This window comes from Phyllobates terribilis, unplaced genomic scaffold (assembly GCF_046119375.1).
Source record: "Phyllobates terribilis strain yellow unplaced genomic scaffold, ASM4611937v1 Scaffold_1__5_contigs__length_1240528914, whole genome shotgun sequence".
NCBI lineage: Eukaryota > Metazoa > Chordata > Amphibia > Anura > Dendrobatidae > Phyllobates > Phyllobates terribilis.
Genome location: NW_027362761.1, coordinates 900,669,561 through 900,741,649, shown reverse-complemented (window position 1 = coordinate 900,741,649; position 72,089 = coordinate 900,669,561). Strand labels below are relative to the sequence as shown.

At 43.5% G+C, this 72,089-nt stretch overlaps 2 protein-coding genes across 2 annotated transcripts; both read left to right on the top strand.

Annotated features, from left to right (window-relative positions):
• Positions 1-14,641: 14,641 nt before the first annotated feature.
• RPL34 (ribosomal protein L34) lies at positions 14,642-23,861 on the top strand. Its single transcript, XM_073641007.1, has 5 exons — positions 14,642-14,717; positions 17,631-17,705; positions 17,789-17,888; positions 20,808-20,911; positions 23,733-23,861. The coding sequence occupies exons 2-5, from the start codon at positions 17,641-17,643 to the stop codon at positions 23,815-23,817; spliced, it is 354 nt and encodes a 117-aa protein (XP_073497108.1). The 5' UTR covers positions 14,642-14,717; positions 17,631-17,640; the 3' UTR covers positions 23,818-23,861.
• A 17,868-nt stretch (positions 23,862-41,729) lies between these two features.
• Positions 41,730-55,134, top strand: OSTC (oligosaccharyltransferase complex non-catalytic subunit). Its single transcript, XM_073640993.1, has 5 exons — positions 41,730-41,875; positions 41,944-42,101; positions 44,415-44,508; positions 46,758-46,955; positions 48,988-55,134. The coding sequence occupies exons 2-5, from the start codon at positions 41,963-41,965 to the stop codon at positions 49,004-49,006; spliced, it is 450 nt and encodes a 149-aa protein (XP_073497094.1). The 5' UTR covers positions 41,730-41,875; positions 41,944-41,962; the 3' UTR covers positions 49,007-55,134.
• Positions 55,135-72,089: the final 16,955 nt, after the last annotated feature.

Here is a 72,089-nt window from a genome sequence, read left to right as displayed (position 1 = left end):
CCTGCCTGCTAGCCTACCTGGAGGCTCTGCCGTCACTTGCTGTGACCACCTGCCCATCCAGAGACTCTTGCCCGCTCACCTGGGAGCGTCCACCTGCTACCTGTCTGCTAGTCTACCCAGAGACTGTCCCTGTCACTTGCTGTGACTACCTGCCCTTCTACCCAGAGACTGTCCCTGTCACTTGCTGTGACTACCTGCCCTTCTACCCAGAGACTGTCCCTGTCACTTGCCGTGACTACCTGCCCTTCTACCCAGAGACTGTCCCTGTCACTTGCCGTGACTACCTGCCCGTCTTCCCTGGGAGCCACCCGCTTCCTTACAAGGACCGCCCCCTTGTATAGTTGCTCAGAGGTTCCGCCTTCCAGACCCGTTACAACATGCACCACATACATAACAAAAAATGTCCCGCTCATCCCAAACTCGCTATTCAGCGGAGGAGGCATACGCTTTTCTTGCCTCCGACACTGACAGCAAGGGCGAGGATCCCACATTTCTTTGTTTTTCCGACTCCTCGTCGTCTTCCTCCTCCTCTTCTGCCTCCTCTTCCTCTTCCTCCTCAGGTGCTATTGGACCGCCCCGCAGTCGTTGCAGGAGAGAAGATGATCCAGCGCTCCCCACTACTGATCCCATATGGACCTCTCCCCCCGAAAATTATGAGCCACTGATTCCTGATTTTGTAGCGGAATCAGGAATCAAGTTTGACACCACTGGTCTTACAGAAATAGACATTTTCAAAGTCTTTTTCTCTGAGGATTTTGTAAACCTCATGGTGGGCCAAACTAATTTATACACTCATCAATTTTTGGAACAAAACCCCTCTTCATCATTTTCTAATTGGTCTCCTGTAGACTCAGTAGAAATTATGAAGTTTTGAGGCCTGGTCCTTCTTATGGGGATCCTGAAGAAGCCAGAGCTTCGGCAATACAGGATTGTTGACGTTTTGTATAACACTCCAGTGTTCCGAATGGCCATGATCCGGAGACGCTTTCAGGCCATCCACAAGTTCTTGCATTACCAAGATAATGCAAGGTGTCCTGCACGCGATGACCCGAACTTTGATCGCCTTTTCAAAGTTCGGCTGGTCATCGAACACTTCAACAACAAGTTTGCTGAAGTGTACGTGCCCCAAAGGGACATCTGCGTGGATGAGTCGTTAATTGCTTTTAAGGGGCGGCTTGGATTCCGGCAGTACCTGCCCAGTAAGAGGGCAAGGTACGGAATCAACCTGTATAAACTTTGTGAGAGTACCTTAGGTTTATGAAGGGAAGGACTCCCGCATTGAACCCCCTGAATGCCCCCCTGTTCTGGGAATGAGTGGGAAAATTGTGTGGGACTTGGTGCACCCGCTGCTGGATAAAGGTTATCACCTCTACGTGGATAACTTTTATGCTAGTATCCCGCTCTTCAAGACCCTCACTGCGCGAAGTACCGCAGCTTGCGGTACTGTCTGCAAAAATCAGAGGCCTCACAAAGATGCTAATTAGGCAGCTGCTCAGAAGGGGTGAGAGCAGAGCCCAATGTAGCGACCACCTGCTGATGGTCAAGTACAAGGACAAAAGGGATGTCCTTTTCTTGACCACCATACATGGTGATGGCAGCACCCTCAGCACTGTACGAGGTTCCACTACACAGGTCGCCAAACCAGACTGTTTAGTGGGATACAACAAATACATGGGGGGAGTTGATCTCTCTGATCAAGTCCTCCAGCCATACAGTGCTTTGAGAAAGGTCAAGGTATGGTATAAGAAGCTGGCCGTGCACATTGTACAGATGGCAATGCACAATGCTTTCCTTCTGTCACAATGTGCAGGCCAGACTTCTATGTCGTATCTTCACTTCCAGGAGACAGTTATCAAGGCCCTGATATTTGGCAGCGGTGACGGAGCAGGCCCCAGTACTTCTGGAACTGAAGGACCTCAAATTGTACTAGGCCAGCATTTCCCAGGGGAGATCCCTCACAGCGGAAAAAAAGGAAAGTCACAAAAGAGGTGCCGAGTGTTATAAAAGGGGAATACGCAAGGACACCATTTAACAATGTGACACCTGCCCTGACAAACCTGGCCTGTGTATGAAAGACTGCTTCAAAAGATACCATACTTCCATGGACTATTAAATTAATTTATGACGTATGACAACCTGACGAACACTACACAGCTGCCGTAGTGTTCATCAGGTTATCATACGTCAGTTGTGTAGTGTTGGTCAGGTTGTCCTACACAACTGACATATGACACTACATTATAAGATTAAAAAATCAGCTACCACTTCCAAAAAGGGGGCACTTGTTGGGCATTTCCACTGTTTAGGCACATCAGGGGCTCTGGGAACGTGACATGACGCCCGCAGACCATTCCATCAAAGTCTGCATTCAAAAGCGTCACTCCTTCCCTTCAGAGCCCTGACATGCACTCAAACAGTAGTTTTCTCCAACACATGGGGTATCTGCGTACTCAGGAGAAATTGCACAACAACTTTTGGTGTCCAATTTCTGCTAGTACCCTCATGAAAATAAAAATATTGCGGCTAAAAGATCGTTTTTGTGGAAAAAAAATGTTGTTGTTTTTTTCATGGCTCTACGTCATAAACCTTTGCAAAACACTTGGGGGTTCAAAGTGCTCACGGCACATCTAAATAAGTTCCCTGAGGGGTCTAGTTTCCAAAATGGGATCACTTGTGGGGGGTTTCGACTGTTTAGGCACATCAGGGGCTCTCCAAATGCAACATGGGGTCCGCTGTCAATTGCAGCGAGTTTTGCATTGAAAACGTCAAATGGCGCTCTTTCCCTTTTGAGCCCTGCCGTGCGCCCAAACAATGGCTTTCCCCCACATATGAGGTATCAGCATACTCAGGAGAAATTGGAGAACAACTTTTGGTGTCCAATTTCTCCTAGTGCCCTTGTGAAAATAAAAATATTGCGGCTAGAAGATCGTTTTTGTGGAAAAAAAATGATTTTGGCTCTACATCATAAACTTTAGCAAAACACTTGGGGGTTCAAAGTGCTCACCACACATCTAAATAAGTTCCTTATGGGGTCTACTTTCCAAAATGGGGTCACTTGTGGGGGGGTTCCACTGTTTAGGCACATCAGGGGCTCTCCAAACGTGACATGGGGTCCGCTGTCAATTCCAGCGAGTTTTACATTGAAAACGTGAATTGGCGCTCCTTCCCTTCCGAGCCCTGCCGTGCGCCCAAACAATGGTTTACCCTCACATATGAGGTATCGGCGTACTCAGTAGAAATTGCACAACAACTTTTGGAGTCCAATTTCTCCTAGTACCCTCGTGAAAATAAAAATATTGCGGCTAAAAGATCGTTTTTGTGGGAAAAAAAATGTTTTTTTTTTTTCACGGCTCTACGTCATAAACCTTTGCAAAACACTTGGGGGTTCATAGTGCTCACCACACATCTAAATAAGTTCCCTGAGGGTGTACTTTCCAAAATGGGGTCACTTGTGGTGGGTTTCCACTGTTTAAGCACATCAGGGGCTCTCCAAATGCAACATGGGGTCCGCTGTCAATTCCAGCGAGTTTTACAATGAAAACGTCAATTGGCGCTCCTTCCCTTCTGAGCCCTGCCGTGCGCCCAAACAATGGCTTTCCCTCAGATATGAGGCATCAGTGTACTCAGGAGAAATTGGAGAACAACTTTTGGTGTCCAATTTCTCCTAATGCCCTTGTGAAAATAAAAATATTGTGGCTAAAATATCGTTTTTGTGGGAAAAAAATGCTTGTTTTTTTTCACGGCTCTACGTCATATACCTTTGCAAAACACTTGGGGGTTCATAGTGCTCACCACACATCTAAATAAGTTCCCCGAGGGGTGTAGTTTCCAAAATGGGGTCACTTGTGGGGGGTTTCCACTGTTTAAGCACATTAGGGGCTCTCCAAACGCGACATGGGGTCCGCTGTGAATTCCAGTCAGTTTTACATTGAAAACGTCAATTGGCGCTTCTTCCCTTCCGAGCCCTGCTGTGCGCTCAAACAATGGCTTTCCCCCACATATGAGATATCGGCGTACTCAGTAGAAATTGCACAACAACTTTTGGTGTCCAATTTCTCCTGGTACCCTTGTGAAAATAAAAAAAATTGGGGTCTAAAATAAAATGTTAGTGAAAAAAAGTTAAATGTTCATTTTTTCCTTTCACGTTCAATTAATTGGTGTGAAGCACCTGAAGGGTTAATAAAGTTCCTGAATGTGGTTTTGAGCACATTGAGGGGTGCAGTTTTTAGAATTGTGTCACTTTTGGGTATTTTAAGTCATATAGACCCCTCAAAGTGACTTCAAATGTGATGTGGTCCCTAAAAAAATGGTTTTGTAAATTTTGTTGAAAAAATGAGAAATCACGGATCAACTTTTAACCCTTACAGCGCACTAATAAAAAAAAATTTTGGTTCCAAAATTGTGCTGATGTAAAGTAGACATGTGGGAAATGTTATTCATTAACTATTTTGTGTGACATACAGTACAGACCAAAATTTTGGACACACCTTCTCATTTAAAGATTTTTCTGTATTTTCATGACTATGAAAATTGTACATTCACACTGAAGGCATCAAAACTATGAATTAACACATGTGGAATTATATACTTAACAAAAAAGTGTGAAACAACTGAAAATATGTTTTATATTCTAGGTTCTTCAAAGTAGCCACCTTTTGCTTTGATGACTGCTTTGTACACTCTTGGCATTCTCTTGATGAGCTTCAAGAGGTAGTCACCGGAAATGGTCTTCCAACAATCTTGAAGGAGTTCCCAGAGATGCTTAGCACTTGTTGGCCCTTTTGCCTTCACTCTGCGGTCCAGCTCACCCCAAACCATCTCGATGGGTTCAGGTCTGGTGACTGTGGAGGCCAGGTCATCTGGCGTAGCACCCCATCACTCTCCTTCTTGGTCAAATAACTCTTACACAGCCTGGAGGTGTGTTTGGGGTCATTGTCCTGTTGAAAAATAAATGAAGGTTCAACTAAACGCAAACCGGATAGAATAGCATGCCGCTGCAAGATGCTGTGGTAGCCATGCTGGTTCAGTATGCCTTCAATTTTGAATAAATCCCCAACAGTGTCACCAGCAAAACACTCACACACCTCCTCCTCCATGCTTCACGGTGGCAACCGTGCACGTAGAGTCCATCCGTTCACCTTTTCTGCGTCTCACAAAGACACGGTGGTTGGAACCAAAGATCTCAAATTTGGTCATATCAGACCAAAGCACAGATTTCCACTGGTCTAATGTCCATTCCTTGTGTTCTTTAGCCCAAACAAGTCTCTTCTGCTTGTTGCCTATCCTTAGCAATGGTTTCCTAGCAGCTATTTTACCATGAAGGCCTGCTGCACAAAGTCTCCTCTTAACAGTTGTTGAAGAGATGTGTCTGCTGCTAGAACTCTGTGTGGCATTGACCTGGTCTCTAATCTGAGCTGCTGTTAACCTGCGATTTCTGAGGCTGGTGACTCGGATAAACTTATCCTCAGAAGCAGAGGTGACTCTTGGTCTTCCTTTCATGGGGCGGTCCTCATGTGAGTCAGTTTCTTTGTAGCGCTTGATGGTTTTTGCAACTGCACTTGGGGACACTTTCAAAGATTTCCCAATTTTTCACACTGACTGACCTTCATTTCTTAAAGTAATGATAGCCACTCGTTTTTCTTTACTTAGCTGTTTTTTTCTTGCCATAATACAAATTCTAACAGTCTATTCAGTAGGACTATCAGCTGTGTATCCACCAGACTTCTGCACAACACAACTGATGGTCCCAACCCCATTTATAAGGCAATAAATCCCACTTATTAAACCTGACAGGGCACACCTGTGAAGTGAAAACCATTTCTGGTGACTACCTCTTGAAGCTCATCAAGAGAATGCCAAGAGTGTGCAAAGCAGCCATCAAAGCAAAAGGTGGCTACTTTGAAGAACCTAGAATACAAGATATATTTTCAGTTGTTTCACACTTTTTTGTTAAGTATATAATTCCACATGTGTTAATTCATAGTTTTGATGCCTTCAGTGTGAATGTACAATTTTCATAGTCATGAAAATACAGAAAAATCTTTAAATGAGAAGGTGTGTCCAAACGTTTGGTCTATACTGTATCTCTGATTTAAGGGCATAAAAATTCTAATTTTGAAAATTGTAAAATTTTCAAAATTTTCGCCAAATTTCTGTTTTATTCACAAATAAACGCAAGTGATATTGAAGAAATTTTACCACAACCATGAATTACAATATGTCACAAAAAAACAGTCTCAGAATCTGGGGGATCCGTTGAAGCGTTCCAGAGTAATTACCTCATAAAGTGACTGTGGTCAGAATTGTAAAAATTGGCCTGGTCATTAACGTGCAAACCACCTTGGGTTGTAAAGGGGTTAAGTGTTCCCTTTATTTTTTTGAGCAGTGTACATTGGAGATATGGGATTGTATAGGTGTATACGTTTCAATATTGTTAATTATATTCTCATTCTCTATTAGTGTGGGGGGTTTCTGCATTAGTTGTGACGGTGCTATACATATTACTATACTCACCTGTCGGACCCCTCATTCCTGGGCAAGATGTAATGGGGTATGCATATATGTCTCTCTACATATTAACATTCTTCAGATTTAGTTTTAGGTGTTCCAGCTCCTCCAGATTCCATGACTGATGATGGCAGTGGTATAATTAATTATTATTTTTTTTATTTTCACATACACTTGCTCACTTTCATTTAATTCATCCCTCACTCTAATATTTTTATGTTTACACTCAACCATTACACATATTGGTTGGCATTCAATTATTTCATTTTTATATATATTTTTTTCATTTATTTTATGTATCATTTAATTTTTATACACCTTTTCTTCAAAGTCATCATTCACCCTTCCACTTATTATGCACTCATTAACACATCACTCTTAATTTTCACATTTTTTTATTACTATATATATATGTTTTTATTAATTTTCCCCTTGATGTTTGATGCACTTTATTTATAAACATGACTTACCGTTATATTTATTAGTGGTCTCTTATATTGATGCAGCTTCATTACCAACAAAACTGCCACGACCGTCTCTTTCAGATTGGGATTTGGCTGCAGGATGTGCTGTGCGCCGCAGTGCTCATGCGCCCAAGCTCGGGCCCAGATTGGAATGACGCGGTAGCACGTCATGAATGGCAACATGCCCTTCATTGACGCGCTCCGTACCATCCACTCCGGAAACCTTTCTCAGAGCGTCTGCGTGATTGTTGGCGCCCGGTAACAAGGCGCGTCTCATTTGTAAGTGTGTACAGCTGTGTCCTCTCTATATAATCATACCTGCCCTCCTCTCCCCCACACTCCCTGAGGAAGCAGTAGCGAAAAGGCGTTGGAGTGGTGAGAGGGGCCAGTGGTATGTTAGTTTCATTAATTTCTTTTCACAATCATGTTTATGCCATATTTTTGATCCATGCAAGTGTGGCTGTTGATTGAAAATGTTTAAAAGGGGATACCATTATATTCATATGTAATCATTGGTCTAATTGTCCGTGAAATTATTAAAATATTGTATGGATGCGCTTACACTTTTTTGAAAATGTAACTTCTATGAACATATATTTTCCAATTATTATAATATTGTATTATGCACTTGCTATAGATATATCCCCGTGGCTATGGTTCCATCACTGCCAAAGGTATAATGACATGGCATTAGTATCTTCTTTGTGAGATATATATATATATATTCACATATTTACATCTAACATATCTTCTGCTCCCCTCATTTGAGGTACATTTTGATCCCCGTTTGTACTGTTGTATGTTTTTTAATTTGTCTATGTTTGTGCCTTTTCTGTTTTTTAATTATATGACTTGTCAATAAAATATACAATTTTATATGATCTTTTGCGTCCGTTGAATATCTATTTTGTGGTTTGTTGGTCTGTTGTTTTGATATTGTAGACTTTATTTATTGGTTACACTGAGAAACTCCTTCTGTTTTGTAGGATTTGTTAGTAATGAGGGTGTCTGGTTGACACCTCTTCATCACTAAACCTAGGGCTTTGTGTCAATGACACCTAATCCTGTTACTCCTAATGCTATTCAAATATGAAGTGTCATTTCTGGGACAGTTGAGGGCTGCTATTTTTAGCCTAGGAAGGGGCCATTAGGCCAACATGTTCCCTGGCTATTAATAACAGCTCACAGCTGTTTGGTTAGTCGCTACGTCACCCACGATGAGCAACCAGCAGCGCTTTGGATGTAGTGCATTTTCACTGAGTCCAAAACGCTGCGTTCTAATGCCGCACTTGTTTAGTCTGTAAATGCGGATCCACTTCATGTAATGACATTTCAGTTGGTCAAAATCTGCAGAGGAGACTAGCGTCTTCGCTACAGAAATTGACATGCTGCGGGGAGTGTACGCATCATCAAAAACAAGCAGAGGGATTTCTTATAAATAAAATAAAATATTAAAATGACGTGGGCTCCCGCATCATTTTCATTACCAGCAGAGGGAAAGCTGATGGCTGGGAGGTGATATTACTAGCCAGGGAAGGTGCCATTAGCCAAAGATGTTCCCTGGCTACCAATAACAGCCCACAGCTGTTTGCTTAGAGTTTACTGGCTAGATTACAGGGGGACCCCAGAAAGAAATTGAGGTAGGGTCCCCCTATAAAATCTAACCAGCAAAGGCTAAACAGACAGCTGTGAGCTGATATTAATAGCCAGGGAAGGGGCCATTAATACCAGCCCCCTCTGAGGCTAATAATATCAGCCCTCAGTGGCCCCAGAAATGGCGCATCCATGTGCTAAATATGGCACTTAGCCTCACTTTTCCCACTTGCCCTGGTGCGGTGGCAAGTAGGGTAATAGGGTTGGGGTTCATGTCAGCCTTGTATTGGCAACTGACATGAAGCCCATGTTAGTAATGGAGAGGCGTCTATAAGACGCTCCCATGACTAACCCCATAGTAAAGCAACTATTACAAATGACACAAGCACAGGAGACAGGTAGTGTTGTGCTTCTGAAGCATCCAGCAACTAGAGGGGTTAACACAGTCACAGGGAGTGTTTTAGAAGATCCCCAGGGGGATTGTGGGGAACTTGTTATTGTAGTCTGGCTGAAGCCGAAGAGAAAGGTGGTGTGTTATCTCTATCTGACTGAAGGCAACTGAACAGGATTCAGATCAGGAGAGAAACTAAACACAGGTCAGATAAACTCCCTGAACTAACAGTGTAGAGTATTATCGGGCAGGAAGATATGGACTGGAAGGAATTGTCATAGGGATCATGTCCCTCATCAAACCCTCCCCCCCTCCATCTCCATGCAGGATAAATAATGCTGTGTACTATTGTGTCCTTGTGAAGGAAAAGCCTGTGGCTGTGTATGCATAGAAGTGTGCTGCTAAGAGATCTAATCTTTGCTGAATTATGCTACTGAAGAGACTGTAATACTTTGTCTTGCGAAGAAACTACTGTATTGTTACTGGAGCCAGTTGTTCAAGAAGCTCAGACTGTACTGTAATGAAGATTGTTGCTGTAATATCCCTGAATTGCACTGGCCGTGCTTCAGATTAAATTCCACTGTTAAACTGTTGAAAAACACTCTTGTCAGATGTGTCTGGTCAGCAATTGAATCTATTGTGTGCCTGAGAGAAGCTGCAGCCTATGGTCGCCCTGAGTAACGGTTCCCCCAGGATTCCAAAGAATTCATGAAACCCAACTCGCCCTATCTGAACCTAGCGGCGTACGTGTAACGTCCAGGTACTTTATAGATGACGTCTCTGGAGTTGTTCTTTTTCTTCCTCTTGTCCAGACGCCATGATGACTTTTTTCATCCACAGCCGTCTCTGCAGACTTCCATCTTTTCCCGTCTTCTGCAGCACATCCCCACACGGTGCCCTTAAAGATAGCAGTGTCATTATAATGCCCCTCAATAAAAATGGCCTTCTACACTTCCTTCTCCTTACCATACTGGGTCCCCTCTTCACACTGTGTCCCACCAATAGGGCCAAGTCTCTATACTGTGCCTCCTCATCATACTCCCTGTCCTTAGCATACTGTCCCTTCCTGGCAATGCCCTTACACTGTCCCCCCATGCTATCCCACATATTACTCAGTCTCTATTCTGTGCCCACTCACACTTTTTTCCCCCATACTGTCTCTTCACACTATTCCCCTCAATAGTCTCCTTACACGTTTCCCCCTCCCTCCTCATGCTGTCTTCTCACACCTCCCCATACTGTGTCCGCACACAACTCATCACGTTCGTTACCCATACTGTGTTCGCACACATTCCATCACCCTCGCTCCCCATACTGTCCGCACACATTTCTCCACACTGAATAACTCCCCCACTCCACACTGAATAAATCCCCCCCTCCACACTGAATAAATCTCCCCCCTCCACACTGAATAAATCTCCTCCCCCCTCCACACTGAATAAATCCCCCCCTCCACACTGAATAAATCTCCCCCCCTCCACACTGAATAAATCTCCCCCCCTCCACACTGAATAAATCTTCCCCTCCCTCTCCACACTGCATAAATCTCCCCCTCCCTCTCCACACTGAATAAATCTCCCCCCTCCCTCTCCACACTGAATAAACCCCCCCCACTGAATAAATCCCCCCCCTTCACACTGAATAAATCCCCCCCCCAACTGAATAAATCTTCCCCCCCCCCCCTCTCCTCACTTAGCACGGATGATGCTCTCTCTTCTGAACGCCGGCGAGTGACGACAGCATCAGCAGAGTGATCACATGCTGACATTGCTCTGAGCCGACGGTCAGAGCTTCAATTGTACTCGCGTCTGAAAGAGATGCGAGTACAATTAAACACTGGGAGCAGGCATGCTGCACGTTCAGTGAGACGGCTGACAGTGTGACACCCGGCTCAGAGAACAGCCGAATCCCAGACTGGGGGCGGCAAAATGCAGCTGTCGGGGAAGACACCCTGGACCGCCATGTCAGGTGGCCCGACTCCCCTGCCGGCTGCGCTCGGGGCACATGCCCCACCTGCATCCCCCTCGATACGACTCTGGACTAGGGTATATGTTCATTTTGTTTCTGTTTTAGGTTTTGTCTTTTTAATGGCCGTTGTGAACATGCTCCTATTTTGTATGCATACCAACTTATACTTCATCCCCTTACTATTACCACTATTACTATTATCAAAAAGACAGATGAAAATAAAAAAGGTACCGCTGAAAACGTCATCTTGTCCCGCAAAAATCAAGCCATCACATGACTCTGTCGGCCGAAATATGGAAAAACGATAGCTCTTTAAATATGGAGACGCAAACATTAGTTTTTGCAAAAAAAAAAGCGTCTTTTAGTGAGTGACAGCTGTCAATCATAAAAACCCGATATGAATCTGGCATCGCTGTAATCGCACCGACCCGAAGAATAAAGTCGTCTAATCACTTTTATACTGAACAAGGAACGACATAAAAAATATATTAAACCAATTCTTCACCTGCTGCTAATTTGTTTATTCTGCCTCCCAAAGATTGCAGTAAGGCTCAGCGCACATTTATCCTGCGCTCTGCGCTGAGCGCTTGCATCGGGGTTTCCGTGTAAATCACTGAAATACGTGATTCAGACAGAAACCCCTGATGGAAGATTCCCTGTAATGAGGCAGCTGGAGGCACTGTGGACGGCGTCTGACCTATGATCAAGCGGTGTCCATCTTTTTAGGCGTAAATAAAAGCGCGGTCAGCCAGTTTTGTGCACCTCTGAAAAGAAGGATAACGCTGAACAGAGGCCAGACGGAGTCCAGAGTAACTCTGCTGCCTCATCTCATTATAGTGAATGGATCTCTCCAGGGCTTCATCTGAATCACGTAATTTGGAGATTTAGATGGAAACCCTAAAGTAAGTGCTCAGCGCAGTGCGCCGGATAAATGTGGTCTAAAATGTTATGTAAAATGTTCTCAATAAAAGCTTCACATAAAAGCCCCCACTCAGGTCTGTCATGTGTTAATGGAAAAACATAGGGGACTTCCACGTTTCGGGTAATACAAAGGCTCTGGAAAAGCTAAATGGCTCCTCGCCCCCCAAAAGAAATTCAGCAAATTCTACGCTCCCAAATCCAAATCTCCCCTCCCTTCTGAGCACCGCAGTGGGTCTAAACCACATTTAGTGTCCACATGTTTGGCAAGGGTATAATTTCCAAAATGGGGTCACTTGAGGGGGGATTCTCCTCTTCTAGCATTTAGGGGCTCTGTATATGGGGTACGCAAACTATTCTAGAAAAATCTGTGCTCCAGGAGGCAAATAGAACTCCATCCCTCCTGAGTGTCGCCGTGTGGCCAAGCAGTAGTGAACAGCCACATATGAGGTACTGCCACATTCAGCAGAATTTATGGGACAAATTTTGGTGCCATTTTTATCCATTATCCCAGTGTGAAAATGTCAAATCTGGGGCTAAAACAACATTTTTGCAGTAAAAATGTAATTATTTTTTCCTCACTGCCCAATGGAATAAAATTCTGTGACACACCCGTAGTGTCAGTATGATCACTGCACCCCCAGATGAGTTCATTGAGAGGTGTAGTTTGAAAAATGGGGTCATTTATGGGGGAATCTGCTGTTACGGCACCTCAAGGGTTCTCCCAGTGGGTCATGGCACCCTCAAACCATAACAGTAAAATTCGTACTATAATATGGTGCTCCTTCCTTTCTGACCTTTGCACTGTGCCTCAAAAGTAGTTGCCAATTACATGTAGGGTATTGGCGTGCTCAGGAGAAATTGCACAACAAAATGAGAGGTCATTTTTCTCCTGTTACCCTTGTGAAAATAAAAAATTTGGGGCTAAAAGAAAATTTTTGTGATTTTTTATTTTTATTTTCACGTCTCTATGTTATAAACTTCTGTGAAGCACCTGGGGGTTCAAAGTGCTCACCACACATCTAGATAAGTTTATTGAGGGGTCGTTTCCAAAATGGGGTCACTTGTGGGGGGTTTCTGCTGTTTAGGGACATCAGGGGCTCTCCAAACGCAACATGGCGTCCGCTAATTATTCCAGCAAATTTTGAATTCAAAAAGTCAAATGGCGCTCCTTCCCTTCCAAACCCTGCCGTGCGCCCAAACAGTGGTTTTCTGCAACATATGGAGTATCAGCGTGCTCAGGAGAAACTGCACAACTTTTGGGGTCCATTTTCTCCTGTTACCCTTGTGAAAATAAATAATTGGGGGCTAAAAGAAAATTTTTGTGATTTTTTTTTTCATGTCTTTATGTTATAAACTTCTGTGAAGCACCTGGGGGTTCAAAATGCTCATCATACATCTAGATAAGTTCATTGAGGGGTCTAGTTTCCAAAATGGGGTCACTTGTGGGGGGTTTCCACTGTTTAGGCACATCAGGGGCTCTCCAAACGCAACATGGCGTTTGCTGATTATTCCAGCAAATTTTGAATTCAAAAAGTCAAATGGCGCTCCTTCACTTCCGGACCCTGCCGTGCGCCCAAACAGTAGTTTTCCGCCACTTATTTGGTATCAGCATGTTCAGGAGAAATTGCACAATACATTTTGGGGTTCATTTTTATCTGTTACCCTTGTGAAAATAAAAAAAAATTGGTCTAAATTTAATATTTTGTGAAAAAAGTTAAATGTTAATTTTTTTCTTCCTTATTGCTTCAGTTCCTGTGAAGCACCTGAAGGGTTAATAAAGTTCTTGAATGTGGTTTTGAGCACCTTGAGTGGTGCTGTTTTTAGAATGGTGTCACTTTTGGGTATTTTCTGTCATAAAGACCCCTCAAAGTGACTTCAAATATGATGTGGTCCCTAAAAAAATGGTTTTGTAAATTTTGTTGGAAAAATGAGAAATCGCTGGTCAACTTCTAACCCTTATAGCTCCCTAACAAAAAAAAATGTTGGTTCTAAAATTGTGCTGATGTAAAGTAGACATGTGGGAAATGTTATTTATTAACTATTTTGTGTGACATATCTCTCTGATTTAAGGGCATAAAAATTCAGTTTGAAAATTGCAAAATTTTATACATTTTCCCCAAATCTCTGTTTATTTTACAAATAAACGCCAGTGATATCGAAGAAATTTTACCACAATCATGAAGTACAATATGTCACGAAAAAACAGTCTCAGAATCAGGGGGATCCGTTGAAGCGTTCCAGAGTAATTACCTCATAAAGTGACAGTGGTCAGAATTGTAAAAATTGGCCCGGTCATTAACCTACAAAGTGGCTCGGTCCTTAAGGGGTTAATACATAAAATGAGCCACCTTAGAGGTTCAAGAAGAAGCCAGGCGAAACAGCGTTGGGGGGGTAGTGGGACACGGAGCCTGAGACCTCTAGGGCGGCAGGTAACTCCCCTTCACAGCTACATTGTATATATGGCACATTGAGGTTTTTAGGAACCCGACGTTACCTGAACCTAGCCATGTGGGTGGGGATTAGTACACCCCTCATTACAGCACAGCACTTCAGGGTCTAATACCCTCGGCTGTATGTGGATCTCTATAAAGTATGCGGAGCCTGCAGTCTCCGCCATGTCACTACCGCCAGCACGGAGCGCGGCTGAGAGAAGCAATGTTCCGGTGCGGGGCTGAACACTACCCTGACCGTTCTCTGACGTCACAGACACTGTACAATGCCTCTCACTATACACGTGTTTCCTCCGCGCCTCCGTAGCCTCTTCCGGTCTGAGTATGGTGGCTGCAGCGCAGAGTGGGCGTGGCCGGCAGTGATTCCTGCACTCAGCTCCTTCCTGCCCTCCTTCCTTTCTCTTCCGGTGACGGCGGCACCAGGTATGGCCGCTGTTCAATGGTCGCCGCCGACATGAATCCTTCTTAATCCTGCTGTGGGTTGTAGAAGATATGTCGGCTGAGAGCGCTGAGGTGGAGAGCGGACATGTTGGCACTTGGGCATAGTTATATTAAAGGCGTTTGTGCAGTACAGCTCCGAGAAGGAGCGGTGGGCCGCAGCGGTGAGGGATCTATGGTGGATCTGTGCGCAATAGTCCGTGTGTGACGTGATCCTGGGCCCTGGGTGCTGGCGCCTTGTATCACCTGGATGTGGCGCTGTGTGCGCTGGTTATGCCCCTGTGCTGGGCGCCTTGTGTGCGCTGGTTATGCCCGTGTGCCGGGCGCTGTGTGCGCTGGTTATACCCGCGTGCCGGGCGCCTTGTGTGCGCTGGTTATGCCCGTGTGCCGGGCGCTGTGTGCGCTGGTTATGCCCGTGTGCCGGGCGCTGTGTGCGCTGGTTATGCCCGTGTGCCGGGCGCTGTGTGCGCTGGTTATGCCCGTGTGCCGGGCGCTGTGTGCGCTGGTTATGCCCGCGTGCTGGGCGCCTTGTGTGCGCTGGTTATACCCGCGTGCCGGGCGCCTTGTGTGCGCTGGTTATGCCCGCGTGCCGGGCGCCTTGTGTGCGCTGGTTATGCCCGCGTGCCGGGCGCCTTGTGTGCGCTGGTTATGCCCGCGTGCCGGGCGCCTTGTGTGCGCTGGTTATGCCCGCGTGCCGGGCGCCTTGTGTGCGCTGGTTATGCCCGCGTGCCGGGCGCCTTGTGTGCGCTGGTTATGCCCGCGTGCCGGGCGCCTTGTGTGCGCTGGTTATGCCCGCGTGCCGGGCGCCTTGTGTGCGCTGGTTATGCCCGCGTGCCGGGCGCCTTGTGTGCGCTGGTTATGCCCGCGTGCCGGGCGCCTTGTGTGCGCTGGTTATGCCCGCGTGCCGGGCGCCTTGTGTGCGCTGGTTATGCCCGCGTGCCGGGCGCCTTGTGTGCGCTGGTTATGCCCGCGTGCCGGGCGCCTTGTGTGCGCTGGTTATGCCCGCGTGCCGGGCGCCTTGTGTGCGCTGGTTATGCCCGCGTGCCGGGCGCCTTGTGTGCGCTGGTTACGCCCGCGTGCCGGGCGCCTTGTGTGCGCTGGTTACGCCCGCGTGCCGGGCGCCTTGTGTGCGCTGGTTACGCCCGCGTGCCGGGCGCCTTGTGTGCGCTGGTTACGCCCGCGTGCCGGGCGCCTTGTGTGCGCTGGTTACGCCCGCGTGCCGGGCGCCTTGTGTGCGCTGGTTACGCCCGCGTGCCGGGCGCCTTGTGTGCGCTGGTTACGCCCGCGTGCCGGGCCTTTTCTTCACTGCCATTACTAGCTATTGTTGTACTCTAGGTATGACGATGTTGTATGAATACCTCAGTGGGCAGACATTAGTAATGTCTCTCACATGAATACATTTGTTGCAGTTGATTCTAAAATGTTGTTGGTACATTTTAAATTGATTGCACAGAATTTGGGGGAAGGGTCACAATTATAAGGTCATGTACAAAATGAGATTTGATTTGAGCCCCAAATCCTAGTGCTGAAAACCAACGTTGTTGTGTCACTGTGGGCCACTCATTGTGGAGGACTAAATATAACCCTAAGGTCTTACTTTCCATACTTTTACGGCAGCACAGGCAAATGGACTTGGGTTTGGCAGCATAATTGCGAGGCAGTCCGATGGTCTTGACAACAAAAAAAATCTGTCTCTATTGTGGTAAGAGTGGAATATACATAACAAGATAGTTTCCTGTAAGTGTTTCCCCTGCACTGGTTCAGTCTGCAGTAATGCTCCATTCAGCTGAATGGGGACAGCTGCAGTTCCCTGCACAGCAAGATGAAGTGCCGCTGTGAAGGGTTCAGTGCTGAAGTGCCTTTATTTTCAAGAATTTTGGGGGGTCCAGAACCCCATGAGTTGCACAGAAAGGATATTATTAGCCCATAGGTTCAGAACTGTATAAAATAGCTAAGCTTTTACTCCTCCTTGGGGTCCAGCACGGTCTCTCCACAGCTGTTCCTCATTCTGATAGGCAGTGACATCCTGTGATCCATGCTTTGGCCAATCTCACCGAGCCTGGCTGATGTGGATGGCACAAGCTTCCAAGGCCAGTGATGAGAAGCAGTGGTGACGTCACATCAACAGTGCTGCAGCCAATCAACACTGGCTGGGCTGAGCGGCTCCTGATGTTTACATCAGCTGGACACAACGATTGGCTGCTGTGCTTCAGATGTAACGTCAGCACTGCTGCCAAAGACCAGAGCGGAAATGGAGAGACCTTGCTTTACCCAGGGAGGATGAGTAAAAGCCCAGTTTATCACTGTGGGCATTTAATGTTTGAAAAGGGATTACACCTTTTAAATTAGCAATATATCACCCCAAACCAAAGTATACTGGCAGTGGGAGACATGAATTAGCTGGATAGTAAGCGCAAGTGCTTTTCTAGGCTTTTATCTAGGTGCTTGTGCCCTGAAAACTGAATGACAGATAACACCATGAACTCGAGAGGAATTCAGACAGTGAGATGCTTGTATACTTGTGTGTATGTATTTTATTGCTTAAAGGGGTTTTCTGGACCACAGTGGCTGTATCATGCCAAATCCTAACAGTGTGTAGTATACACATTACTTGGCTTCAGCTCTACTTGTCGGGTCACTAATGTTCCATTGTGTGAAGCTGGATGAGAAGGTAGTCGTAGTGACTGTAAGTATGCTTGCATCGGCACAAAGGTGTGTAAATTACACACTGTTAGGATTCGGCATGATATAGCTCCTGCCAATAATGAACTCTGTTCTGGAAAATCGCTATAACCACTATAAAGTGTTTATCAGATAAAATAATTACTTTGGGTCGGTCGCCAGTAGAGAAAAGGAAAATATTTCAGCAGTACTTGACCTGTCCTTTTTCCCTTGTAGATCTTTAAGAATGGTTCAACGCCTGACATACCGTCGTAGGCTGTCCTACAACACAGCCTCCAACAAAACCCGGCTGTAAGTATTTTACGTAATGCCCTGTAATCTAAGTCATTTCTATATCATGTGCTTGACGACTTAATGGATTGTCTTGTTCCTAGGTCTCGAACACCAGGAAACAGAATTGTTTATCTGTACACCAAGAAAGTTGGCAAAGCCCCCAAATCGGCATGTGGCATCTGCCCTGGAAGACTTCGTGGTGTAAGTGCCCATATATATTTAATAAACAATGGTACTTGCGGTAAAATGCTCTATCCTATACTGGTCATGAAAGTAAGTTAGGTGGTGTGACGCTTGTCACCCATTGATAGAGTACGATACTGAGAGCTGAGTGATGGCCCCTGCATCGGCAGAGCGTGCACATTCTCTGATACCAATTAGTGATGAGTGAGCATGCTCGTTTAACCTTTTAAACAAGCATGCTCAGGTACTCGTCGAGTAGTTTCAGCGTGCTCGGTATTTTACTAACAGCCGCCGCATGTGTCATAGCTGTTAAACAGCTGTGACACATGCTGGGATAGCCTGTCAAACAGGCTTTGTCTAACAGATATGACACATAAAGCCGCTGCGGCTGTTACTGAAATACCTAGCACGTCTAAACTACTGTGTACCCGAGCGTGCTCTTTTAAAGGGTTAAACGAGTATGCTCGCTCATAACGAACACCAATGCATCCATTAATTTCTACTGAAAATGGTGGCTTAAGCTCTTTTTCTGTCCAGCCAAATGCAGGAATCTGGGGCTATTTGTTTTGCAACTGAGGGTCAAAGATTGTCCCACCACCTTTTCTAATTGACCATTGTCTATGGGACAATTTAAAGTCATTTTTTTTTCATCAGAAATTCACTTAATGTCACAGTAACATGTTTTTTTTACAAAATGCCTGTCTGTCATGAAACACAGCTCTGCAATTGTTATATACACTGCTCAAAAAAAATAAAGGGAACACTTAAACAGAATATAACTCCAAGTAAATCAAACTTCTGTGAAATCAAACTATCCACTTAGGAAGCAACACTGATTGACAATCAATTTCACATGCTGTTGTGCAAATGGAATAGACAATAGATGGAAATTATTGGCAATTATCAAGACACTCTCAATAAAGGAGTGGTTCTGCAGGTGGGGACCACAGACCACATCTCAGTACCAATTCTTTCTGGCTGATGTTTTGGTCACTTTTGAATGTTTGTTGTGCTTTACCACTCGTGGTAGCATGAGATGGACTCTACAACCCACAGAAGTTGCTCAGGTAGTGCAGCTCATCCAGGATGGCACATGAATGCGAGCTGTGGTAAGAAGGTTTGCTGTGTCTGTCAGCATAGTGTCCAGAGGCTGGAGGCACTACCAGGAGACAGGCCAGTACACCAGGAGACTTGGAGGGGGCCGTAGGAGGGCAACAACCCAGCAGCAGGACCGCTACCTCCGCCTTTGTGCAAGGAGGAGCACTGCCAGAGCCCTGCAAAATGACCTCCAGCAGGCCACAAATGTGCATGTCTCTGCACAAACGGTTAGAAACCAACTCCGTGAACGTGGTATGAGGGCCTGACATCCACAGATGGGGGTTGTGCTCACAGCCCAACACCGTGCCGGACTCTTTGCATTTGCCACAGAACACCAGGATTGGCAAAGTCGCCACTGGCGCCCTGTGCTCTTCACAGATGAAAGCAGGTTCACACTGAGCACATGTGACAGACGTGACAGAGTCTGGAGACGCCGTGGAGAGCGATCTGCTGCCTGCAACATCCTTCAGCATGACTGGTTTGGCAGTGGGTCAGTAATGGTGTGGGGTGGCATTTCTTTGGAGGGCCGCACAGCCCTCCATGTGCTCGCCAGAGGTAGCCTGACTGACATTAGGTACCGCGATGACATCCTCAGACTCCTTGTGAGACCATATGCTGGTGCGGTTGGCCCTGGGTTTCTCCTAATGCAGGACAATGCCAGACCTCATGTGGCTGGAATGTGTCAGCAGTTCCTGCAAGATGAAGGCATTGAAGCTATAGACTGACCCGCCCGTTCCCCAGACCTGAATCCGATTGAGCACATCTGGGAAATCATGTCTCGCTCCATCCACCAACATCACGTTGCACCACAGACTGTCCAGGAGTTGGCGGATGCTTTCGTCCAGGTCTGGGAGGAGATCCCACAGGAGACCATCCACAACCTCATCAGGAGCATGCCCAGGCATTGTAGGGGGGTCATACAGGCACGTGGAGGCCACACACAATACTGAGCCTCATTTTGAGTTATTTTAAGGACATTACATCAAAGTTGGATCAGCCTGTAGTGTGTTTTTCCACTTTAATTTTGGGGGTGACACCAAATCCAGGCCTTCATTGGTTAAGAAATGTGATTTCCATTGATGATTTTGTTGTCAGCACATTCAACTTTGTACAGAACAAAGTATTCAATGAGAATATTTCATTCATTCAGATCTAGGATGTTATTTGAGTGTTCCCTTTATTTTTTTGAGCAGTGTATAATGTGCATTCCTGAATGGCGCTACTTTGAGAAGGAACCTGCCTCTACCGTGGCAAGAACATGCTATGAGTGTAGCCATGCACTAGTGCTGTTAATCTGCATCTGCTGCATCACCTGCTATGTCATAAAATCACATTCTAACAAGCACATAGGATAATTCAGGGCTGTGGAGTCGGTAAGCCAAACCTCCAACTCTGACTCCACGACTCCCTCATTCATGGCTCATGTTTAAGTGATAAATTTACTGTAGCACAGATTCATCTCAGCTAAAAGTCTAGACCCTTAGATCAGGAATAGGACAGACATTTATAGGACATTTTCATAACTGTCCCAAATTCTTATGAAAAAAATATTCCCCACAAACTGCATTGAACCACTGTACCCAATTTATTATATATTTTAGGAGTTGGAGTCGGTCCATTTTATTCAGACTCCACCAAAATGGACTCCGACTCGTCGGCTCCAGCCCTGCTAGGATTATTATATGTGGTGCATGTACATTAAGTACAGTGTATCTGCAGTGGTTGAATGCCCCTCACACTAGCTGCTACTGACCCTCAAGCAGGCTCCTGCACTTGCTGACCATGGTTACTTAAATTGTAAGATTGCAATAATTTGGTGACTTGTTCACTTTTCTTCAGATCCGAGCAGTTAGACCCAAAGTGCTCATGAGGCTGTCAAAGACCAAGAAGCACGTCAGCAGAGCATATGGTGGCTCTATGTGCGCAAAATGCGTTCGTGACAGGTAAGGTTGTTTCACGCTAAAATATTGTCAGTAAGGCTGCTCTTTGTAAAGAAAACTTTAAGAAGCATTTCAGCAATCTTCATCTTCACAAAACATAGAGCAAAATAATATTTTCAGTATTCATAACCAAAGGTTTTGCATCATGTGAGTGTATGTTTTCTGCCTGGTGTGCGCTGTTATTTCCACTCCTCGTCCTCATAGTTTGTAATAACAGCCTAGGGTCTGCTTCAGACCATCAGGTTTGTCATGACAGTACTCCAATGTAACCCAGCCCATGGCTGCTGTTCATAAGAGACCTTGATTTCTGCTATGTACAGCAATACTGTGATATTGCTGTACATAGCGCAAGCGATCAGATGATCACAGGTTCGAGTCCCCTAAGGAAACTACGAAATACAATGAAAACAGAGAAGAAAAATTATTTTTACAAATTTGGAAAAATTAAAACCCACAAAAAAGAAACAAAAAAAAATTGACAAAAAATCAATAAGCTGCAAGAAAGAAAAATCAAAACCACAATTGAGGTCTTTCAGCCAACATGAAAGCAAAATTAAAACATCGTGTCTACCCCAAAATGATTTAATTAAAAACATCACTCCATAACAAAACCCAAAACAAGATGGCGTAATTGCACTTTTTTTTTTTTTTGCTGCAATTTTTTCACATAAAATGGGTGGTGCCATTCATAAGAACAACTTCTCTTGCCAAAATAAGATCTCATATAGTTATGTTAAAAGAAAAATAAAATTGTTATGGCTCTTGGGAGGAGGGGAGGAAAAAATGGGAAAAGTATCTAGTCTGGGGTTAAAGGAACAAATGAAACAGACGTCATAATGAATTAGACTACTCTGTTTACACAAACTGCTTGAGAAAAACAACAAATTTGTATATTAGGCTGGGTGCCCATGTAGCGTTTTACAAGTGTATATGCTGCGGAATTTCCGCAGCGTAAACGCTTGTGAAACGCTTGTTAATCCGTCCCCCATGGTCCCCAATGAGAATCCGCAATTTCAATGCCCATGCTTCGGATTTTTCCGCAGCGTTTTTGATGCGCTCAAAAATCCGTAGCATGTCCATAAATTTTGCGTTTACGCATGCAGAATTGCCTTGTCAATGCAATAAAAAACGCAAGGCAATTCCGCATGTCCCAAACGCTTCTAAAACGCGCGAAAAACGCTTGCCAAATTCCGCAAGCGTTTTTCCGGGAGAGGACATGCGGAAATGAAGCAGAAATTTTCTGCTTCATTTCTGCATCGTGGGCACATAACCTAAAACGACAAATATGTAATATTAAGGCTAATTTTATATTTTGGTCTGCCTTTTATAGATTTAGCAATACCAATTCTGTTCTTTGTACGGTTATGTGCACCTGTTGCATTTAATGGGGCAGTGATAGGTGGGTGGTTCAAATTGAGGGTTTTTTTATCCTTATTTTATACTTTTTTGGCCTCTTGAATCTGTGATTGTTTAACCCCTTCAACCTCAGGCGATTTCTCGTTTTTTTTTTACTCCCCTTTTTCTAAGAGACACAGCTTTTATTTTCCGTGCATATAGCCGTATGAGGGATTGTGTTCGGCGGGCCGAGTTGTACTTTTGAATGACTTATTTGATTTTATCATGTGATGCTCTAGAAAGCAGGCAAAAAATTCCAAAAGCGTTGAAATTGCAAAAAAAGTTTAACTTTACAATGTGTTTTTTTTTTTTTTCCCCTTCCTTCCTTTTACGACTTTTACTATAGTAAAATTGACCAGGAAATATAATACTCCATGTCGCTACAATTACACACATGCCAAACATGTATAGTTTTTTATTTAACTGTTGAAAAAAATCAGTTTATTAATAAAAAAAAAAACCCTGAGCTGACTTTTTACTGATACCATTTTGGGTTGACACCTTGTTTTGATTGCCTCTAACTGCATTTTATTGCAATGTTCTGCCTTTTTTTATTTTATTTTTTCTCTTTGCAATGTTTATCTATCAGATTAATTTACTTTATTTTCATAGACCGGACTTTCATGAACACAGCAATACCAAATGTGTGGGTGTCTTGGTTTTTTTTAATGTCGCAAAAGGGGGGTGATTTGAACGTGTGTGTGGGGGGTTCATATTATTAAAAATTTCACTGTATTTAACAGTCCCCTTAGGGGACTTGAAGCTGTGATCGTGTGATCTCTTGTGCTGTACATAGCAAGTTCATCAGCACTGCTATGTATAGCTAAAATTACGATCTTCAGCAGCAAGAAGCTGGGAGTCTGTACCAATGCACCAGTAGTCGTGTTTTTTAAATGAAGCTGTTAAAAGATTGGGAGTGGCATTTGAATGGTTAAATGGCAGTGATCTGATGAAGCTCTGGCCACTGCAGTTACATGAAGGTGCTGGCTATGAATCACAGCTTGCGTTTTCCCAGTATGGTGCAGGTTCAGCTCCTGAGCCCTCTCCATAAAACAACAACCGGTGTGTGGCAATACTGTAACGTCACACACAGCCACAACCGGTAAAACTAACTTTATTAAACATTTGCTGTAGACAAAACATGTAATCCACACCTGAAAGCGTAAAACTCTGAAAAACAGGCGTTTTGACTGCAGAAGAAAACGCTGTGTGTGAACAAGGCTTTATTGTTTGTTCTACTGGGTTCAATTTTAAGACAAATTGGGGAAATATTTCTTGCAGCATATTGAAGAATTTGACCCACCGTTCACCAGTCTTGGTAGATCTTCCCCTATTTGTTAAACCTTTTATGTGCCTGGACATTTTTTTGCTTCATGTTTGTCGATTATATCATATGCTATTGCTATAAAAGCAGCTTCTTTCTTTGCAGAATTAAGCGGGCATTCCTCATTGAGGAGCAGAAGATTGTTGTCAAAGTACTGAAGGCTCAAGCACAGAGCCAGAAGGCAAAGTAACATCCCATTTATTGATCACATCGAAATAAATGTTTCTCTTGTAACTTGTTCTTGTCAGCGCTTTCTTCTCTCTTCTAGTTACAGCCCTGTGCAGCACAATGAGGGGGCTTTGGCTTACAGGCCAGTATACATGAATGCTGCTGTTAGTGGGGACTGCACTCTTTTCAGCTAATCTTACAGCACCCTTAGCTAATAACGTAATTCAATTAGGTTTGTTGTGGTGTCATTTTAATTCTACATATACAATTTATATAAAATGTTAGCCACTGATGGAAGCATGCACACAATTGTGCACTGTTTTTGGCATGCAGGTAAGAGATGAGCATGCACCTGGCACACTACAGAATAGGAAAATCAAAAGTGCTTTTGCCTACTATAGGGATCTTTCCAAAAGAAAGTGACAATGTAATGAATTGGAGACTGATGCTAGTATGACAAAGGAAAACTGATAGTGGTTTAGAACAAACAGCCATTTCTAAAAAAAAAAAAAAAGAATTCTATTAATGAAGATTGAGTGAGGGTGGTCACTCTGGAGTTGGATTGGACTGCTATTGAATTAACCATTGCATTATAAAGGTATGAAATTAGTGTATTAAAGGCCTTGCTATACCAGCTGACTGGATTATTGAACCCTGCTGTAGAATAAGGACCTTTCACTGACCTGCCTCCTATGCATCTAGTAGTGCGGGGCTAGGTAAAACAGGAGGCAGGTCAATGAAGGCACAGTGAGCTGTCATAAGAGCATACAGATGAATATATAAGCAGAGTACCAGATAGAGCGCCCCCCCACAGGCCGCCCCGGCGCACGAGCATATCATTATCTCCAAACAAAGTAAAGATTACACAAGAACCCCAGGACGGATTTCATCAACCAAGGTATCGTTTTAATCAGTGTAATGTCGCCCACCTGACAGTGTATGTAGTTTACTGATTACAATCCTGCTGACAGGTGCACTTTAAGCTGCATTCATACATTATGGCTGTGGTATGCTCTCTTGCTGTGGCATTCTGAAATTGCAGCTGAAAAAGCTTTAATGATTTGATTTAATTACAATAGTCATACAAGTCAATTTAAATATCACTGTAAAAATGGAAACGAGCACTTCTGGAACATGTAGCCTTGGTGTCTCCGCGTTAATTGGGGGTGTACGTGACCATATTAAGTTTGTACACACGTCTTTTTAACATTCCCATTGCTTTCTATTCTATTATACAGGACCGTCTTCTGAGCAGGAATGGTCAGCTCACTTCAACACAAATGTAACACTGAACATTTCATTACCTACAGCAAACAGGAAAAAATGTTGATGTTGAGTGAGGTCAGACAAGTCTAGGCTGAATGTGGCTGGAAGTAAGCAAATCGCATACTTGTGGTCACATGACTGACTGCTCCTGGCAGTGGAGAATCTTAGCATTGCACATGATGTGAGGATTATCGAGATTGCAGTCACAAACTAGTACCCTAAGGCCATGTGCCCGCATAGCCTTTTTCCGGCCGCGAAAACGTTTGTAAAACCGTCTGCCATGCAAAGCAATGTGAATTCGGATGTGCTGTGCACATGATGCGCTAATTAGCGCGCCGAATTCGCATTTCGTTGCAAAACGCAGCATGACCATTTCTACCGCAATTGCAAATTCGCAGCCATTGAGTAACATTGAAACACAGCAAACCCGCAGGTACATGTGGATTTGCTGCGTTTCAATTAAATTCAATGGCCGCAAGCTTGCAGCGGAATCGCGGTGCGTGTGGTACCCGGGATGAAGAGGAGACTACAACTCCTCTTCATCCCGGCTTCACGCGGTGAAAATAAGAAATAAAATAGTTTAAAAAAAAAACAAAAAACTGTATATTCACCTCTCCGGCGGCCCCCCGGTCTGCTCCCGGCGGCGTCATCTCTCCTCAGCGTCCTGCGGTGACGTCATGTAGTCAGCTGATGGTCACGCGACCAGTTACGTCATCGGTCAGGTGATGGTCGCGTGACCAACAGCTGACTAAATGACGTCACCGCAGGTTCTTCCAGTACACCGCGGGACGCTGTCGGAGAGGTGAATATACAGTTTTTTTTTTTTTTTTTTTTAACTCTTTAATTCTTTTTTTTTTTTTTTTTTTTATACTATAGATGCAGCATTTAAAGCATCTAAGTTGGTCACACAATATAAATCCACGCCGGTTGCATGGATTTATATTGTGTGACCAACTTGTCAAGCACTTTTCCAAGTGATGCTCAAAATCACTTGGAAAAGTGCTTGAAAAAACGCTTCTCTTTGGCAGAAAAAATGCATGTAAATCTGCATGCGTTTTTTTCTGCTAGAGAGAGGCAAAAACGCTCTGCATCAAATCTGCTACGTGGGCACATAGCCTAAGGCTGGACAACCCCCTTTGAATTCTACTGGTAGTGTTCAGCAAAAAAATCTCAAAATTTCTCTAATAAGTAACTAGTCTACAATCACCCCCATTAACAAGTTGTAAGCCCTGACAGAGCCACTGAACGTGGCCTTACACTTTGCAACTGAGGGACAAAGATTTAGCATTTTGGAGAAATGTCTTTTGTTAAATTAAAACAAAAATGTAAATATTGGTAATAATGACAATCATTATGTACAGAATAAAAAGGGAGAAGCTTACGAGCCAAAGAACACTACAAAACGTGAAGAAGGGTGTGATCTCATTGTGTTGTGAAGGACGCTTTGCTGCAGAAGAGACTCGGGCACGTCACATCTATAATATAATCGGCAATGTGTCCTTCTATCCGAAACCTCTATAGACTACGCCTGCGTGGTGTGGCCGGAGACAGAAAAGAATCATCCCAGATGGGGGAAGAGTCGGAAGACAAGGCTGGAGGAGTGTGGTGCTGTATGCGTAGGCGCTAACCGCATTCTGCGATTTCTGGCGCCAGTGGGGACATACCCTGATCTTCAGAGAGGGCGGAGGAGGAGAGTGCTGGAGTCCGGGCTTGCGCATAGCGCAGGCAATAAAATGGTGCCGGAATCTGCGTTCGCATACCGTGCTAATTGGTGCCATTTTGTTGAAGACACTAAATTTGTCTTCAACAATATGGCGCTGGAGATCGCACTATATGCAGGCGCTGACTCCGGCGGCACCACACTCCTCCTCCAGCCTCTAAGGAAATCAGTGTCTTCAACAAAATGGCACCAGATAGCGCGGCATGCACTGACTCCAGCTCCATTTTATTTAAATAATGCGGGTGACACGTTGCAGGGGAGCGATGGAAAGGTGAGTAGGAGTGTATTTTTTTTAATTTTTTTATTTATGGTTGGACCAGGGTGCAGAAGAGCATATACCATGATGGGGGGACCAGGGTGGGAAAGGGCATATACTGGAATGGGGGAGCGTAGACCAGAGTAGGGGACCTGGATGGGGGAGCATGGACCATGATGAGGGAACATGGACCAGGACTGGGGTGCGTATAGCAGGATGGTAGAGCATATAACAGGATAGGGGACCATATACTAATAAATATGCTCGCCACCCAGGCATAGAACGGGTTCAATAGCTAGTAGCATTTTTACCATGTTCACTTAATGCTTAAAGGAACAAGTCCCCAATTCGACAAGAAGTCCTGACTTCTGGCACCAGTTGTCCAATACTTACTTTGTTTGTCCTGCTGCAATTCTTTTCAGAAAACTAATGTGAACAGGGTCTGGGAGGTCAAACGTCAGTTTTGAGTGTTCTGAAATATTATGCACTTATCTTGTTTTGGATTAATACATTATAAATGTAATTATAGTGCAGTAGTTTATTCCCTATATATCATTCTGATTTATTCAGCATCTTAGAATTTCTTGGGCTAGAGTGGATGTCCATTTTTAACTGGCTAGCAAGCAACAGCTCTCCAACCCTGCCTCAGGGGCTAGAAGATGGATTCGGACCTTCACTGATTGCGAAGAGATCAGACATAGTCTAGTTCCAAAAGTTGTTGTATGCTTCGGACCGTCTTCCTCCTGTTCACCTCTCACAGGAGATCACTCTTGAGAAATAAATGAAAGCTCCCTGGGTTTATTGCTTGAAAGTGAATATATTATGTTATGCCTTTGTAATGGATAAAGTTGGTGATTTCTAAATACAGTTTGTTACCTAGCCTGTGTGTTTGCCACCTCCCGGGGTTCTTTTTATGATTTCCCCCTCTTTGATATTTACATGCCCATAAAATCAAGATTGTCAAACTGGGGACTTGTTCATATAAACATTAAGAAGACATGATGGTTTGGGACTCTACTGATGTTATTTCACTTATTTGCCCAATTCTTAATGGAACGCAATACTTGCCTAATCTGAGATGCCAGGATACTAAGGTGTGGCCATGTTGGACACTTTTGCAGCAGTATGAACTTTAGTCATTGACTGATTTAACTAACCTGCTTTCTAGCAGTATCTTACCTGAAGGAAATTCCACCAGTTATAGATTGAGCATTGTTTCCTATTCCCATTTTTCCACATATGTTTTTGCATGTATTTTCTTCACAAGCAGACTTTCCTCATTGATGTTAGTCTATGGGGAAAGTCCACATGCGGGCCCACAAGAGAAATTGACATGCTGCGGGTATGAAAGACTCGCCGCATGTCCGTATCTGCGGGTGATCCACAGGTGCACAGACGCATAGTGGACATGGGATTTCTAGAAATCCATCCACTATGCTGTAACATCTGGACGCTGCGTTTTAAATGCTGCATAAACCCGCAGCTTCAAACCTGCATCGGCTCCTGATCGTGGGCACATACCCTTAATGAGCTGCATGGTCTTTTCTCTCATTAACCCATCATTAATTAAGCAGGTAAAAGGTCTGGAGCTGATCCCAGGTGTAGCATTTGCATTTGGAAGCTGCTGCTGTCAACCCACACAACATGCGGATAAAGGAGCTCTCAATGGTGAGAATCAGACCATCAATAGCCTAAAAAAAATATAAAATACATCAGAGAGATAGCAGAAACTTTAGGAGTGGCTAAATCAATAGTTTGGTACAAAAAAAAAATAAAGAGATTGTCCATTAAATATATGTGCTGCAATTCAATTTATATCACTAAAACAAGCTGTGAAGAATATTCAAGATAATCCCATGTCAATCATTGTGCCCTGTTTGGCGTTGATTATAGAGATCTTCAATGTACAGTGTAATTCAACACTCCTGCAAGGGAAAGGGCCAAGAGGCAGGGAGTGACATACCTCACAGCAGCTGTGAGCTGCACAGGGCGACCATCCCAGTGATGCACGAAATAGATTTTTGAAACCCAAGAGAATGGGGAATGTCATCCTGGCTTTCAGCACAGTCCAGCGCATAGGGAAAGGGAGATACACGGCACAGTCTTGCGGGGGCCCCTAGCACCCCAGTGTTTGGTATCCACGTGTAGCAGGGGCCCGGCTGGATCCGATGACACCAGAATCTGCTCCCTAGGACCGTCCAATAACGAGGTATAGCCCATTTTTGAGAGTTTTTAGCTGAGAGATCAGGGGTGGAGACAGGCTCAACCAGGGGGCAGTAAGGGGAGTGACCCTGAGAGGTTAGGAGCCCCTGCAGCTAGAGCCCAGGGTCTTTGTCCCTGGGAGGTCGCAAGGATACATTGTGTGGGTGAAGTCCTGCAACAAAGAGAGGGCCCCACAAGCCTCCCATGTGGCAGCCCCTCCCATCTGACTGGTAACTGACTCTTAATAACTGCTTTATATCTTTTGTACCACTACTATTGTGTTTGCATCTCTGACCATTATGTATGTATAACCCTTATGTATATAGTGTAATGTCTAGTGTGCCCTTACGGCGATTAAATATATAATTTAACCTTGGGCTGCTCTTTTATCTTGATCCACAAACTCACACGTCCGTTGTTCGGCTTAATCTTCATGCCAGCGGGGCGGGTTTCTGGCCCGGTATAATTTCCGTTAACGGACTGGGGACTTATATCTAGAAATTTGCACCAGCTCTCCCAGGCCAACAAGGTTCTGCTTCACTGGAGCTAGGGAAGAAGCCTCCCAGCCTGTCGGGTGTCTGAGTGTGGGACCACATCAGTGACTGAGTAGGCCACCTCTTCTCACTCCCTGGTGCCTTCATGTACCCGTGTGGACAGGGGGTGTCTATGTAGAACTGTACCAATCTGACCTTACGCATCCCCGAGGGGTTGTGGAATGTCACTTTGGTGCAAAGGGCAGATCCGTATCACGTGATCCATCCAGCGTAATTGTGACATTTCTTCACATTGGTGGCAGTGGTGGGATTCTGCAGGGTCTCTGCTTCCATTTCTTCACAAAAGCACTTCTTTAAATATCTTCTGTCATCATCTCTGCCACTGAGGGGCGCTATCCCTGCACTTTCAGTGCTTATTATGTGACCTTTGGATGCCTCCTGCACTGATATCCTGTGATGTAACATCAACTTTCGGGCTCTGGAAGTTGAGATTGCACCGCAAACTCATACTTCCCAACTCTTGAAGAACAGAAAAAGGGACACATCATGCGGCGTGCTTAGCGCGCTGCAGCAAATTTTGGCCAAGCCCATTTACCTTTTCTTTCTCCCAGGGCCGGCTCCAGGTTTTCGTGAGCTCCGGCCTAAAAAGTCTCGGCGGGCACCTTTACCACATACCACAATTCATGATGCACAGATATGGCAGAGAAATATAGGTATAGTACAAGGACAAAGATTTCACTTTTTAAATTACATGAGTGATATCTATTGTAAATTCTACAATAGCTCAAAAACCGGCGAATCCTCACCGCTCACAGTGCGTGACCTGGGGGGATTCAAAAGCTTTCATTTTAGACTGGACCGTATAGTCCTCCATGCAGTATTATGGGCACCATATAGTCCTCCATACAGTATGAGCCCCATATAATGCTCCAAGCAGAATAATGAGCCCCATGTAATGCTGCATCCAGTATAATGAGCCCCATATAATGCTTCATACAGAATATTGGACCCCATATAATGCGCCATACAGAATATTGGACCCCATATAATGCGCCATACAGAGTATTGGACCCTATATAATGCTCCATACAGAGTATTGGACCCCATATAATGCGCTGTACAGAATACTGGACCCCATATAATGCGCCATACAGAATACTGGACCCCATATAATGCGCCATACAGTATAATGGACCCCATATATTGCTCCATACAGAATATTGGACCCCATATATTGCTCCATACAGAATAATGGACCCCATATAATGCTGCATACAGAATAATGTATCCCATATAATGCTCCATACAGAATATTGGACCCCATATAATGCTGCATACAGAATATTGGGCTGAATACAGAATAATAGGCCCCACATATTGCTGCATTCAGTATGGGCCCCATATATAGCTCCATTCAATATGGGTCCAATATATAGCCACATACAGTATGGGCTCCATATATAAAAAAAAAAAAATCAAATACTCACTTCTCGCTGGCGGTAGGTCAGGACTCCTCAGCGTCTTCCCGCACTCTGCTCTGGCAGGGCAGAGGGCGCACTGTAGTGACATCAGCTCGCCCTCTGATCTGACACGTCACAGAATCAGGAGATGCGTAAGACGCTAGAGCTATGGAGAATCGAGGAGAGGTAAGTATGGCAAGGGCCGGGGCCCTGCGGAAACTGGGGAGCCCACTTGCGGGCACTGGCACCGGGCCCATAGCTCTTTGTCTCAGATCGTTCATGAATGACCCATCACTACTGTGGCTGCTGAAGATCAGATCACATCTTGAGGGGCAGAATGGAGCTGTTTAGAGATGGGAATGAGGTTTCCTTCTTTTCCCCTCCCCCATGACAGCACACCTTGAGAGAGAGGATCCGCCCCACCAAGGACAGGAAACCGTCAGCAGGCTACCGGTAAGCAACCTTGGTGTTTTATAACATAGGACTAAGTGTGAGTGGTCTGAGGATGTATTTTGGGGGCAAAGAAACATGGATGATGTTACTACATAGGGGTTGAATGTTGGAGGGTTGCTGCTACTTGTGTGTGGCTTCTGCTACTTTTAAGGGGCTGCTTATTGGGGTGGGGCTCTTTCACCGGAAAGGGGTTGATATTACTTGAGTGGGCTTGCATGTTGGATATGCAGACAAAGGGATGATGTTAGGGAGGCTGTGCGGAGAATGGGGGTGATCCTTGTATGGGGCTGCGTGCTGAGGCGCTGCACAGGAAAGGGGAGGATGATGCTGCATGCTGGGGGGCTGTGTGGGCAAAAAGGTGATGCTCCTTGTGTGGAGCTCTAGCAAACAGGCAATCCCTGCATGTATCACAGCTGTCTAATAGCCGTGACACATGCAGTCGCAGCGGATCAAATATGGATGCCGAGCACGCCGGCGAGCTCCCGAGCGTGCTCGTTTAAAGGGTTAAACAGGCACGCTCGCTCAGCACTAGTCCTCCCCAGTAGACCCGCACTAAATTGTTCAGTTCACACTAACCATTTGTTTCCTGTAGTTTTCAGCAGCTTTTAAAGCACCACTCCAGTGAGTTTTTTTATCGCATCTTTGGAGTGGTGCTTCCAATCTAAGGTTCCTGCACCTACTCTCATACTTTTCTTCAAAGGGCCATCAGTTGCTGAGGGTATGACTGCCACTATTCCATTGGACAGACTCTGCCAGAGATTACACTACATATTTTTCAGAGGAGTAAAATACTCTTCTTAGCAATTTTGAGTATTTTTAACCAAGGAGGAGAATATAATTTACAATAACTCAAATCTATAGTACATAGATGGGTGTATATCTACATACATACAGTTAGGTCCATATATATTTGGACAGAGACAACATTTTTCTAATTTTGGTTCTAGACATTACCACAATGAATTTTAAACAAAACAATTCAGATGCAGTTGAAGTTCAGACTTTCAGCTTTCATTTGAGGGTATCCACATTAAAATTGGATGAAGGGTTCAGGAATTTCAGCTCCTTAACATGTGCCACACTGTTTTTAAAGGGACTAAAAGTAATTGGACAGATTAAATAATTGTAAATTAAATGTTCATTTCTAGTACTTGCTTGAAAACCCTTTGTTGGCAATGACTGCCTGAAGTCTTGAACTCATGGACATCACCAGACGCTGTGTTTCCTCCTTTTTGATGCTCTGCCAGGCCTTCACTGCGGTGGTTTTCAGTTGCTGTTTGTTTGTGGGCCTTTCTGTCTGAAGTTTAGTCTTTAACAAGTGAAATGCATGTTCAATTGGGTTGAGATCAGGTGACTGACTTGGCCATTCAAGAATATTCCACTTCTTTGCTTTAATAAACTTCTGGGTTGCTTTGGCTTTATGTTTTGGGTCATTGTCCATCTGTAGTGTGAAACGACGACCAATCAGTTTGGCTGCATTTGGCTGGATCTGAGCACACAGTATGGCTCTGAATACATCAGAATTCATTCGGCTGCTTCTGTCCTGTGTCACATCATCAATAAACACTAGTGACCCAGTGCCACTGGCAGCCATGCATGCCCAAGCCATCACACTGCCTCCGCCGTGTTTTATAGATGATGTGGTATGCTTTGGATCATGAGCTGTACCACGCCTTCGCCATACTTTTCTCTTTCCATCATTCTGGTAGAGGTTGATCTTGGTTTCATCTGTCCAAAGAATGTTCTTCCAGAACTGTGCTGGCTTTTTTAGATGTTTTTTAGCAAAGTCCAGTCTATCCTTTTTATTCTTGATGCTTATGAGTGGCTTGCACCGTGCAGTGAACCCTCTGTATTTACTTTCATGCAGTCTTCTCTTTATGGTAGATTTGGACATTGATACGCCTACCTCCTGGAGAGTGTTGTTCACTTGGTTGGCTGTTGTGAAGGGGTTTCTCTTCACCATGGAGAGGATTCTGCGATCATCCACCACTATTGTCTTCCGTGGGCGCCCAGGTCTTTTTGCATTGATGAGTTTACCAGTGCTTTCTTTCTTTCTCAGGATGTACCAAACTGAAGATTTTGCCCCTCCTAATATTGTAGCAATTTCTCGGATGGGTTTTTTCTGTTTTTGCAGTTTAAGGATGGCTTGTTTCACCTGCATGGAGAGCTCCTTTGACCGCATGTTTACTACACAGCAAAACCTTCCAAATGCAAGCAGCACACCTCAAATCAACTCCAGGCCTTTTATCTGCTTAATTGAGAATGACATAACGAAGGGATTGCCCACACCTGTCCATGAAATAGCCTTGAAGTCAATTGTCCAATTACTTTTGGTCCCTTTAAAAACAGGGTGGCACATGTTAAGGAGCTGAAACTCCTAAACCCTTCATCCAATTTTAATGTGGATACCCTCAAATGAAAGCTAAAAGTCTGAACTTCAACTGCATCTGAATTGTTTTGGTTTAAAATTCATTGTGGTAATGTCTAGAACCAAAATTAGAAAAATGTTGTCTCTGTCCAAATATATATGGACCTAACTGTACATCAGACTTGGGCAAAGTGTGGCCTGTAGGCCACATCCAGTTCCTACTTGCTGCACCATGCGACTGCCCTCCTCCACCTGGCATCCAAGGTTGCCACCTGACCAGAAATTCCAAGACAGTCCAACAAAATATTTCACTTTTGTGCCTGGTCTTAAAGGAAAGGTGCCAGGATTTTTATTTTTTCATTAATAATTATATAATCAAATGTTTTTAATACAAAATTAAATGCACTACTTTAGCTGTTTATTATTTAATAAATGGGATATCTGGGACTTTGTAAAAAATAAAAAGGGCCTAAGCACTAACACACGGGTGGCCGTTGCTACCTACCAACCTGCTTTGCCTTGCACCATTCTTCGTGGTCACTGACTGCTCCTGCCGGCGACTCACCTGCCTCTGCTGACATAACGCCGACAGAGCAGTGGCTTCTTTTCCACCCAAACACTCATTTCCACCACCCATTTTTGTTTTCCTTCCAACTTTATTGATATCTGACAAATGTCTGATCACATGTATTGCATAGGGGCGTTTCATTTCTATTGACACTCTTTTTTGAAATGTTAAAATATTTAAAAGGGGAAACCCAGTAAGAAAAGGAAGCTAATGCAGCAATACGGTAAATAGTAGTTTTTTTATTATTCCATCAATATAACAATTAAAATATTCAAATATTAAACACAGAGCGGGAGAAGTGACAAAGAGACCCCACACATCCAGGTCACAGAAACAGTATTATAACTTACAACCCCTGGCAAAAATTATGGAATCACCGGGCTCGGAGGATGTTCATTCAGTTGTTTAATGTTGTTGAAAAAAAGCAGATCACAGACATGGCACAAAACTAAAGTCATTTCAAATGGCAACTTTATGGCTTTAAGAAACACTAAAAGAAATCAAGATTAAAAATGTGGTACTCAGTAAGGGTAATTTTTTTCAGACCAAACAGAGGGAAAAAATTATGGAATCACTCAATTCTGAGGAAAAAATTATGGAATCACCCTGTAAGTTTTCATTTCCAAAACTAACACCTGCATCAAATTATATCTGCTCGTTAGTCTGCATCTAAAAAGGAGTAATCACACCTTGGAGAGCTGTTGCACCAAGTGGACTGACCTGAATCATGGCTCCAACATGAGAGATGTCAATTGAAACAAAAGAGAGGATTATCAAACTCTTAAAAGAAGGTAAATCATCACCCAATGTTGCAAAAGATGTTGCTTGTTCACGGTCAGCTGTATCTAAAATCTGGACCAAATACAAACAACATGGGAAGGTTGTTAAAGGCAAACATACTGGTAGACCAAGGAAGACCTCAAAGCGTCAAGATCGGAAACTTAAAGCAATATGTCTCCAAAACAGGAAATGCACAACAAAACAAATGAGGAACGAATGGGAGGAAACTGGAGTCCATGTCTGTGTCTGAACTGTAAGAAACCGCCTAAAGGAAATGGGATTTACATACAGAAAAGCTAAACATAAGCCATCATTAACACCTAAACAGAAAAAAACAAGGTTACAATGGGCTAAGTAAAAGCAATCGTGGACTGTGGATGACTGGATGAAAGTCATATTCAGTGATGAATCGCAAATCTGCATTGGGCAAGGTGATGATGCTGGAACTTTTGTTTTGTGCCGTTCCAATGAGATTTATAAAGATGACTGCATGAAGAGAACATGCAAATTTCCACAGTCATTGATGATATGGGCAGCATGTCAGGTAAAGGCACTGGGGAGATGGCTCTCATTACATCTTCAATAAATTCCCAAGTTTACATTGATATTTTGGACAGTTTTCTTATCCCATCAATTGAAAGGATGTTTGGGGATGATGACATCATTTTTCAAGATGATAATGCATCCTGCCATAGAGCAAAAACTGTGAAAACATTCCTTGAAAGAAGACACATAAGGTCAATGTCATGGTCTGCAAATAGTCCGGATCTCAATACAATTGAAAATATTTGGTGGAAGTTGAAGAAAATGATCCATGACAAGGCACCAACCTGCAAAGCTGATCTGGCAACAGCAATCATAGAAAGTTGGAGCCAGGTTGATGAAGAGTACTGTTTGTCACTCATTAAGTCCATGCCTCAGAGACTGCAAGCTGTTATTAAAGCCAGAGGTGGTGCAACAAAATACTAGTGATGTATTGGAGTGTTCTTTTGTGTGTTTGTTTGTTTTTCATGATTCCATAATTTTTTCCTCAGAGTTGAGTGATTCCATAATTTTTCCCTCTGCTTGGTCTGAAAAAAAAATTACCCTTACTGAGTACCACATTTTTAATCTTGATTTATTTTAGTGTTTTTTAACGCCCTAAAGTTGCCATTTGAAATGACTTTAGTTTTGTGCCATGTCTGTGATCTGCTTTTATTCAACAACATTAAACAACTGAATGAACATCCTCTGAGCCTGGTGATTCCATAATTTTTGCCAGGGGTTGTAGTATACGCTATATACACTATCAAAGTTATAATAGAAACTCAAAGACTCTGAGAATTAATCATAGCATCTAAACAAAATATTGATGTGGTCTAATAAATAAACTGAATTCTCATTTGGGATAGTCAATAGTATATGCCACAATGTACTAATCAATGAGGCTCTGCATATCATAATCACTGGTTCAGGCACATAACAATGACACGCAGATCTGTGATATCACATTTAACAGAGTATACTGATTCTGCTAAAATAGTAAGAAAGTATAGTTACACTACCGTTCAAAAGTTTAGGGTCATTTAGAAATGTCATTATTTTTTGAAAGAAAAGCACATTTTTTTCAATGAAGCTAACATTAAATGAATCAGAAATACACTGTATACATTGTTAATGTGGTAAATGACTATTCTAGCTGCAAACGTCTTGTTTTTATTGCAATATCTACATAGGTGTATAGAGGCCCATTTCCAACAACCACCACTCCAGTGTTTTAATGGTATATTGTGTATGCCAACTGTGTAGAAGGCTAATGGATGTTTAGAAAACCCTTGCACAAGTATGTTAGCCCAGCTGAAAACGGTTTGGCTGATTTGAGAAGCTATAAAATTGACCTTCCTTTGAGCTAGTTCAGAATCTGGAGCATTACATTTGTTTGTTCTATGAAACTCTCAAAATGGCCAGAAAAAGAGAACTTTCATGTGAAACTCGACGTTCTATTCTTGTTCTTTGAAATGAAGGCTATTCCATGCGAGAAATTGCCAAGAAACTGAAGATTTCCTACAACGGTGTGTACTACTCCCTTCAGAGGAGAGCACAAACAGGCTCTAACCAGAGTAAAAAGATGTGGGAAGCCCCGCTGCACAACTGAGCAACAAGACAAGTACATTAGAGTCTCTAGTTTGAGAAATCGACGCCTCACAGCTCCTCAACTGGCAGCTTCATTAAATAGTACACTCAAAACGCCAGTGTCAACATCTACAGTAAAGAGGCGACTCTGGGATGCTGACCTTCAGGGCAAAGTGGCAAGGAAAAAGCCATATCTGAGACTGGCTAATAAAAGGAAAAGATTAATATGGGCAAAAGAACACAGACATTGGACAGAGGAAGACTGGAAAAACGTTTTATGGACAGACTAATCAAAGTTTGAGGTGTTTGGATCACACAGAAGAACATTTGTGAGACGCAGAACAACTGAAAACATGCTGGAAGAGTGCCTGACTCCATCTGTCAAGCATGGTGGAAGTAATGTGATGGTCTGGGGTTGCTTTGGTGCTGGTAAAGTGGGAGATTTGTACAAGGTAAATGGGATTTTGAATAAGGAAGGCTATCACTCCATTTTGCAATGCCATGCCATACCCAGTGGATAGCACTTGATTGGAGCCAGTTTCATCCTACAACAGGACCATGACCCAAAGCACACCTCCAAATTATGCATGAACTATTTAGGGAAGAAGCAGGCAGCTGGTATTCTATCTGTAATGGAGTGGCCAGCGCAGTCACCAGATCTCAACCCCATTGAGCTGTTGTGGGAGCAGCTTGACCGTATGGTACGCAAAAAGTGCCCATCAAGCCAATCCAACTTGTGGGAGGGGCTTCAGGAAGCCTGGGGTGAAATTTCTCAAGATTACCTCAGCAAATTAAAAGCTAGAATGCCAAAGGTCTGCAATGCTGGAATTGCTGCAAAGGGAGCATTCTTTGACGAAAGCAAAGTTTGAAGGAGAAAATTATTCTTTCTAATAAAAATCATTATTTCTAACCTTGTCAATGTCTGGACTATATTTTCTAATCATTTTGCAACTCATTTGATAAATAAAAGTATGAGTTTTCACGGAAAACACAAAATTGTCTGGGTGACCCCAAACTTTTGAGCGGTAGTGTATGTGGAGGGTAAGGCTATGTGCCCACGTTGTAGAAATGAAGCAGAAAATTTCTGCTTCATTTCTGCAAGTCCTCTCCCGGAAAAACGCATGCGTTTATTGCGTGTTTTACGTGCGTTTATCGCGCGTTTTCCACATGCGGAATTGCCTTGCGTTTTTTAATGCATTGCACAAAGGTAATTCCGCTTGCGGAAACGCAAAATTAATGGACATGCTGCGGATTTTTGAGCGCTGCATAAACGCTGCGGAAAAATCCGCAGCATGTGCATAGAACTTGCGGAATCCCCTTGGGGACCATGGGGAGCAGATTACCTAGCGTTTCACACGCGTATACGCTGCGGAAATTCCGCAGCATATACGCTTGAAAAACGCTACGTGGGCACGCAGCCTCAAGAGTTTACCCAGAATAATCAACTGAGAAGCACAAATATAACTTATATACCAGTATATAAACTAAACCACACACCACATATAGAATTTACTCATCTGTATACCTGGATAGAGGACAGGTATCCCTTACTCTATCCCTCACGGGTAACTGTTCTTACTCTATCCAGATATACAATACTTAAAGGAGTATTCCCATCTCCAAAATCATATCCCAATATGTAGTAGGTGTAAGGATAATATTAGCAAATACCTCTAATTAGAAATGTAGAATAGTTCTTCTGATTCACTATGTCTCTTCCCTCATGTGCAGGACCTTAGGTATCTGGTTACAACCACTAGCAACTAGCTGTCACTATATCAGTGGCTGTAGCCATGGATACCTAAGATACTGCAATGCCTGCACATGAGGAAAGAGACATAATGAACCAGTAATGAAACATTATTACACCTGCTACATATTGGGATAGGATCTTGGAGATGGGAATACCCCTTTAATTACTACATTGGGCTCCTCCAACTTGGTGTTGCAGCAGCTGAAACTTTTGGGATTTAGAACTCTTTCCTTTGTTGTGGGTTACACACCCTTACAAAGTGAGCAGTTACGTTACCTCTTGTCACTTATTACCCAATTATGGCACATTTACATTAAATATTCAACTTCTTTATGTGCTGGTGAGACAGCAGGGTCCTGTCATAGCCACACTGCGAGCTCTGTAGTCAGTGTAGAGCGCGGTGCACATACAATGCAGCCTTCCACCGTTAGGCTATGTGCTCACGATGCAGAAATGCTTTGGATTTTTCCTGAGCGTTTCTGCATCTCCTTGGCAGAAAAACGCATGCGGATTGTACATGCGGATTGTACATGCGTTTTTCCTGCCAGGGACAAGCGGATGTGAAGCGTTTTGAACATGCATTTCTGCATGCGGGTTGACAAGCGCTTTCCAAGCGATTTTAGCATCACTTGGAAAGTGCTTGTCAAATTGGTCACACTATATAAATCCATGCAACCTGCATGGATTTATATAGTGTGACCGTAAAAGAATGGTAAAAAATAACAAATGTATACTTACCTTCTGATGGCCCGCGGTGTCCTTGTCTCGGCTTGCTGGCAGCTCGCGGTACACTGAAGGACTTGCCGACGTCAGCGGTCGCGTGACCCGTCACATGACTAAATGACGTCACGGCAGGTCCTTCAGTCCACCGCGAGCTGCCGGTAAGCCAGGACGCATCGGATAAAGACACCGGGGGCCATCAGAAGGTAAGTATGATATTTATTTTATTCTTTTTTTAACAGGTTCTATGGTACCCGGGTCCGGAGGAGAGTCTCCTGTCCTCCACACCTGGGTACCATCCGCACATTGAAACGCGTGGATTCTGCATGCACAGATGCAGTGATGCGGAATACATGCGTTCGAATGCAAGTCAATGGCGGCGAAAACGCAGCGCTTCCGCAAAATAATTGATAATGCTGCGGATTTTTCTGCAATGATAATCCACAGCGGAAATTTCCACAGCATGTTGCCAGCACATGCGGATTATCATTGGGGAAGATGGCAGGCCTTCTACCAAGTGTTTTTTTAAGCGTTTCCACAGCGTTTTTGCCGCTGGGGAAACGCTTAAAAAACGCATCATGGGCACACAGCCTTAGGCTGTGTGCCCACTATGTGTTTTTCAAGCATTTTTGCTGCGGAATTTCCGCAGCGTAAACGCTTGCAAAGCGCTTGGTAATTTGTGCCCCATGATCTCCAATGAAAATCTGCATGTTCTGTGCCTATGCTGCGGAATTTTCCGCAGCGGATTTTCCCTGCGGAAAAATCCGCAGCATGTCTATTATTTGTGCGTTTCTGCCTGCGGATTTGAGGTCCCAATGCATTTGAAAAACGCATGACAAATCCGCATGTAAAAACGCGTGTAAAATCCGCAAGCGTTTTTTGACTGCCAAGTACATGCAGAAATATTCTGCTTCATTTCTGCATTGTGGCCACATAGCCTTACTGGTATGCCGTCAGTGGCTGCTGCCTGTGTCCCCGACCCTCTCCTGTGTCCCACCCCTCTCCTGTGTCCCCACGTCTCTCCGCTTGAGGTGACTGCCCCATTTGTTTCCGCCCCTCTCCTGTGTTCCCGTCCCTCTCCGGCTGCAATGACTGCTCCCTGCGTCCCCGCCCCTCTCCTGTGTCCTCGCCCCTCTCCGCTTAAGGCGACTGCTCCCTGCGTCCCCGCCCCTCTCCTGTGTCCCCGCCCCTCTCCTGTGTCCCCGCCCCTCTCCTGTGTCCCCGCGTCTCTCCTCTTGAGGTGACTGCCCCATTTGTTCCCGACCCTCTCCTGTGTCTCCGGCCGCAATGACTGCTCCCTGCGTCCCCGCCCCTCTCCTGTGTCCCCGCCCCTCTCCTGTGTCCCCGCGTCTCTCCTCTTGAGGTGACTGCCCCATTTGTTCCCGACCCTCTCCTGTGTCTCCGGCCGCAATGACTGCTCCCTGCGTCTCCGCCCCTCTCCTGTGTCCCCGCGTCTCTCCTCTTGAGGTGACTGCCCCATTTGTTCCCGCCCCTCTCCTGTGTCCCCGCCCCTCTCCGGCCGCAATGACTGCTCCCTGCGTCCCCGCCCCTCTCCTGTGTCCCCGCCCCTCTCCTGTGTCCCCGCGTCTCTCCTCTTGAGGTGACTGCCCCATTTGTTCCCGCCCCTCTCCTTTGTCCCCGCCCCTCTCTGGCCGCAATGACTGCTTCCTGTGTCCCCGCCCCTCTCCTGTGTCCCCGCGTCTCTCCGCTTGAGGTGACTGCCCCATTTGTTCCCGCCCCTCTCCTGTGTCCCCGCCCCTCTCCTGTGTCCCCGCCCCTCTCCGGCCGCAATGACTGCTTCCTGTGTCCCGCCCCTCTCCTGTGTCCCCGCCCCTCTCCGGCCGCAATGACTGCTTCCTGTGTCCCGCCCCTCTCCGGCTGCGGCGCCACGTCAGGCCTGTGCTGGTCCGGTGCCGTCTCTGCTGGAGGTAAGTGTATGCCGGCTGTGCCCGTGTTGTGTACGTGGCCGCCATTGCTCAGTGCCTGTGTATTGCAGGGAGCTGTGAGGCTGCAGCATGGAGAGCTTGTACCGAATACCATTCACTGTGCTGGAATGTCCGAACCTGAAGCTGAAGAAGCCTACGTGGCTGCACATGCCCTCCGCTATGACGGTGTACGCCATGGTGGTGGTGTCCTACTTCCTCATCACTGGAGGTGAGTGCTGTGGGGCAGGTGTACATTAGGGGGCAGAGCTCCGTGCACCCCCCACCTGGTGGGTGATCACTGCTTTATGTAATGCATCCCATGGGGGAGGTGCTGTCCTGATATATTAGTATATGGGCCCTGTGCTCTCCGGATGGCATCTCCTGCATTATCACACGTACCCCACAGGAGGGCCCTCTTCCCACACTCAGATGTGTATGATTGTGCAGGGCACAGAAACCTGCCCATGTAATCACCTGCTGGAGGGCAGCACTGGTTGATGACCAGTCTCCAGCACAAATGGGCACATTCTGAGAAACCATTCCCACTGTTAACCCTTTCTGCACATAGCAATACGGACCACCTGGAAACTGATCTCCAGGAGTGTAACAAGGCCCCCAGCGCTGTGAGGTACGGGCATACGTCAGGTGGCATTACACAGGTGACAATGTAGTGTCACAGACTGCACCACGCCGGGTGTGTCCTAAAGAACGTGATGAATATATTGACAGCTCCTTGTTCCCTGCTGGGGGTGTGTCCGTGCACACTGTGATATGCTCCAATCAGCTGACACCTTATTTCACTGTGTAATGACACGCCCCTTTGACCAGCTTAGAACCCTGTTGTCAGTCATTTCATTCATTTCCAGGAGGGATAACAAAGGAAAATCACAAATCAGGAAGAAAGGTGTTGTCTAATGTGCCATCTCTAATTATTATGTTTAATCAGTATACGCGCATAGTGTACCGCTCGTTGCATAGGTCACTGGCCATCTGCGTGGTCGCTGGTCTCCCAGGTAAGGAGTCTGCCCTTGTAATGTCTTCCTCCGATGCTGTAGATGTAAAGTGGCCTCTGCTTGCAACATGGGAGAGCGCACAGTTCTGACCAGTGGTGCAACTGATCTGAACTGTCAATCAAGAGCGCCCCCAGCAAGGGGGGACCAAAGGCTCCTTAACAACGAAGATTAGAAAACACCTTAAACAGAGTAGCTTTAAGCTGACCATGAAACTTAGATGGCTCTGTGCTTTTAAAAAAGAAAAGGATGAAAAACTGCCAAGAAGACTGCAAAACTACAGGTTATGTGCACAAATGTATGTCACAGATACTCTTAGACCTGTTTCACATCACTTCTTTGTGGTGTACTTGGCATATTTGTATTGTAAAAAGAAAATATTTAAAGGGAGCCTGTCCCTTCCAGAAACACTACCTGCCGATGGAGGGTTAATCTGCAGGTAAATAGCTTTTAAATCCTTTTGTACCCGATTGGAAGTACGGATACAGGGAGAAAATGAAGTTTTATTCTCCCTGCAGCCTTCATCAGGGTGATGCAGGGAGCTAATAGTCACCGCTCATTATACAAGGAGTAAGGAGTGTGGCTGTAATCACTATCCCAGCACCTTGATTGACAGCCTGCTCTGTAACGTGTGTAGAGAAGGGTATCAGTATGCCGGTGAATGATTACTGCTGCTCTCACTGTATAGTTAGCAGTGACTGTAACCGCTATCTCTGCACAACCCTGATGACTGGAAACCAGCAGCTGAAGGGAGAATAAAACTTAATTTTCCTCCCTGTTGCTGCTGCAGTAAGATGACTACATATGGATTGAGATGCTATTTACCTGCAGATTACCCTTATGTCTGCAGATAAATAGCATCTCAATCCATATGTAGTCGTCTACCCTGAGTTTTATCATGCGTGTATAGAGTCTCCTGACCGAAAGCAAAAGCCTCACCGGCATACAAAAAGGCTGTTCAGGTCAGGGGTCCGACATTTGGTGTGAAAATCGTGATTGTCAAGCCGACTGAAAGGTCCTTTTCCTGCTGTTTACAGTGTGCTCTTTTGCTTTAATATCATTTTATGCTATTTAGAAGGTAATAATTTTAGTAAGACTTCCAAAAATATGTATTAACTCCTCCGGCTTACCAAAGTTACCTATCAAATGTCAAACCCACTGCTGCTTCAGAATAGGGAATTGTCTTCTTCTGCAGACGTTCTTTGACAGGCTGCAGCAGTGATTTCATGATTACAGTGCACATGATTGACTGCTGCTGTGATGCCAAGTTAGTTGACACAAGAATGCTAAGCACAGTATTTGACTGCAGCGACTATTTGTGCTGTAGTTGTGCCGTCACCGCTGCTGCCTGTCAACGATGACTAGTAGAGGTGGTTGAGAAAAACTCTCTTAATGCTGACAGGCCTGGGGAGCAACAAATTATTCTTGCAACACGCTATAGGCATACTTGTAAATGTGCGTTTATTTTATAGGAAGAGTTATATTGGATGATTTAGATCATTAACAGAACCTTTTTTCCCTCTTTTCTATAGGGATAATTTATGATGTAATTGTGGAGCCACCCAGCGTTGGCTCAATGACGGATGAGCATGGCCACCAGCGACCAGTGGCTTTTTTGGCCTACAGGTGAGACTCCTAAATTCAGGCTCTATGGGATTGCGTCATGGCAAGTGTGCAGGTTTACCATGGTGAATCTTGCATTTAGCCATTTCCAACTTCATATTACCCCAGCCGGAAGTAACCTAGACTTTGTAGGTGTGCCAAAAATGAGAGCTCCAAGGAGGCATAACATTCACAGTTAATGCTTATAGTGCATGCAGCGCTCCACATAATAACAGATTTGTCAGAAAACCTTTAGTTTCCTTTAAGACTCAACATTTTCTATGGGATAACATACTACAAAATACTCATTGATTGCAAACAAGATTTGTTATTTTGCACATTTAAAAAAAGTAATTTTCCTAACAAATTAATTCCAGACTACAAAAGGGTGTTACTTAAAAGGAATGTGTCGCGGTTCTGATTTTTGCATTTATAATCATAAAATAATTTTATAAACAATATAAAATGTTGTGTTTAAACATGTACTTATTACTTTCTGCAGCTATATGCAGCTGTCATTTTTGTTTCTTGGTATGTAAGTGTCTGACACTTAGACCACGTTCACACGTTCAGTATTTGGTAAGTATTTTACCTCAGTATTTGTAAGCCAAAACCAGGAGAGGAACAATCAGAGGGAAAGTATAATAGAAACACGTCACCACTTCTGTACTTATCACCCGCTCCTGGTTTTGGCTTACAAATACTGATGTAAATACTGAACACTTGAACATGGCCTTACAGCAAATAGGGCATCCTCAGACCACAGGCGATTGCGGTCGGATCTCCTACACTATGGCTGCCTCAGCTGTGACCTGTGCGGACCCCCTGGGCTGTCCAGTTCACAGCTGTGGTTGGAGCTAGGCACATGTTTTTATTATTTTTATAGTAGAGCTGTACTTTGAAATACAATTTTCCCTATCATTGCTTGCAGTGTTCAGCGGGGAGAGGTAACAGGAGTTGCCGAGCGGTGAGCACAGGTTGGCAGCCTAATATTATACTATTAATACAAGGCCCCCAAGCTGTTCTCACTGCTGGAAGAAGGAGCTGCCGGAGGGATGCTCTGAGAGCTGCCCTACGCTGGTGGTGTTCCAGTGGTGAGAACAGCTCGGTTTCTGGTATTAGTCGTACAGTGTCAGACTGCTGACCTGTACTCACTGTAACCGCACCCCGTTCCTGAATGACACTCTCTCTGTATTGGGTGCGGAGACTAAATCGGCGCTGGTGCCATCCCCTTGACTTAACCCCGAATACTCCGGGGTTTAAAATTCATTTTCTCCATCAGCGTTCGGCTTTGTGCGGGTGCTGGGCAGGTTAACGCTATTAACCTGCAGATTAACTACATATCTGCAGGTTAATATTTCGTTTTTCTGGTAATAGGTTGGCTTTAAAATAGGTTATTGTTGAAGAATGTAAAAAGATAATGTCGTAATATGTGACAAACATGTTCATTCCATGCCTAGAAGACTTGAGGTCATACAAAATACTAGATGTAGTAGTTTTTGACAGGTCTGTGGAGTCGTAATCTGTATAAAATGGACCAACTCCGACTCCTAAAATATATAATAAATTGGGGACAGTAGTTCAATGCAGTTTGTAGGGAATATTTTTTCATAAGAATTTGGGAAAGTTATGAATTGTCCTATAAATGTCTGTCCTATTCCTGATCTAAGGGTCTAGATGTTTAGCGGAGATGAATCTGTGCTGCAGTAAATTCATCACTTAAACATGAGCCATGGATGAGGGAGTCGTGGAGTCGGTGTCATGGAAATATAGGAGTCGGAGGTTTGGCTTACAGCCCTGGTTTTTGATGTGGAGTGTGTTCATTTTTACCTCAACTAATTTTGAGTAAATTTGAAAATTTTGTAATGAAAGATATTATTGTTTTTGTTATTAACCTTACTTTTATGTTATGGGTTAAAAAAAATTCTATGAAACTCAAGTCTTGTCAAAATTTAGAAATTTGTTCTCTTTAGTGAGATAATGATAGCAAACCTTACTTTTCAAAGGGGGTGTACTGATTGATGCTGAGCACTGTGGCTGTGACTATACAGTAATGAACTGTGTGTGTGCTGTATATGCGGTATTTATAGTTTATAGCTGAATTTGAAGACTTTCCCATCAGGTGCAGAGAATTCATATACATTATTACTCTTGTCGCTTTTTCAGAAACAGCCACTATAACTGAATAAAAAGATATCTGCTTAAGTCAAACAAGTTATTTCATAAGTGTAAAAAAAATTGTTTAAAAAAATCTTTTCTTTTTTTCCCTACAGGGTAAATGGGCAATATATAATGGAGGGCCTGGCTTCAAGCTTCCTTTTTACAATGGGAGGTTTAGGCTTTATAATCCTTGATAGATCCAATGCACCAAATATTCCCAAGCTGAACAGATTCCTTCTGCTTTTTATTGGGTTTGTCTGTGTTCTCCTGAGCTTTTTCATGGCCAGGGTCTTCATGAGGATGAAATTGCCGTAAGTAGAGATCAGTTTTTAATTCAAAATGATACTACTATTGGAAAGTCAGTACCTCTCCTGTACATGTGCTGCAGCTACAGTCATGGCCACAAGTTTTGAGACTGGCTCACATTTTGATTTTCAGAAAAGTTGCTGCATCATTGTTTTTAGATAGATGTTTCTATGGTTACTGAAGTTCAATTCTAAGCATTTCAGAAGTTTTTGAACTGTTTTTGACAAATACATGACATTTATGGAAAGACTCTATATTTACAGAGTTCTTATTTTTCAAGACTTCTGCAATTCGCCCTGACAGCTGTATATCAGCTTTGTGCCAAATCCTGACTGATGGCTACCCATTCTTGTCTAATCAGTAATTGGAGTTTATCACTGTTTTTTTGTTTGTCCCCTCCACATTTAGAGGATTACTCACAGGCTCTCAATGGGATGAAGATCTGGAATTTTCTGTTTATTGAAGCAAAATGTCATTGTTCACCAATTCACTTAGTTATCACTTTTGCCTTGTGACATGGAGCTCCATCATGCTGTAACAAGGATTGTACATCACTACATGCTCTTAAGAACACTGATATGAATAAAGAATCTAAAAATCCTTTAAGAGCATCTTCTCCCAATGATCCAGGAACAATTTGCTGATGAACAGTGCTTTTTTCCAGCATGATGGAGCACCATGTCACAAGTGCAAACTAAGTGACTGTGAGCTAAACATTGAAATTTTAAGTCCATGGCCAGGAAACTCCCCAAATCCCAATCCCATTGAAAATCTGTGATCCATCCTTAAAAAGCGGGTAGGCAAACAAAAACTCCAACATTTTGATAAACTCCAAATACTGACTAGACAAGAATATGTTGTCATCAGTCAGGATTTAGCCTGATGCTGATATCCATCCTGCCAGGGAGAATTGCAGAAGTCTTGAAATATAAGGGTCAGCATTGTAAATATTGAGTCTTTACATGAACTTGATGTGTTTGTCAAAAAAGTTTTAAAAGGATTAGAGTTGTTCAGTAACCATAGAAATATTTTATTAAAAAATCTTAACACTCAAGCAGCAAACTTTAAAAACCAAAATTTATGTCAGTCTGAAAACTTTTGGCCACGACATAGTAGTCACTTAGCTGCATCACCATGGCAGTCCATGGAGAAGTTGTACGGCTCCTGCATGCCAATGCAGAATATTTTTTTTTTTATTCCAGTAGCAGTCATATATGGTAGATAAGATGTGGACAGAAGTGAGCATCTTTTTTCAGACAATACAGTAATGAAGCATTTAATGTGACATATTTTGTTTTTCCAGTGTCCACTGTGTTGGTAATATTGCATGTGAACTTTATTCTGCAGGTCAGAGCTGTTATGGCGATACCATTGTTTTTTTTTTTAAACTGCTACTACAAAAAACTTTGTAATCCCATCATTGTACTGCCTTTCACTTTCTAATGGAATGTGCAACTTTCCATCAATATGTGAAAAGGCAGTACATCTTCACCATTAGTGCGTGATCTCTGGGCTCCCCCCATCAGTGCTTCTAGCACAGACACAGCAGTGAAAAGTAACAACAGTCAGGGCGCTGCAATGGCTCCATTAAGATCACTCAATTTGTTATTCCATCAGCTCCCCGCAATAAGATTGTGGGGAGTAGATTGTTGTCTTGGCAACTGGAGGTCTAAGGGCTCCTTCAGAATTCAGTGTTTTTTTTGTTTTTTTTTGTATGCAAAATAAAAATAAAAAAAGTCAGAGTTTCATCAGTGTTTTTGATCAGAGTGTCATCAAAGTTTGTTTTAATTCATTAAGTTTGTTTTGATTGTCTCTTAATGAGTCAGGAGTTTCTGACTCCAGCACTCCCCCTCATCAAGACTGGCGTGAACAACGCTGGTCTTGATAAATTGGGGCCTTTGTGTAGAAAAGGATAGGATGTATACACCAGTCACTATGGCTGTGGACATTGAATTTCTGTAAAGTCGGTGTTTAACATTACAGTGTGATCTATTATTGGCAGTAAACTTTGATACAAGTTTTCTTTTTTACTTGCAGTGGATACCTTATGGGCTAAATTCTTGTGATGTCAGCACTTTGGATTTGCAGTTTTTAAAGCAGTAATAATGGAAGGAATACAATGTCCACACTGAAAAACTACGTAGAAATTACATATACGTGAAGAACAGCTGAAGGCTTTTCCTCAAGGACATTGTTCACCAATAACAAAATATTTTTCTATATGGGTTTTCACATCTTTGTTGTCTTTGGTTCAGAATTAAACTTTTTTTTTTGTTTAAAAACTTTGGATATTGTTACTGATGATATAATATACTTAGTTCAGAACATGCAGTTTGTTCTATCTTAGACTCTGTTCACATTTGTTGGAGGCTCCATTCAGAGCTCAGTCTCCGTCACACATTCCTTCATATCTCCCAGAAAGATTCCCATTATAAGGCAGTACGGTCTGTTGGGAATGGATGCTATCTGTCTTGTGGCAGGTAAGGCACTGTTTCATGGCTTTCGTTCTAAATGGAAAACCACAATGCAATGTGAACATGATACTGCATCCTTATTCTTGTTAGAATGGATTCTTCTCTCGTCTTAGGAAATGCAAGGTTACATTGAATATTTTTGACAGTCTTTATGTATAGTTTCTCTCATAATTCTTCTTCCCTTGCAAATATTGTAGCCCAAAAGGAAAACCAATTCGGAGTTTGTATCAAGAGATCTTGAAATATAGGTGTTGTCCAGTAAAAAAAAAATGCTTAAGGCTGTGTGCCCACTATGCATTTTTTAATCCGTTCCGCAGCGGCAATTCCGCCGCAGAAACGACTAAAAAACGCTTAGTAGAAGGTCTGTTATGTTCCCCAATGATAATCCGCATGTGCTGTGCACATGCTGCGGAAATTTCCGCTGCTGATTATCATTGCGGAAAAATCCGCAGCACTACCAATTTGCGTAATCGCGGTGTTTTTTGCCGCCATTGACTTGCATTGAATCGCTTTATATCCGCATGACTACATGTGCACATGCGGGTATTAAGCGTTTCAATGTGCGGATGGTACCCGGTTCTGGAGAAGAGGAGACTTTCCTCCAGACCCGGGTACCATAGTGCCTGTAAAATAAAAAAAAAAAAAGAATTTAAAATAAAAAAATACATTATACTTACCTTCTGATGGCCCCCAGTCTCCATAGCGATGCGTCATGGCTTCCCGGCGGCTCGCGATGGTCTAAAAGGACCTGCCATGACGTCATTTAGTCATGTAGTAGGGTAAATGGCTAGCACTCAACAATGTCTGTTCCGGTGCTCGTGAACGGATCAAATGATCCACTTCTATGTCAAGGTTATAATCACTGCACATGGTACTGAATAATGTACTGAATAATTTTGCTTCAAGTGAATTTTATTCCAATGCAATAGCGTGAAATCAATGACAAAGTAAAGCTGACGTTTCGGCCACTACGTGGCCTTGATCACAGTGTCACTGTTAGATCTTGCATCCCGGTAATCATAAGAGTCTCCCTATGATTTCAAGATGGTACTGGGACCTCAAAGAGGAAAGAGCAGGTCTCAGGTGAAAATTATGATTCCTCCCGACAGAGTGGGTTCCCCTGTGCCAAGTAAGTTTTGTGTATAATGGACTGTTCCTTATCCCCGATCTCCAATGTATGGTTCATGCAAAACTTAGGGTAGTCTTAATGAAAGTAAAAATGGTTTCCGGTAATAGTACCTACTTTGCTATGAAGGATATTGTTAAAGTTCTAATAAGAGCATGGATTGTTGTCTGCAGCCGGCACGGTCGCGTGACCTGTCACATGACTAAATTACGTCATGGCAGGTTCTTTTAGACCATTGCGAGCCGCCCAACACACCGGACGCACCGGGGGCCATCGGAAGGCGAGTATAATATTTATTTTTTATGATTCTCACTTGGTCACACTATATAAATCCATGCCGGTTGCATGGATTTATATAGTGTGACTAAGTTGTCAAACACTTTCCAAGAGATGCTAAAATCGCTTGGAAAGCGTTTGACAACCCGCATGCGAAATCGCATGTGGAAAACGCTTCACTTACGCTTGTCCCTGGCAGGAAAAACGCATGTAAAATCCGCATGCGTTTTTTCTGCCAGGGAGATGCAGAAACACTCAGGAAAAATCTGGAGCATTTCTGCGTCGTGGGCACATAGCCTTAGGCTATGTGCGCACGGTCAGGATTTGAAGCAGAAATTTCCTGTGCATTTTCGCATCTCCTTGACAGGAAAAATGCATGCGGAAATTGTGTGTTTTTGACGCGTTTTTGGAGCTAAATAATGTTATTTGATGGGGCATTGCTTAAACCCTTGGATAACTGTCAGAACTGGGTGAGTATATAATTTAAATGATTAAAGAATGTGTTGAATTTCAAATAAAGTGTTTACTCTGTGTCTGTATGTTAACTTTTTTTACTTTACTTTAATTAGGTTTGGTCCTGAAAAGGTCTGATTGACACTTTGTCATAAGCTAACAAAAGAGCTAGGTGTCAGCTGATCCCATTCACCCAATCTCATTAGCATTTCCATTCATGTAATTTATGCGGCAGCTGTGAGCTGGTATTTTTAGCCTGAGAATGTGCCATTTGTAAACATGGTCCCTGGCCTTTATTAACAGCTCACAGCAGTTTCATTAGCCACTATGTCCCTTTGATCGCAACATATTTTTGTTGTGTCCAAAACGCTGTGTTCTAATGCCGCACTTTTGTTGTCGGTACATGTGAATCCACCACATATAATGACACTTCAATCTGTGAAAATCTGCAGCGGAGACCAGCGTGTCCACTACAGAAATTGACATGCTGTGGGTGAGTTTGGGTACATCTCCACAATCAGAAGCCGCTGTAGGTTTGACGCTGCGTGTTTATGCAGCATCAAACCCGCAGCGTCCAGATGTTACAGCATTGTGGATAGGATCTCTAGAAATCTCATGCCCACTATGCGTGCATCTGAGCCTGCAGATCACCCGTGGACACTTACATGCGGCATGTCTTTCAGGACCGCAGCATGTCAAATTCTCTTGCAGAGTCGCTAGTGTCCGCAACAGAAATTTGACCACTAGAATGTATTGAATGCGGTAAATCCGCATGGTCTAGTGAACACATGGATTTACCTGCGTTCAATAGAATGCAACGTTTTGGACGCAGCAAAAAAATATGCGTCCAAAGCGCTGCTACATCCGGATCGTGGGCACACAACCTAAAATTAAAAAAAAAAAAAAAAAAAAAGGCGTGGGCTCCCGCATCATTTTTATAACCAGCAGAGGGAAAGCCGTCTGCTAGGGACTGATATTAGTAGCCGCGGAAGGGGCCATTAGCCAACAATGTTCCCTGGCTATTAATATCAGCCCACAGCTGTTTGTTTAGCCTTTACGGGCTAGATTACAGGGGGATCCCAGAAAAAAATTTACGTGGGGTCCCCCTATAAAATCTAACCACCAAAGGCTAAACAGACAGCTGCGGGATGATATTAATAGCCAAGGAAGGGGAACATGGATCCTGGCCCCCTCTGCGGCTATTAATATCACCCCTCAGCAGTCCCAAAAATGGCGCTTGCATAACATGCGCCAAATCTGTCTCTTAGCCTCCACTCTTACCAGTGCCCTGTAGCGGTGGCGAATGGGGTTGGGGTTCATGTCAGCCTTGTATTAGCGGCTGACATGAAGCCCAGGTTAGTAATGGAGGGTGTCTATAAGATGCCCCCCATTACTAACTGCGTAGTAAAATGGTCGCTGCTCTTTCAATAAAAGACACGGCCAAAATAAAGTATTTGAATGAAATAAAAAACAAACGGTTCTACAATTTTTTTTATTATCCTCTGTCCGCGAAGCCATCGATCTTATGAAAAAAAAAACGTAAAATAACAAACAATATTCCTCACCTGTCCGCCGTCAACAACGCCGTCCATGATCACCGCCAACGAATATCCCACAACAATCTGGGTCACTTCTACAGCAGTGACATCAGCAATCACTGATGTCACTGCAGTAGAAGACAGCACTGTATACTGGCAGCGGTGTAAAATCACTCCTGTCAGTGTACATGCTGCTAGAGTGAGGTCATTGTGGTAGATCAGCTGATCAGCCCCAATGAACTTACCACCATGGGAGCATTCTTCAGAATGTTCCAATGGTGAGGTCACGTTGACCGATCAGCTGATCGCTGACGTCAACGCAGGTCCTAGCAGCGCAGTACACTGCTGGGAGCAAGCGCGCTCCTACAGTGCACTGCTGGCCGCAGGGGAACGCGGGGCGCCGGACAGGTGAGTATAAGGTGTGGGTTTTTTGTTTTTTTTTTACTGCTCCCTCAGCAGCGCCGCTCTCGCTGTTATCAGCGGGAGCGGCGGTCGGATGAGAGGAGCAGTAGTTCTCTCCCTTTAATTGAAACGAAGCAAATCCGCAGGTATAGATATTATACCTGTGGGTTTGCTGCGGTTCAATGCAAGTCAGTGGGCGCGAATTTGTGGCTGAGTCGCGCAATAAATGGTCATGCTGCGGATTTTACCACAATAGTATTCCGGAGCGGAAATTTCTGCATCGTGTACAGCACATCCGGATTACTATTGCTATACATAGCAGTCCTTTTAACAAGCGTTTTCACAGCAGGAAAACCGCCGCAAAAACACATCATAAAAGCTTCATGTGCACTTAACCTAAAGGGGTTTTTGAATGTATTTTTTCTTACTACCCCTCAACTGTATGTATGCTTATTTCCTGTCCTCCAGTGTTGCTTTATTGTTTGCTCTTGTGCAGTAGAAAAAGCTGTTGTAGGGAGACGCTCTGACCACTGTGCTTTTTCTACTGCTGCGGTCTTGTTGCTTGGACGTCATTAGATTTTATAGGGTCGATGTGTTGGAAGCAAGCTACTTGTTCAGCACATGTGCCAGAAGTGAATGACAGCTTTGCACAGAAGAAGCAGTATGTCTATTGAACAAGCTGATGTCACTTAGTGACCTCCTGATCATTGGGACAGAAGGAACAGACGATAAAGCCACCGTGGCTGGAATGTCAGCAGAAGTAGACAAATACCTGTGACATGATCCAAGATTTAGAGATCGGGGCAGAATGTAAGTGCATTGGATACTGTCTGGTTAGCACAGTATAGAGTTATATAAGGGTTGTGTTTGCATGTCCCAGTGTATCTCAACAGAAAGATATTTGGATTGGTCCTGATACTAGCAGCACCAATTCTGGTTTGTGTTGAAAACAAGGTGTTTTCTGTGATAACACGTGACCAGAGTGGTGTGTGAAGGTAGTTGGCCTAGCTCTTTTGTATAGCCAAGCCAGCCCCCTTCTCTGCCACAACATACACAGTGGGTACTGCCTTTGCTTTTAAAATTTGTCGGCTACCTACAGTACCTTTACACACAGAACAAACATCCTGTGTGAAGCACTACCCAGAATATGATCTGCCAAAACGGGACACAGTATCTACCTTGGGTGATTGAAGTATATTAGTTGTCTATCTATTGAAAACATTTTTTTGATCTTTTTAACTGGACAATCTATTAAATGTTATACATTAAATGGTTTATTACAACTTGTCCAGGCTTCTCTACAGTTACAAGCAAGCAAATTTAGACTCCCAACAGCACATTCAAGCATTATGCAGACCTTAACGAGTTTCAGAAAAGGGCTGAAAAAGTTAAAAAAAAAATTATTTTTTTTCCGTTATTGGTAATGACATGCTTAAGAGAGCATGGTACTGCTAATTAGTGTGCCCTGAAATTCCTCATGTTAACATCCTACAGCTTTGCTCATTATGTTCTTTTACAGGTCACCTGCTGGGCAAATTTTTCTCCTTTCCTGACCCCTGGCACAAAAGAATAGAGCCATGCTGCCTATGCACATTAGGCTAATATTGGCAGATCCCTGTAACAATAGGTCAGGGATGTTTTAGCTTTGTGTTTGGACTTAAAAGGAAAATTTGAATATTTTTAGTCTGGTTTGTTCAATTTTCAATCACATTCATACATCCCATATCCTTTTAAATTGTTTTCTTTTTTTTTACGATCTCCCTTAATTCTAGGACTCTTTGCATGTGAAAAGGAGCAAACAGGGTTGACAGTACATAACATGTAACAATACAGAACATACAGTAACTTGTGAAAGTATTCAACCCCTTGGCTTTTTACCTATTTTGTTACATTACAACCTGTTTTTAAAAAACAATTTAATCTGATTTGTGTGTGATGTATCGGCACTAAATAGTCTAAGATAGTGAAGAGAGAAAAATATAGGCATAAGGCTGTGTGCCCTCGATGCGTTTTTTAAGCGTTTCCGCAGCGGCACTAAACGCTGCAGAAACGCTTAAAAAACACATGGTAGAAGGTCTGCCATGGTCCCCAATGATAATCCACATGTGCTGTGCACATGCTGCGGAAATTTCCGCTGCGGATTATCATTGCGGAAAAAAACGCAGCGCTACCAATTATTTTGCGGAAGTGCTTCGTTTTTGCCGCCATTGCCTTGCATTAGAACGCCCAATTCCGCAAGACTGCATCTGTACTTGCGTAATTGGCGCATTCTAATGTGCGGATGGTACCCAGGTGTGGAGGACAGGAGACTCTCCTCCACACCCAGGTACCATTAAAAGCTGTAAAAAAAAAAAAAAGAATAAAATAAAAAATAAAGATTATATTCACCTTCCGACGGCCCCCGGACTCCTTCTCTGTGCTTGCCGGCAGATCGCGCAGGACTGAAGGACCTGCGGTGACCTCACAGTCATGTGACAGCAGGTCCTTCAGTACAGCGTACCGCGATCTGCCGGCAGCCAGCACAGGAGCGCAGCAAGACTGCAGGGGGCATCGGACGGTAAGTATAGGTTTATTTTTTTATTTTTAACCATTCTCTCGGGTCACACTATATAAATCCATGCTGTTTACATGGATTTATGTAGTGTGACCGAGTTGTCAAGCACTTTCCAAGTGATGCTAAAATCGCTTTGAAAGCGCTTGACACCCGCATGCCGAAATGCCAGTGAAGAACACTTCGTTTCTGCATGTCCCTGGCAGGAAAACACATGTACAATCCGCATGTGCAATCCGCATGCTTTTTTTTCTGCCAGGGAGATGCAGAAACGCTCAGGAAAAAATCCTGAACATTTCTACATCGTGGGCGCATAGCCTAAATTACATTTATAGGATCAAATAGCTAAAAATTGGCATGTGGATATGGATTCACCCCTTTTGCGATGACGCCCCTAAACATTTCTGGTGCAAGTGGTAAATTCATAAATAAATCACATGCTTAGTGAAAGGCAGTCCACCTCTGTGCAATCTATACTAGTCTGTCAGTATATACACACCTTTCCTGAAAGCCCACAGGGACACCATTAAGCAAGAAGCATCACTAACCAAACCACACCATGAAGACCAAGGAGATCTCCAAACAAGTCAGGGACAAAGTTGTTGAGAAGTAAAAGTCAGGGGTGCTTTATTAACCCCTTTACAGCCTGGGACGTATTAGTACACACCAGGCTGTCACCCCTTGTTCAGCGCGGGCTCTGGCGCTGAGCCCACACTGAACCGGGCACATGTCAACTGATTATTACAGCTGGCATGTGCCCACCACAGCCGCGGGTGGAATTGCGATCCACCCGCGGCTGTTAACATGTTAAATGCCGCTGTCAATCTCTGACAGCGGCATTTAACATCGCCGCTCCGGAAGCGCGTCACTTACCTCGCCCATCGGTGACCCCATCACATGATCGTGGATCACTGATGGGTGGGCATGGCAACCCTGGGTCTGCAGCAGACCCCAGTGGTTGTCATGTGCTGATCGCTATGAGCGCCACCTATTGGTCGGCGCTCATAGTACGGGAGCATTTCTGCTACATAGAGGTGATCTGCTCATCGCCTCTATGTAGCAGAGGCGATCAGACAAGTGCTGCTTCTAGTCTCCTATGGAGACTATAGAAGCAAGCAAAAAGTGAAAAAAAATGTTTTTAAAAATATTAAAAAGAATATAAGTTTAAATCACCCCCCTTTCGCCCCATTCAAAATAAAATTCTAAAAAAAAAGACCACATACACATATTTGGTATCGCCGCGTTCAGAATCGCCCGATCTATCAATATAAAAAATTAATCCGATCGGTAAACGGCGTAACGAGAAAAAAAACTCTAAACGCCAGAATTACGTTTTTTGGTCGCCGCAAAATTGCAATAAAATGCAATAACGGGCGATCAAAACATCGGATCCACCCCAAAATGGTATCAGTAAAAACTTCAGCTCGGCGCGCAAAAAAATAAGCTCCCACCTGACCCCAGATCCCGAAAAATGAAGACGTTACGAGTCTTGGAAAATGGCATTTTTTTTTTAGCAAACTTTGGAATTTTTTTTCACCACTTAAATAAAAAAGAACCTATACATGTTTGGTATCTACGAACTCGTAATGACCTGGAGAATAAGAATGGCAGAGCAGTTTTAGCATTCAGTGAACGTTTAAAAAAAAAAATAAAAAAACATCTGTGGTATTGCACTTTTTTTGCAATTTCACCGCACTTGGAATTTTTTTCCCGTTTTCCCGTACACGATATGGTAAAACCAGTGATGTCGTTCAAAAGTACAACTCGTCCCGCAAAGAATAAGCCCTCACACTGCCATATTGACCAAAAAATAAAAACGCTATGGCTCTGGAAACAAGGGGAGCAAAAAATGAAAATGCAAAAACGGAAAATCTCAGGGTTGTGAAGGGGTTAAAAAAAAAATCCCAATCTCTGATGATCCCCTGAAGCACCATCAAATCCATTATCATCAAATGGAAAGAACATGGTACCACAAAAACCTGCCAAGAGATAGTCACCCACCAACACTCACAACCCAGGCAAGGAGGCCATTAATCAGAGAGGCAGCACAGAGACCAAAGGTAACGCTGAAGGAGCTGCAGGGTTCCCAAGCAGAGACTGGAGTATCTGTCCATACGACAAGAATAAACCTTACACTCCATAGAGGTGGCCTTTATGGAAGAGTGGGCAGAAAGGGAATGGGGACATACATGAGCATTTTCATCCACTTGATGTTGAGACAAAAGCAGATCTGAAATGTTTTTTATTTCAGGCAGTAGGAGGTAGTAAGGACTTGGATGTTCACTATGAACAGAGTCAATAGTTACCCATAAGCCAAGGACTTGTGGAAAAGTGTGGAGTTGTTAACCGTAGAGTTGAGCAAAATGTTTCACAGGATCCTCGTTCAACAGCTACAGGGATAGTCCATGTCTGCCGACATTGGAGTCCTGTGTTACTCTACCACCCTGACTGCAGCCCCAGCAGCACTTCTGATTAGTTGCCCGATGCGGCGTCATTGTTATGGCGTCATATACACATGGCGGGCTAACTAATCAGAAAATACATCGTGGACGCAGCCAAGCACAGATGTTGCTGTTGGACCAGGGTCCTGCGGATCTTTTGCTCAACTCTAGTTAAATGGTTGATGGGTCTTTACCATACTTTCCCAGAAGGTGGCAGTCTGCTACCTGTCTGCTTCTGTGTGGCGTGTACACATCTATGGTTTACATTTATGGTACATTATTTTACACAGTAAAATATATGGTGGTTGTAAAACATACATTATATAGAGAAAAGTATAGCGCCACACCTCTTAATCATTAGAGTAACTAAACTTTCTTTTGTGATTTTTCATTTTTCGCAGGCACTTTAATTGCCTGAGAGCAGAGATCCCCTAGAAGTGTTCTGCTCAGCAGACAGGCGTTCACACAGTCCGGAGTACGGATTCTATAGAAAGCATAGGTTTCAGTGGGGGAGCGATAATGCTATGGGATTGTTTTCAGGGGCTGGTCTAGGCCTCTTAGTTCAATTAAAGGGAAATTTCAATGCTTCAATGTATCAGAACATTTTGGATGTCTGTATGCTTTCAACAGTTTGGGGAAGGTTCGTCCATTCCACCAATGAACGTGCCCTTGTGTACAAAGCAAGATCCCTAAAGACATGATTAGCTGAGTTTGTTGTGGAAGAACATGACTGACCCGCACAGACCTCTGACCTAAATCCCATTGAACATCTTTGGGAAGAACTAGAACGTAGATTGCAAGCTAGGTTCCCTCATCCAACATCAGTGTCTGACCTCACAAATGCTTTCCTGGCAAAATGGGCAATCATTCTCACAGCACTCTCAAAAATCTTGTAAAAAGCCTTCACAGAAGAGTGGAATCTGTTTTAGGTGCAAGGGCGGAACAAGTCCATATTAAGGTCTGTGGATCCACATTGTAGATTGGGTCGGTGTAATGTGTAGGTGTCTCAATACTTTTGCCCATCAAGTGTATATCTGAATCCTGCAACAGCAACTCGGGCAAGATGGCCACCACCATAATCATTCATGTACAGAAAATAAAAAATAAAAAATCTATTCAGAAAATAAAACCGATTAGAAGAAAACAATGGGACAGATATATGAATGTGCACTCTGGCAGAAAATGTGGCAAATTATGGTCCAAATTGTTGCATCTAGTTATTGGCCTGTTAATCCTGTTTTTAAGGCTAGAGTCACATCTCATAGGTATTTATGATGCTGTTAGCCCAAGTAAAGAGCACAGTCAGGCTGGGTATGGCAGACGTGAAATATTTCTTCTAAATGGTAATGTGAATCTAGCCTTAAAGGGGTAGTCCACTACCCTGACTGACGTACTGGTTTTGCCACAAGTGCTTAAGAATTATGCCCTTATACCATTTTTATCAAGTTTCATGTAGTTTTATGCCTTTTCTTCTTCACTTCCTGTGCTATCACATCCATCACTCCCTCTACAGATTTCTCTGTTCCCGTATTACTACATTTCCCATCATTGCTCGTGCAGGGCTGCAAGCCAGCAGGGAGCAGAGACCTGTAACTCCACCTAACCCTTACACAGGGTATACAGCAGTGTGTGCATATATAGATATATCTATATATGTACACACTGCTCAAAAAAATAAAGGGAACACTCAAATAACACATTCTAGATCTGAATGCATGAAATATTCTCATTGAATACTTTGTTCTGTACAAAGTTGAATGTGCTGACAACAAAATCACACAAAAATCATCAATGGAAATCAAATTTATTAACCAATGGAGGCCTGGATTTGGAGTCACCCCCAAAATTAAAGTGGAAAAACACACTACAGGCTGATCCAACTTAGATGTAATGTCCTTAAAACAAGTCAAAATGAGGCTCAGTATTGTGTGTGGCCTCCATATGCCTGTATGACCTCCCTACAATGCCTGGGCATGCTCCTGTAGGATCTCCTCCCAGACCTGGAATAAAGCATCCGCCAACTCCTGGACAGTCTGTGGTGCAACGTGACCTTGGTGGATGGAGCAAGACATGATGTCCCAGGTGTGCTCAATCGGATTTAAGTCTGGGGAAGGGGCGGGCCAGTCCATAGCTTCAATGCCTTCATCTTACAGGAACTGCTGACACACTCTAGCCACATGAGGTCTGGCATTATCCTGCATTAGTAGGAACCCAGGGCCAACCGCACCAGCATATGGTCTCACAAGGGGTCTGAGGATCTCATCTTGGTACCTAATGGCAGTCAGGCTACCTCTGGCGAGCACATGGAGGGCTGTGCGGCCCTCCAAAGAAATGCCACCCCACACCATTACTGACCCACTGCCAAACCGGTCATGCTGAAGGATGTTGCAGGCAGCCGATCGCTCTCCACGGCGTCTCCAGACTCTGTCAGGTCTGTCACATGTGCCCAGTGTGAACCTGCTTTCATCTGTGAAGAGCACAGGGCGCCAGTGGCGACTTTGCCAATCCTGGTGTTCTGTGGCAAAAGCAAAGCGTCCTGCACGGTGTTGGGCTGTGAGCACAACCCCCATCTGTGGACGTCGGGCCCTCATACCACCCTCATGGAGTCGGTTTCTAACCATTTGTGCAGACACATGCACATTTGTGGCCTGCTGGAGGTCATTTTGCAGGGATCTGGCAGTCCTCCTTTTCCTCCTTGCACAAAGGCGGAGGTAGCGGTCCTGCTGCTGGGTTGTTGTCCTACGGCCCCCTCCACGTCTCCTGATGTACTGGCCTGTCTCCTGGTAGCGCCTCCAGCCTCTGGACACTACGCTGACAGACACAGCAAACCTTCTTGCCACAGCTCGCATTGATGTGCCATCCTGGATGAGCTGCACTACCTGAGCAACTTCTGTGCGTTGTATAGTCCGTCTCATGCTACCACGAGTGTGAAAGCACAACCAACATTCAAAAGTGACCAAAACATCAGCCAGAAAGCATTGAAACGGAGATGTGGTCTGTGGTCCCCACCTGCAGAACCACTCCTTTATTGAGGGTGTCTTTATAATTGGCAATCATTTCCATCTATTGTTTATTCCATTTGCATAACAGCATGTGAAATTGATTGTCAATCAGTGTTGCTTCCTAAGTGAACAATTTGATTTCACAGAAGTTCCAGAGCCCGGAAGTGAGGGAGAATCTGACATGACATCACAGGAAGCAGGAGATTCTCAGGTAGATGTCATGTGCTGAGCAGCTCAGATTACAGAAAGATTTGGTAAAGCGAGGTATTTAGTGAAATGTTTATCTATGGCAGTTAGTTCACAGCAAAGGGACATGTAAAGTAGACACCTACCCCTTTAAACGTTTATTTGGGTCTGTGTTAACTGTATTCTGCATGGAGTGCAAATTGGTAAATCTGAGGTAAGGATGGGAATGATGCAAATATGATTCTGAAATTACAGAGACTGTTCTGATATTAAAGACAGGTTTTTTTTTTTAGACCGTTTTGGTAAATGAGGCCTAATGTCTCCTCCTGTTTATTTCTGACACATTCTAAATGTAGGAATCTGCACATTAAAGTATATAAAAAAAATCCACCCTAATTCAATAAGAACATACTCCAATTCCCAGTGACTGTTCCGACTGTAGGTCATTTCTTGTAAGGAAGGAGATTTTTAAACTATGAGTTATGTATACCACCATTGCAGCCAATGATTGTCTACAACAGTCACATGCCCTAGGAGGAACGGTCCTTAACCACTTCGCACCAGAGCCTGTTTTTGCCTTCGTGACCGGGCCAATTTTTTCAATTCTGACCACTGTCACTTTATGAAGTAATTACTCTGGAACGCTTCAACGTATTCCCCTGATTCTGAGATTGTTTTTTCGTGACATATTGTACTTCATGATACTGGTAAAATTTCTTCGATATAACTTACGTTTATTTGTGAAAAATCGGAAATTTGGCGAAAATTTTGAACATTTTGCAATTTTCTAACTTTGAATTTTCATGCCCTTAAATCAGAGAGATGTGTCACACAAAATAGTTAATAAATAACATTTCCCACATGTCTACTTTACATCAGTACAATTTTGGAACCAAAATTTTTTTTTGTTAGGGAGCTATAAGGGTTAAAAGTTGACCAGCGATTTCTCATTTTTCCAACAAAATTTACAAAAACATTTTTTTAGGGACCACATCATATTTGAAGTCACTTTGAGGGGTCTTTATGATGGAAAAAAAACAAAAAGTGACACCATTCTAAAAACTGCACCCCTCAAGGTGCTCAAAACCACATTCAAGAACTTTATTAACCCTTCAGGTGCTTCACAGGAATTTTTGGAATGTGGAAGAAAAAAATTAACATTTAACTTTTTTCACAAAAATGTTACTTTAGACCCAATTTTTTCTATTTTCACAGGGGTAACAGGAAAAAATGGACCCCAAATTTTTTTGTGCAATTTCTCTTGAGCGTGCTGATACCCCATATGTGAGGGAAAACCACTGTTTGGGCGCACTGCAGGGTTCGGAAGGGAAGGAGCGCCATTAGACTTTTTGAATATAAAATTTGTCTGAATAATTAGCAGACGCCATGTTGCGTTTGGAGAGCTCATGATGTGCCTAAACAGTGGAAACCCCCCACAAGTGACACCATTTTGGAAACTAGACCCCTTAGGGAACTTATCTAGATGTGTGGTGAGCACCTTGAACCCCAAGGTGCTTCACAGAAGTTTATAATATTGAGCTGTAAAAATAAAATTTTCACATTTTTCCCACAAAAACGTTTTTCATCCCTACATTTTGCATTATCATAAGGGTAATAGGAAAAATTGCACCATGAAATTTGTTGTGCAATTTCTCCTGAACACGCTGATACCCCATATGTGGAGGCAAACCACTGTTTGGGCGCACGGCAGGGTTTGAAAGGGAAGGAGCGCCATTTGACTTTTTGAGTGTAAAATTTGTCTGAATAATTAGCGGACGCCATGTTGCGTTTGGAGAGCTCCTGAAGTGCCTAAACAGTGGAAACCCCCCACAAGTGACACCATTTTGGAAACTAGACCCCTTAGGGAACTTATTTAGATGTGTGGTGAGCACCTTGAACCCCAAGGTGCTTCACAGAAGTTTATAATATTGAGCTGTAAAAATAAAATTTTCACATTTTTCCCACAAAAACGTTTTTCATCCCTACATTTTGCATTAGCATAAGGGTAATAGGAAAAATTGCACCATGAAATTTGTTGTGCAATTTCTCCTGAACACGCTGATACCCCATATGTGGAGGCAAACCACTGTTTGGGCGCACGGCAGGGTTTGAAAGGGAAGGAGCGCCATTTGACTTTTTGAATGTAAAATTAGTTTGAATAATTAGCGGACGCCATGTTGCATTTGGGGAGCCCCTGATGTGCCTAAACAGTGGAAACCCCCCACAAGTGACACCATTTTGGAAACTAGACCGCTTAGGGAACTTATCTAGATGTGTGGTGAGCACCTTGAACCCCAAGGTGCTTCACAGAAGATTATAATATTGAGCTGTAAAAATAACATTTTCTAATTTTTCCCACAAAACCGTTTTTCATCCCTTAATTTTGCATTATCATAAGGGTAATAGGATAAATTGCACCATGAAATTTGTTGTGCAATTTCTCCTGAGTACGCCGATACCCCATATGTGGGGGAAAACCACTGCTTTGGTGTACGGCAGGGTTCGGAAGAGAATGGAGCGCTATGTTGGCTGGGATAGGTGGCAGACACCATGTCACATTTGAAGAGTCGCTGACATGCCGAAACAGCAGAAACCCCCACAAGTGACCCCATTTTGTAAACTACACCTCTCAAGGAATTCATCTAGGGAAGTAGTGAGTATTTTTTAATTTTTAAATTTATACCATTGGGCAGTGAAAAAAGCATAATTATATTTTTACCACAAAAAAATGTTTTACCCTCAGATTTTAAATTTTCACACAGGGCAATGGGTAAAAATGGTGCCGAAATGTGTCACACAATTTCTTCTAAAAGTGGCAATACCCCATATGTGGCTGTATCGTACCGCTCAGCCATACGGCGAGATCTGGGGGGGACGGAGTGCTATTTGACAATTGGAGAACAAATTATTGTAGAATAGGCATTTGGATTTGGGAGCACAAAATTTTCTGAATTTCTTTTGGGGGGCAAGGGCCATTTCGCTTTTCCAGAGCCTTTCTGCTACCAGTAACTTGGAAGTCCCTTATATTTTTAACAGATGACGGACCTGAGTGGGGACTAGCTTTTTTTTGAGGACTGAGTTGAAGCTTTTATTGGGAACATTTTATGTAACATTTATCCGGCGCTCTAGGCTGAGCACTTACATCGGGGTTTTCATCTAAATTTCCAAGTGATGTAATTCAGATGAAACCCCTGCGGGATCCATTCACTGTAATGAGGCAGCAGAGTTACTCTGGACTCCGTCTGGCCTCTGTTTAGCGGTGTCCTTTTTTTCAGAAGTGCACAAAACGGGCCAACCGCACTTTTATGCACGCCTAAAACAAATGACACCGTGGGATCCCAGGCTAGACTGCGTCCACAGTGGTCTATATCTGCCTCATTACAGGTAATCTTCCGTCATGGGTTCTGGCTTAATCACGTATTTCAGAGATTTACACGGAAACTCTGGTATACGTGCTCAGCGCAGGATAAATGTGAGCAGAGCCTTACTGCGATCTTTCGGAGACATAATAAACAAATCAGTAGCAGGTGAAGAATTGGTTTTATTTATTTTTTACGTCGCTCCTCGTGCTTTATAAGTGATGAGATTACTTTATTCTTCGGGTTGGTGCGATTACAGAGATACCAGATTTATATCGGGTTTTTATGACTGACAGCTGTCACACACTAAAAGACGCTTTTTTTTTGCAAAATCTAGTTTTTGCATCACCATATTTTGAGAGCTATAATTTTTCCATATTTCGGCCGACAGTCAGGTGATGGCTTGTTTTTTGCGGGACGAGTTGACATTTTTATTGGTACCATTTTTGGGTACGTGATATTTTTTGATCGCTTTCTATTCCGTTTTTTGGGAGGTAAAATTAACAAAAACCAATTCAGGAATTGTTCTTTGAGGGTTTTTTTTATGCCGTTCTGCGTGTGGTAAAAGTGATCAGGCAGCGTTATTCTTCGGGTCAGTACATTTACACCGATACTACACTTACTGTATATTTTTTTATGTTTTGGCGCTTTTACACAATAAAACAAATTTATAGAAAAAAATATTTTTTTTGCATTGCTTCTTTCTGAGCACTATAACTTTTTTATTTTTCGACTGATGGAGCTGTATGGCGGCTTGTTTTTTGCAGAACAAGATGACGTTTTCAGCGGTACCATTTTTTTTTCTATTTTGCTTTTTGATCGCATTTTTTTCCACTTTGTGTTTGGCGATATGATGAAAAAGCATATTTTTTTGCTCCGTTTTTTATTTATTTTCATTACAGTGTGCACAGAAGAAGTTAATTAGTGTGACAGTTTTATAGCTCGGGTTGTTTTGGATGCGGCAATACCAAATATGTGTTCTTTTTTTGGTTTTGTAAAAATATACGGATTTATTGGTTTAATATTTTATTTATTTATTTTTATTTATTTTGTGATTTTTTTTTTTAACAGTTTAAAAACTTTTTTTTTTACATTTTTACTTAGTCCCTGTATGGGACATTAATTTTTATTTTTCTGATCACTGATCTCATGTAATGTAATAGACATATATTACATTACATTACATGAGATCTTCCCTGTTTCAGGCAGAGTCTCCTGTCTGGCTCAGCTTGCAGGCTGAGCCAGACAGGACACCATATGTGGCAGAGCTGGAGGCGGTCATGTGACCTCCAGCTGCCATAGCAACCCCAGGTCCTGGAAGGAATCGGAGGTCTTCGGAGGTAAGTAAGACGACCCCCTCTCCTCCTGCTGTCTCCTATATGCCGCGATCACTATAGATCGCAGCATATAGAAGACAGCAAAGGGTTAACATCACTGGGACCTGATCCAATCAGGTCCTGATGATGTTCCCTGTCAGAGCTAACGCTCTGCACCGGAATCGCAGCGCTTGCAGGACCCTGGGGGTCCTGAGCGCTGCGAGACCACCCACCGTTTTTAAACGTCCGCGCTGCACAGAGCCCAGGCAGCGCGGATGTTTATGTACAGTGGCCGGTCGGGAACCAGTTAAACCCCTTTACAGCCTGGGACATATTAGTATGCACCAGGCTGTAACCCCCGGTTCAGTGAGGGCTCCGGCGCTGAGCCCGCACTGAACCGGGCATATGTCAGCTGATTATTACAGCTGACATGTGCCCGCAACAGCCGCGGGTGGAATCGTGATCCACCCGTGGCTGTTAACATGTTAAATGCCGCTGTCATTCTCTGACAGCAGAATTTAACAGTGCCGCGCGGGAAGCGCGTCACTTACCCCGCCCTTCGGTGACCCCGTCACGTGATCGCAGGTCACCGATAGGTGGTCATGACAACCCTGGGTCTGCAGAAAAAAGAGAGGGGTCGCTCACTGGTCTATTCGGGTGCTCTGAAGAAAAAAGTAATCTCAATTGCAAAAAGAACTTCGGCACTCCATACATGAAAATATAAGAAATATTGTATCTGGACTAATGTCACTTTGAAAAATGAAGTTTTTTTGCGCATAATTTGGCCAATTTATGTGTGCCCATCAACCACGACAAGGTCACCTTCGTATGATGGGAAACTACGCTACACTACCACTGGATATGCCACTCTTGGGCTGTAAGCCTGTATGGACAATATGTCTCTGCTTGGGCTTTTAACCTACAATGTATGGGCTGGTAGAGCTAGTTAAAACCACCTGTGACTGAATGGGAGGGACACATGGTCAGAAAAAAGGTTGTCAAACTTCTAATAGTGTGAACACGTACCTGCTGCAATGCTCCAGGAGCGGGATCCCAAAAATGATTAATAGAAAAAAGAGAGGGGTCGCTCACTGGTCTATTCGGGTGCTCTGAAGAAAAAAGTAATCTCAATTGCAAAAAGAACTTCGGCACTCCATACATGAAAATATAAGAAATATTGTATCTGGACTAATGTCACTTTGAAAAATGAAGGTTTTTTGCGCATAATTTGGCCAATTTATGTGTGCCCATCAACCACGACAAGGTCACCTTCGTATGATGGGAAACTACGCTACACTACCACTGGATATGCCACTCTTGGGCTGTAAGCCTGTATGGACAATATGTCTCTGCTTGGGCTTTTAACCTACAATGTATGGGCTGGTAGAGCTAGTTAAAACCACCTGTGACTGAATGGGAGGGACACATGGTCAGAAAAAAGGTTGTCAAACTTCTAATAGTGTGAACACGTACCTGCTGCAATGCTCCAGGAGCGGGATCCCAAAAATGATTAATAGAAAAAAGAGAGGGGTCGCTCACTGGTCTATTCGGGTGCTCTGAAGAAAAAAGTAATCTCAATTGCAAAAAGAACTTCGGCACTCCATACATGAAAATATAAGAAATATTGTATCTGGACTAATGTCACTTTGAAAAATGAAGGTTTTTTGCGCATAATTTGGCCAATTTATGTGTGCCCATCAACCACGACAAGGTCACCTTCGTATGATGGGAAACTACGCTACACTACCACTGGATATGCCACTCTTGGGCTGTAAGCCTGTATGGACAATATGTCTCTGCTTGGGCTTTTAACCTACAATGTATGGGCTGGTAGAGCTAGTTAAAACCACCTGTGACTGAATGGGAGGGACACATGGTCAGAAAAAAGGCTGTCAAACTTCTAATAGTGTGAACACGTACCTGCTGCAATGCTCCAGGAGCGGGATCCCAAAAATGATTAATAGAAAAAAGAGAGGGGTCGCTCACTGGTCTATTCGGGTGCTCTGAAGAAAAAAGTAATCTCAATTGCAAAAAGAACTTCGGCACTCCATACATGAAAATATAAGAAATATTGTATCTGGACTAATGTCACTTTGAAAAATGAAGGTTTTTTGCGCATAATTTGGCCAATTTATGTGTGCCCATCAACCACGACAAGGTCACCTTCGTATGATGGGAAACTACGCTACACTACCACTGGATATGCCACTCTTGGGCTGTAACCACCTGTGACTGAATGGGAGGGACACATGGTCACAGGTGGTTTTAACTAGCTCTACCAGCCCATACATTGTAGGTTAAAAGCCCAAGCAGAGACATATTGTCCATACAGGCTTACAGCCCAAGAGTGGCATATCCAGTGGTAGTGTAGCGTAGTTTCCCATCATACGAAGGTGACCTTGTCGTTTGTTGATGGGCACACATAAATTGGCCAAATTATGCGCAAAAAACCTTCATTTTTCAAAGTGACATTAGTCCAGATACAATATTTCTTATATTTTCATGTATGGAGTGCCGAAGTTCTTTTTGCAATTGAGATTACTTTTTTCTTCAGAGCACCCGAATAGACCAGTGAGCGACCCCTCTCTTTTTTCTATTAATCATTTTTGGGATCCCGCTCCTGGAGCATTGCAGCAGGTACGTGTTCACACTATTAGAAGTTTGACAGCCTTTTTTCTGACCATGTGTCCCTCCCATTCAGTCACAGGTGGTTTTAACTAGCTCTACCAGCCCATACATTGTAGGTTAAAAGCCCAAGCAGAGACATATTGTCCATACAGGCTTACAGCCCAAGAGTGGCATATCCAGTGGTAGTGTAGCGTAGTTTCCCATCATACGAAGGTGACCTTGTCGTGGTTGATGGGCACACATAAATTGGCCAAATTATGCGCAAAAAACCTTCATTTTTCAAAGTGACATTAGTCCAGATACAATATTTCTTATATTTTCATGTATGGAGTGCCGAAGTTCTTTTTGCAACCCTGGGTCTGCAGCAGACTCCAGTGGTTGTCATGAGCTGATCGCTATGAGCGCCAACTAGTGGTCGGCGCTCATAGCACAGGAGCATTTCTGCTACATAGAGGTGATCTGCTCATCACCTCTATATAGCAGAGGCGATCAGACAAGTGCTGCTTCTAGTCTCCAATGGAGACTATAGAAGCAAGCAAAAATTGGCAAAAAAAATGATTTTAAAAATATTAAAAAAATTTAAAAAATATTAAAAGTTTAAATCGCCCCATTCAAAATAAAATAATAAAAAAAAAAAACACATACACATTTGCTATCACCGTGTTCAGAATCGCCCGATCTATCAATATAAAAAAAGGTTTAATCCGATCAGTAAACAGCGTAACAAGAAAAACAATCTAAACGCCAGAATTACGTTTTTTGGTCGCCGCAAAATTGCAATAAAATGCAATAACGGGCGATCAAAACATCGAATATACCCTAAAATGGTATCAATAAAAACGTCAGCTCGGCGCACAAAAAATAAGCCCTCACCTGGTCCCAAATCCCGAAAAATTGAGACACTACGGGTCTTGGAAAATGGCGCCATTTTTTTTTATTTTTTTTTAGCAAACGTTGAAATTTTTTTCACCACTTAAATAAAAAAGAACCTATACATGTTTGGTGTCTACGAACTCGTAATGACCTGGAGAATAATAATGGCAGGTCAGTTTTAGCATTCAGTGAATGTGGTAAAAAAAAATTTAAAAAAGACATCTGTGGTATTGCACTTTTTTTACAATTTCACCGCACATGGAATTTTTTTCTCGTACACAATATGGTAAAACCAGTGATGTTGTTCAAAAGTACAACTCGTCCCGCAAAAAATAAGCCCTCACACGGCCATATTAACCAAAAAATAAAAACGCTATGGCTCTGGAAACAAGGGGAGCAAAAAACGAAAATGCAAAAATGGAAAATCCCAGGGTTGTGAAAGGGTTAAGAGGCCCTCATCAGATCAAAAGTAACTAATTTTTCCTGTTATTTTGTTTCTGCTGCTCCCCTGAGTAATGTACTTTTTTCAGATCCACCATACAATTCCAGAGATAGGGGCATTTTTATTTTATGCATCTTTTTATGGCCTTTACCTGGAGGACATGGCTCACAGGGTACTAATGCAGAGCCGCCTAAAGACACGCACCTAGAGAACTCTGAGCCACACCCCCTTGGAAAGGTCATAAAAATTAACACTAAAAATAGGTACCTACTGGTGCTTCTCACAAAATTAGAATATCATTAGAGAGTTAATTTATTTCTGTTCTTCAATACAAAAAGTGAAACTCATTATATAGAGTCATTAGAAACAGAGTGATCTATTTCAAGTGTTTATTTTGGTTAATGTTGATGATTATGGCTTACAGCCAATGAAAACACAAAAGTCATTATCTCAGTAAATTAGAATACTTTATAACAACAGCTTGAAAAATGTTTTTAAAATCCGAAATGTTGGCCTACTGGAAATGTGTGTTCACTAAATGCACTCAATACTTGGTCGGGGCTCCTTTTGCATCAATTACTGCATCAATGCGGCGTGGAATGGAGGCGATCAGCCTGTGGCACTGCTGAGGTGTTATGGAAGCCCAGGTTGCTTTGATAGCAGCCTTCAGCTCATCTGCATTGTTGGGTCTGGTGTCTCATCTTCCTCTAGACAATACTTGGATGGAGGACATTAATACAGAAAGGGGCTCAGGATGGACGACATTACAAAAAGGGGCCCAGGACCAAGGACATATTTACAGGAAGGGACCCAGGACGGAGGACATTTAATAATGACCCCTGTCCTGTAATAATGAGGCCCGGGATGGTGGACATTATTAAATAAAGTGACCAGGATGGAGGATATGATTAACATTATTAATTAAAGGGGCCCATGATGGGAAAAATTATTACAGGATGGGTCCAGGATGGGTGATGTACAGCAATTACCGTATGGGGGCCAGAATGAGGAACATAAATTAGTTTATGGTGGCAAGTGGGTGACAATTACTGTATGGGCCAATTATAGGACATTATTACTGTTGTAATATATTTTACTTTTGAGGATACTGTTTTGCATGTTGGGAACAAAAGGAAGGTCCTGTTACTATGGAGGGAGGCACTATGTCGCTTTTTTTCTTCAAATGGAGCAGTGTAGAAGTTGGTTGGGAATGTACACTAGCATCAGTCAGCTATAGATGACCGTGTTACTTTCTACAGAGACGAGTCCTGGCTGGAAGAAGTGATGGCGGTCTGCGCAGGATGCAGAAGAAAAGCAAAGATGAATAACTTCAACTAGAGACGTCATGGTATTATCTGTATATGCACACTATATATAATATTCAGAGCTCCTGTGTATAATGTCACTGATAATCACTGTACTACCTGTATACTATATACAGAGCTACTGTGGATAATGTTACTGGTGATGACTGTATTACCTGTACAATATACACTGCATATAGAGCTCCTATGTATAATGGTGGTAATATCAATGTTATTAGTATTGCAGTTTTTATTCATAAACACTACTGTATTATTCGGTCAATATGTGGTGATATGTGGTCTAGTCATGGTGAGGCGGTATTTCTCTCTTGTATGTCATACTATTCGGTCACTATGTGGTGGTAATATGTGGTCCTGTCATGGTGTGATGGTATTTCTCTCTTGTATGTGGTACTATTCAATCACTAGGTGATGGTAATATGTGGTCTGGTCAGGCTGTGGTGGTATTTGTCCCTGGTTTGTGATATTATTGATCTGGGTACAGTGGATTGTGTTGTGTATGGCGGTCATTTGTTCTCTCTGATATTAATTAGGAGAAGATTATATAATTCCATTAGGGATTAAATATTTGGAAGTTTAAACCCTCCCTGTCCTGTGACATCTTGCTACACAGGCTTGACATGTCACTCTCCGAAAAGAGAAACATCACTCCTTGGATCCCAGTCAGACGTCTCTCACCCAGCCAAACCAGATCTCACACTTTGCACTGATGTGGGGCAGTACCTCGAAGCACAGTCTGCAGATTGA

Excerpts from the sequence above, each read along its gene's own strand:
- RPL34 (XM_073641007.1), top strand. The coding sequence starts at position 17,641 with ATGGTTCAACGCCTGACATACCGTCGTAGGCTGTCCTACAACACAGCC. Across the intron at positions 17,706-17,788 it reads GCCTCCAACAAAACCCGGCT|GTCTCGAACACCAGGAAACA; the intron begins GTAAGTATTTTA and ends TCTTGTTCCTAG. Across the intron at positions 17,889-20,807 it reads GCCCTGGAAGACTTCGTGGT|ATCCGAGCAGTTAGACCCAA; the intron begins GTAAGTGCCCAT and ends ACTTTTCTTCAG.
- OSTC (XM_073640993.1), top strand. The coding sequence starts at position 41,963 with ATGGAGAGCTTGTACCGAATACCATTCACTGTGCTGGAATGTCCGAAC. Across the intron at positions 42,102-44,414 it reads CTACTTCCTCATCACTGGAG|GGATAATTTATGATGTAATT; the intron begins GTGAGTGCTGTG and ends TCTTTTCTATAG. Across the intron at positions 44,509-46,757 it reads GTGGCTTTTTTGGCCTACAG|GGTAAATGGGCAATATATAA; the intron begins GTGAGACTCCTA and ends TTTTCCCTACAG.